Source organism: Zootermopsis nevadensis, unplaced genomic scaffold (genome assembly GCF_977971745.1).
Source record: "Zootermopsis nevadensis isolate Lab colony 2312 unplaced genomic scaffold, Znev_1.0 Znev_ptg000022l, whole genome shotgun sequence".
NCBI classification, from domain to species: Eukaryota; Metazoa; Arthropoda; class Insecta; order Blattodea; family Termopsidae; genus Zootermopsis; species Zootermopsis nevadensis.
In genome coordinates, this window is record NW_028259154.1 from 5,609,479 (window position 1) to 5,681,567 (window position 72,089).

Below are 72,089 nucleotides of genomic sequence, written 5' to 3' on the forward strand. Positions count from 1 at the left end.
TAACAATGCAAGGTACAGTATTCGAATTTCTAACCCACACCTGCAACAATATTAGCTGAGCATGCCGTAAGGCTCTTTTCTCCTTTCTTATGCATGCAGTATAATTAACTGAATGAACCGTATTGCACTCCACTACTTTACCTAAGAAACTAATTGTTACGTCATTTATTTACTCGGCATTGTTGTGTTTCATTACTGCCATCAACAATCCGCTTTCGTTATTGCGGAAAGAGCTCTGCTGTGAATCGCTTGTAGAAGAAGTGCGTCGTAGAGAAGATAATTTTGTGCTCTTAAAAACCTCCTAGAATATCACAGGTACTTATCTTATATAAGAATTATTAAGAAATCTGAGATACTGCCGTTAGTTTTGATTAAATCGGTCATTGCCAGTGGACATCGTGGTCTCTTACAATTGAACAAAGTTTGAGGTAAGGAATTCCTAGTTATTATTATTGTTATATGCAGTTGTATTTGTAATTGCCTGTGGTATCGTGAGTGTTGGTGTGTAATCGTCAAACATTCATATGCCAGCACCTCCATGTGGAAGATGTCATTGAATCTAGAGGACTCTACTTCTGTATTGTTGGCTACCGGGGGAATTCTGTAGACACCTTCGTCCTTAAGGGAGGATAGCTGGCCTTGTAAACCTGGGGTCTCGGGTTCGATTCCCGGCGGTCCCCGAATTTATAACTTGTGTTGGGCAAGGCCGTGGTCTACGCAACACGGAGTTTTCCTCCGGGGGCTTCCCCGGTTTCTTCGTGGCATCCCAACAATTACACAGAAGAAGGCAATGGCAAACCACTTCTGGATCATCTGCCAAGAACGTATATGAACAGGTCCCAGTCCGGGAAAAGGATGGAAGGATCCTGTTCATATGGACCTGTCGTCAGACAGAACACTAAATAAATAAATAAATAAAATAAATACATTACATTCAGCTACCACAGACCCAACTTAAGCGTAAATAATTCAAGTTAAATAAGCAAAGTCTTAATCAAACTTTACTCAAATGTAAAGCATGTTTAAAGGAAATATTTAGAATAAAGCCAATATATAAACTTCCTTTCCGTATAGATGTATTTACGCCTAATTATCCGGAACCGTGGTTCCACTATCACTTTTTAGTAAGAAATATTATGCTATATAACAGGTAATATTATATGCTAATATAAATTAATTTTTGCTTTCTTGCTTATTTTTAGAGCTTTCCAGAATGGAAAAGGAAACTCCATTTGAGGTAAGATTTTGTTTGATTTTTAAGTAAATGTTAAATAAAATTCACACGTTTATGAATGTACTTTGAATGTGACCTTCGTTTCACATTAATGTGATTTGTTGAACTAACGCTGTTATTAAGGGGCATTGTGTGTATAACTAAAACAATTGTCTCTCTTACATGTTAAATTCTGATTCGTTATTATTCACATTGTCCAGTTTGGAAATGTTTACCACATTCTTTTTTTTTCTTTTTTCTGCAGGAAGAAAAGAGTTTGCCAAAAGCTGCGCATTTAGCAATAGACAATGAGGAATACCAAGCAGCGAAGACACACTGCTTGGAAGCGGGAAAATTCTTCCAAAAAGCAGAGGAAGGTATGTTGAGACAAATTTGCAGTTTATTCTGTGTCAGTAAAATCTATCTGAATAAAAAAGTGGTCACATTCCTTTCCTACTCTAAACTTATAAATCTCCTGTTTGGAGTACTCTAGTTAATCCCCAATGAATATCTGGTTATTACATCAAGTAACGCTCACAGTTTGAAGTTATTCGGTACAAGCCATGGTTGGAGATAGCTTTTATCAATACATTTTTGTTATTATTTCCAGGAGAATTCAAATTTAAAATAGGCAACAACTTCCATGTATCTTTCTATGCACACATCTCATTTGGCACTACATAAGCAATGCCTGCAGTTGATGATTCATAAAACAGACCAATGACCATTTCTGATTCGATTCCAGGCAATTCATGCCTTGCGCAGACAAGACGCTTCACAATTTCCTGGGTTCTCTGTTGTTACTGACCTTCTGTTAGTGGTTGTGGGATCGTTAAGTTATAACATCTGGTTTTCAACATTTTAGCTTCGATAACTTTGCTTCCAGGTGAACAGGAAAGTAATAAGTACAAATGCAATACTTGTTTGTAGTGCAAATAGCAAAAAACTAATGAATGCTGCATAGGCCTCATTTCTTAGCTGGCTTCTTTTTACTATGTACTTTTATTCCCCAGATGATTAAATGCGCAGGGGAGGTGCATTTTTATCTGCTTTGTGGTTTTTATTTTTGCATATAGCATTTCACTTTACGATATGAGCTGCCAACCAGGAAATATTATCAGAACTTTTTGTTTTCAGAGCAACAAGCTGCAGACGCCAAGAAGGCTAAAGAAGAAAAGGAAGGGCATGGAAAAATTTAGAATCCCTAACTCCTGCATTATAGAACAAAAATTAAATTTCTTTATATTCAGAATTCATTCCATTTTATCCAAGCGATAGCCATATGTTATTATTTTTATTCTAATACTTCATTTAGATCCCAGTATCCTAACACAAGGGATTTGGATTTTGTTGTTCTACATGCAACACATATCAATATATGAAACTCTTTGGTAAGGCACTGCTTTGGTTATATGTGCAACTACCAGATGTTTGTTGCGTACAAAATTTCAATTGTGAAATTCTTTGTTGTTCAGTCTGTTAATACAAACTAGACATGGAAAAGTTTCTTCTTAAACATTAAGTTTTTCACGAATCCATTACTCAAAATAATGTCTCATCCAGATGCTAGTATGTTTCATGTTATCCTTAATTAAGAACGCAATGTAACTGCTCTCTACTTTGTTCTGCAAACTACTGTTCAAAAAAGTTCACCATGTATATCAGTCCAGAAACTATTTTACTAGCTCCAAAGTTACAAGTATTTACCAACTTAAGGCTTATATTAGACTTGTACTTTTCATAAAATGTTTCTTTCCATTATAATTAAAATTTACAGAGTCTTAAACATGAATTTAATTTCCCTTCATACCATTTGGCTGTAAGATAGTTCTGGAGATTTGTTTGTCACCGAGCATCTTTCCCTATTCTGAAAATGATGTTAGCTGCACCACAAGAGGCTGTGATGGGTGAATTAATTTTGGACATTCATAATTTGGAATGTTACCACATCTCTGTGCCACAAACTTTTCCTATGAAAAGTCAAATTTGTCTGGCTGGAATTTTGCTCTATGTTAAATCTTTTGTTTTTGTTTCTTTTACAGTTGGAATTTTTAATTGTCCCAATTTATTGTAAACAAAACTTTGCAGTATTTCAATAATTAAAGGACAAAAATATTTATCTCAAGGATTAAAGAACTTGTCACTGAAACCATTTTGTTCCCAGTGAATACATAACCTTTTAAAACTCACTGGTAACTATATGTACCTTCTGCTTTAACAATCTATAACTCTGTATTTTTCCCACAGACTGTATTAAAGTGATATATATGATTTTCAGCATAAAAAGTGATTATTTCCCTAAACTGTAATCACCATTCATCTTTGTAAACAGAAAGTGTTATTTTTGCTCTGTAGTAAGAAATGAATTTTTAAATATTACTTAAACAAACTACAGCTTCAAAGGTTTAACTTGGTATAGCACATCTGAAGATAATGTTAAACAGTACTTACAGTAATATCTGTACTTACTTCATGAATATTAGTCAGACAAGGTTAGAATTTCATACAGAATATATCTGGTGTGTAGAGGAAATATAATGAACCAACACACATGCACTGATATAAGACTTTCCTGTACATAACAATGGATGAGGATAAGAATAAAATATCCTGTAAACCTCCACACAATGAGAACCACATTATCGTTGCATCTGACAACCAATTAATTACACACAAAACAGAAAATTGTATTTAAATGAAGGACATTAGCTTTCACAAAATGCGAAAATATGAAACCAGAGACTCAAATATTCCCTTCAGGAAGTCAGACCAGCTGATTTTGGGGCAAAATTTTGTAACCAGAACATGATTATTTAACTGCACAGAAGATATCGTATGGACCATGAACACCTGTTTTACAAGCACTGAAAGGTAGGAACAATATGATTAAACAGCCCTATAAGGAATTTGCTTTTTAACAAGAATCAGAAAATCACTGTCAGACCAATAATTGTGACGGCATGCTTATTTATATCTGTGTACGCATAAATAAATTAACATTTGCATTTGGTTCAACTACAACTGGTAAATATCATTACAAAACAAAAATGTAAATTATTTGGTTGTAATAGAAACAACACAGATACCAAGGGGGGATATATTCATTTAGTACTCTGAAGTCACACTTTGATCATCACACTGAATGAAATACTATAGATTCAATTTACATTTAGATGGAACACAATTAAAATTTATGTTAAATTATTCATCTGCAATACTATACCAAGACGCAAAAAATTGAATACCTGAATTTAAAATGAAGTCCATATATCCATGTTCTCTATAAAATATTTCAACCATTAGAAACTGCATCTAATATACAGTGATTAATAAAAGCCAATTGGCACCTAATAAATGATTTCGTCTTATCTGTAAAAGCAGTTTTATCTCTGACATTTTGTAGGATGTAAATAAAAAGTATTGTCCTTGTAAGAAATGATTCAGAGAAAGAAAGAACATATATATATATTTGTGATAATACAACATCAAAGTCCCTTCTTAGTTTAAAAAATTCTCTCACAAGCACCACTGCTTTCTCAGTCTGAGGGAATAGCAATAATTTCCTTGCAATCTGTGGACAAAAAAGGTCAAATAATTATAATTACTTTAACCTTTGGGAGATATTATATTAACATGCTTATTTTGATAGTGAGAAGAGCCAGAAATATATTGTTTTGTAACTGATGAAAAAAGAAACTCTGAAGGCTGACTTACAGATTCTGTTACAGCCACAGCTAACCTCTATTACCCATATCAGAGGAATGAAGGCTGGTAAGAAAATGCTTTGTGAGTGGTTTGAAAAGCTATCCCTCAACATATTTCTTATATTAATCACCTAAAATATATACAATTCCTTATGCAGATGTCACACACCTGCTCTAGCAATGTAAAAACTTCATTTATGCCACTCTGATTTTACTCCAAAGTTGACTTCATAAAAATGAATAATTGCAAAGAACCAAAACAAGTTGTTTAAAAAATGTTTGTGTTGGAAGCAGACAATGGCAGCACAAAGACAAGCCACATACTAAGAAATGAATATCCCCATGCCAACCAAAATATCACAGAGGCTTCTGTACATATGGAACAGAATTTTCACTATTACAGATGACACAGGCTTACACCAGGGCTTCCCAACCTTCTCCAGACCAAGGGACATATTCACCCTTACTAAACAACTTTCAGGCCACAATGTTATAAATTAGAATGGTTTCAATAAAATCTTCTTCGGCGATCAGCCACGTAAAATAGTTAAAAGACAAGACCGACGTTTCAGGGACCATCTCTGTTCCCATCATCAGGGTGAACCCTGAGTTACGTTGCCGCGAAAGCTTCAAATAATGTATCACCAACCTGTATGAGAATGATTTGTTGAAACTTCATGACAATTTATTCAAAATGTTACTAAAATTCTATTATAAACAGGTTCCTATATGAATCAATCATTTTCCTCAACAAAATCAGAACATTATGTACATACTAGACACAGCTTGTGCTTAAACAATTTTTCATTATCAGGTATAATTTCAATTGTTGTGATTCACATATCCCTCAAAGTGTTCACTAGTAAAATGCATCCAAGTTCTTTATTTTATATTGTTCATTAAGCTGGAGCCTACAGCAATAGGTACTGCCAAATTATGATGACATCAACAAAATATTTTCCCATACTGCAGAAATATTTTCACCACAGAGGTTGGCACAGGAAATGTTTTATGTAAAATGCACAGAGGCCACACAAAACACATTAGAGGGCTGTATGCAGTCTGTGGGTTGAGAATTGCTTGTCTACAACATACACTTTTCAGGATGTAGTGCTGGACATACATAGTGATAATCTAACTTGACTCTTCAACAACCCCCATAAATTATAAACATCTCAAAAAAGGAGAAGAATTCTCTTCAGATACCAAATCACAATGTCCCACTTAACATGAAACCCACCATGATAGCATGTCATAGCAGCAGTTACTAAACTACCAAGAAATGAGTTAGTCACAATCCAGAACATAGCCTTCACATGATAGTAGATTGGTTCTGACTTATGTGGGACTCAGTAAATACTGATGCCATGAAATCATATTATGTCTTAAGGATTTAACAAACCTCTACATGAGAGGAGGCACTGGCTCAAAGTTGGCTCAAACACAGAAGAAGTAAAGCAAACGTTGCGGTGGAAGTGGTAGTACAACCGGAAAGCATACAAGTTCCTCTTTTGGAGCAAACAATATAAAGTAATGATCTGTCTCTAACCAGGGGAAAGTTTTGAAAATGTGGTTGGACATTTTTAAAAGTGTTGAAAAGTTTTATGCAGATATGAGTATTAAGAAATGAGTATTGAAACCAGACACAAGTATTTATTCCCTGTATACAAAAATTAAATACTAATAATATCAGTATTTCAGATTTAGAATGTGCAAGTGAAGACATAAAATTAATTTAAGCAAATACTGTTTAAGGTGACAGAGTCTGAAACAAATCAAAGAACATGCATCAACCTGGCAATCTTCCACATAGCACATTATTTTCATTCTACATCAATAAGGTAAAGGAAATTTATACCCCCAACTGAACTTACTACAGGATTAAAAATTTAGCAGTATGGTACAGTAAGCTTGGCCAGCTGGATCACAAAGTCAGTGAAGTCTTAACATCTTACTTTGTATACAAACTGCAATCTTACAACATACCTTCCAATTTACTAGTTTCAGCAGTCACCTCATGGCTTTCATTCTCTAAGGCAATAATAACAAAGCATAATGGCATTCTAGAAACAAAATAATGTTAGTACATATTAAAAAGTACTGGAGGATAATGAAACAAATATTGCCTCTAATTTATTACAATAAGGACCAGAAATGCACCACACAATATATCTGACATCATAAAAATCACTTGTTTTGATTAGAGTGCGAAAGAAAAACTTCAGACAGAAATTTACCATTTTTGATGAATTCTGTATAAACATCCTAATTTTTACACATTTATCTCCCTTTCAAGAATAATACCAACATGGAATCCACGTACCCTGTGGCATGGAAAAACTAGAACTATTCATCGCAGTCTTTGAACCAACAAGACCTTTGAAATGTGTCTTTCAATAAGATATTTTTTAGGAAAATGCAAATATGAATATGGTGACCCTGAAAATTGTTCGCAGTGACAACAGTAATTGACATCATTGTTAACTTACAAAAATATATCCTGATAACGTTGTTATAACACAGAAACTGGCAGTAAGTGTGACACAAAAACATAGAGAAACAAAATCCTTTAACATTCAAAATTTTACCAAACAACTGCCAAGTGCCTTTAGTATTTATTGTCATCTAAAAAACATATGAGGCATATTTAGTGTGCTGTGTAAAAACATCTTTTTTTCTAATTATAAGATGTTTCTTACCAGTAACAGCTACAGTCAAATTCAGAATATAAACTATAAGAAAATGTATGTGGTGTTGGACTAATACTTTAATAAAATAGTTGGGAAACAAATAAATGTATTTATATAAGGATAATTCTAATAAAAACACAATTTTACTTTGGCACACAAATTTTTCCTGTGTCTATCTTCTACAACTCATGCATATGTGTATGGCTGGTATGAGGATGAACAAAGATGCACATATTAGAGCTACAAAATCAGCTTTGCAACGGAAAGAACATATTTTCTGACATTGTCATCATGGGAAGATATGTACTGAAAAAGGTAGCAGAAATAATATGACTTACTTGAATTATTAAGTAATGCAGTTATTTTGCAGCAAAGAACTCTGTATTCAACATTGTTTTTCTTCTGAACTACATCTACCATCCTATGTATTAAAATAAAGCCATTACATTTCAGGGGCTGTCTAGAGGACCCAACAAAGTAGTTCTTTCATCACCTGAAGATGGGGCCAGAGCCAGCCCTTGAAATATTGTGACTTCATTTTAACACACAGAACAACGTATTTAGTCCAGTAAAAACTATAATTATTTATAATACACCATCAACAGAACCTATTAGAATTAATTTGTTAATATCTGAATCACTCCCAAACATCTACAAGCCTCTTTTAACAATGACAATCAACGCAATATTTCACAGTAACAGTGCATGAACAGAACATACTTCCCCAGTCTGTTTAACATATTTTGTGTTCAGTCAATCAAACTGTATACAATTCCAAATTAAAGTTTATGACATTACTGCAAATGAAAATGTACAATATAAATCAAATAAGATGCACATACGCCTGGTGCCACTTCTGACCGACTCAAGAAACACAAGATAAAACTAGTAAGATTAAAAACAATCAATCACTGAGTGTGGGGAAAACCTCCCCATATTCTAGGTACCACTAATGACTAATTTCCATAGTTTATAATAAAAGAAAACATTGCTTTAGTTCCTAAGCCTGAAAACATTTTAAAAGTAATACAATTTATCTCTTTGCCTTCAACATAATTTGTCAGAAATGGCAAATTTTTTATCTGTTTCGTGCTTGCTGTGGATACACACGAACAAAACGGGAGAGTAGTCACTTTTCAACTGGGAGATGTGTTCTACACAATGACAGATGACTGTGACATATTATTAACATTATCATCATCATTGGCATAGACAACTTGCAATCAACAATGATTTTCTTTACAGCCTTTCCCCAGACACTGAAATGATTCAGCCATTAACTTCAAATCTTAGGAGGAAGAAGACGAAAAGAAATTTACTTCTTCCAAAACTTGTGGATTGGTTTTAATTTAATTTGTCACAAATCATACTAGAAAGAAAAGATTTTTCTATATAATAAACTTCTTATACAGAGCCAGATTAGACTAAGGGACACATTGCTTTTGAATAAGTCATCATGTGGCAAAAATCTTTATTTACAATTTACTGCAATATGAAGAAAAATAACATATGATTATAGATACAATGTGGTAATTCTTTATTACAAAAAGTTTATAAAGCACATATGAATCAGCAAAAATTAGCATTTTAAAGAGGTACCACATCTGCCCAGTCTAGAAAACAGAGTACATTGGTTAATACGTACTTATGGTAAATGAATGTGCCTTTGCCTGATTTGTCCAGCCATAAAAGTTCCTTGCTCGAAGAGTCACCAAGAAGTATCCTGCTGCAAGATCCTTTAACTGATACTTCAGTTTATAAATATTGCCGTCTGCATCCAGCACAGGTATTGCGAAAACCTGCCACTTCCCACAAGTCCATCTATATGAAATTAGTGAAATATTGTTAAATATAGGAATTTTTTGTTTTAATGATGGCATCATGCCATTGTTTTCAATACAACATAACAAGAACTCTTGATCGCTTTCAGCAGTCATGTAATTATACATCTGTCAGCGTGGCATCACAATTTCATTTTCACAAAACAAGTCGACCGCTTTTCCTAATCACATCAAATGATGCATGGCATTGCTTAGTTGTCATCAGTATTCTGAGTCGACCAGCTCACTGCCAACACATTGCCATGGTTACAGTTCTACAGAGCACAAAAAAGTCATTCTCTCCTTTAAATAAATGTTTAATGCATTACACAAACCCTAATTTCAAGAATAAATGATTTTGAAAAACTGTGTTATACACGTGTAATAATACTATTTGTATTGAATTTTTAAACATTAAGAGAAAAATACTATTCAGAAAACATCACTCTACATGATTCAACCTAAGTTTTTATTTATAATTATAAAGAAAAATTTTATGTGTCAGGTATAAATGGAATAGCAGCAGTTCTGTCTTCTAACATGGAACCTGCTTTTATTCAGTACCAGGATCTTCCTTTGCATTTTAGCAGAACGGTGGAGGGAACAAAGTATGCTTAGAAATGTAAAATATCTTTACAGGCAACCCTTGTCTATCAATTTCTGGAAAACTGATCATTGAGACAGAATAATTTGCATTAAAATGTAGTGCTACTTCTATTTTGTTCAGGGGCCAGCAGTCAACTGGAGATGAAATGTGGTGAGGCCACAGACCAACGAATTTAGGTGAACTTTTATGCAGCCACGTGTGAAGCAAAGCAAATCAGTTACTGAACTGACAGACGCAACGGATGTCACCAATTCAAAGACATCTAAATATTGCCTCATGACTCAGGAGCAAGATACAAGCCTCTATGATGTTACATTTCTTTGCATTTGTTTGTTTATTCTTTGTTTTTGTTTAATATTTACTATAATAGTGAAATTATTATATAATGGCTTTAATCTCCTGCTTGTGTTAAAAACCATATTTTAACAGACCGTGTCTTACCTTGCTCCCACATTTCCTTTTAGGTATCAAAATATTGTATATTATTATATTGAACTTTGTCATGAAGAGACTTTTTTATATGAACTATACATCCATTCTTGTATTGAACTCTGGTGTCCAGATAGACAATATCTATTATGGAAGTAAACATTTTGTCAGTGGGATAGTTCTTTTTGTGCATAAAACAACTGCTTTGAGTAATCCTTTCAAAAAACAATAAATATTCTCAATATCAAGAAATATCAGATTCCTAGATGCTTCAAAATATTAAATTATAATTACATCAAAGTTATCTTTATCGTGGATTATGAGCCAATATTAACATCATAACCAAATATCAAACTAAGACATCCAAAATTTCCACTTCACTGCTTATCTACATGAGAATTTCTCAACTCTTGCAACAAGCCACATTCATTTCGTTTTGAAACCCCAATACAGAGAAAGCAAAAACACTTAAACTTTGCGATCCATACTCTCAAAAAATAGACGGATAGGGTGACAGAGCTGAGGTGAAACTGCAGTGAGGTTCTGGACATGCGCACTGAATATTCTCATGAAGCAGAAACATGAGGTTGTACTTGTTTGCTTCCTTGGGAACTTGGATGTATATGAAAACTGCCGCTAGCATGATGTTATTCATTTCAGTATTATGTGGAATTTTCCTTTTATGTTGAAAGTTCACAAGGAGGGCGCTATGGAGGGATAAATGATTAGGTGAGATATCTAATGCTGTGCTAATAACATCTGTGCCATGCAACTAGCAGGGTGTAACAATGGATTACTGAGAATATAAGTAAGAGATGTGTATGAAGAAGGATTAAGGTTGATTCACAATTATCTGTGACATGTCAGTTCTGTCTGTGCAGTTTCTGACATAGAATCATTGTCAGATGTATTTTAAATGGAACCATTCACACGTATCCAGCACAGTGGTGTCCAGTTACCATTAGTGTTGCCTGGCATCACTGGCAACAGTATTTGACCATACTTCACTGAACTGATATCGTACAGGATGTATGATTAAGTTTCAATGTCAATGATTCCAACGATTCCAGTGTATTTTCGGCATTCATATGGTGAACTCCATAAAATTCGAGATGAATGATGAGAAACTTATAGTTTGTTAAATCACATATTAAACTCTGTTTTTTCGCATCCAAAATATATGGCTACTACATACAGAAGCGGAATAACACGTGACAATTACAGGAAGTTGTTAAAAAGAGTTAAAAAAAGACGATACTACTTACTTAGGATACTTGGAGGACACGTTCTTCAGTGCCTTGAGCATCTGCGGGTCCCAACATTCTTTGGCACTGATCTACGGGACATTCCGTAGGACTCCTTGGACGAGTGATCGGCCCGTCGCATGGCCTCTACCCGTACACAGGACAGCACAACACAGAAAGACGCGGACAAACATCCATGCATTGAGCGGGATACAAACCCACGATCACATAGTCCAAGCGTCACAAGGCCCAAGCCTCAGACCGCGCGGCCATTGTGACGGCGCGTTTCTTCATATTAACGCAATAATTTCTGTCTAATAAACTTTAAAGGAGAAAGTTGTGTTGTACGTGATTTAGTTTGATATTTTGAATACTCGATCCAATTTTGTTCAATCATTCTGCATAGTTTTGTGAGAATAAATTAGAATCAAGTTTATAGAAGATGACGACCACAGCCGGTTTTGGGCATCTTGAGCACTGGGATTGTGGGTTCGCATCCCACTCGCGTTTTTCACTGCTGTTTTGTGTAAGTGGACATCTTTCCCTTGTCAAAGGAGTCCTGCCAAGTGACTTCAAGGATTCGCACTTGCTTGTGAATTGGAACAGGTCAGAAGACGCGCCTCGTAAAAACTGGAGAAGAGGAAAATCCATGAAAGATGGTTACTGTGCCTATTACAAGCATTTTCAGTTTTCTGTAACCTTTGTGAGTAGAGCAGACGCTGTAGAATTTCGAAGCACAGCTCACGTTTGGCGTGAAGACGTTGAGAAAGAGACAGTCGTCCTCTCCTGACAGTAAACTCGTCAAGTCGCTCCTCTGAGTGCACGTGTACCCTTCCAAAGTCGCATCACGAGTTCCTGCCGTGGTTACGGCGCTTGAGGCGCCTGCAGCGAGCAAATTTCAAATTAAAACTGAATAAAAATTATTTGCCATCACGGACATTGCTTCGAGTGGCAGAGAAACGGAGCAGAACTTTCAGTGATCGCGGCCTTTAATTTTTTTTTTCATGCTGTTGAACATCTTCATTACCAGGAATGGTAAATCAGCATGGAATTTAGTGATGTGTTTGCGTATGTGAATAATTGTGGCTGGTAAACAATTTCAAGTTGTTAGACTCGAAATAGAAACTTTTTACACATAAGAAAAGCTCGTGCAAAATTCGCGTTTATACTTATAACGTGCCTAGGGAATTAAATAATCTCATTCCTACAATCTATTCGACGTAGGTCCGAGACCGGTTGTCCTGACTGAAGTTTTTTTTCGTGCTTTTGTTATTTCTTTCAGGCACATTCTGCGGTAGTACCGGAAACTAGGCCGTAGTCTTTTCTTTCAACATATTTTAAAATTTATTATTTATTACTCGTCCCATCAATCGACGTAATGCAATTTAATTACAAACATCGTCGTTAAACAAGCCGTAAATACAACAATCGAAGTTAAAGACAGAGTCACAAGGGCATAACATTGTCTATGATCTGCTGGGGTTTGGTACCGTAGAGGCTGAAGATACGACTTTTAAGATTATATCGTGTGTATTAGTCTTCTGCATTTCATGCGGCACCAATTTCCCAATTAATAACCTCGTTCGAATTCATGCAATTGTCATTAACAGAGTATCAGAAATAAGACCGAACTTTCGCTTAATAAAAGTCTGTATTTGAATTCTATCCTGCTTAAAGTAACTCGCCAATGGTCATCTGAACCCATACAAATTGAATCCCCATCCTCACACTCTTTGTACAAAAGACATTGGATTCAATTTAAGTGATTTACCTCTAGTACATTTCCTGTTTTGACGGGCTTAAACAAGTCTACTGAAAGTTTTGTAAAAAGTAAGACGTCAATATCTATCATTCAATTCATCTCCCACGCAATGTTAGCTATTCTATGTATGATGTGACATTTTAGGTTCTAAGGCTTTTTCGTAATTTTGGTGGCACTTTTCCTCTGGACACCGCGATATTTTGTGAATACGACTCACCGAATAATTTATGTATTTTTCACAAAACACAGACCGCAATGTAAAACTTACGTTGTTACTTATCATCTTCCCATCACTTTGAACTTGAGGTCACCGACAGGAGTTTTGGCGTACGGAATTCCAAGAAACGCCACATACTTTTTCTTGTTTCGGATAGATGCTAAAACTTTTCCCTTCAGCAAACCTCATTGCACTCTAACTATTGGTCTTCTTGAAGTCTGCTCTGCCGAGGCGAGGCTGCTACACATGGAGATTATTACCAGTGCCAACGCGGAGATCCGTCGGCCCGCCATGTCTCCACATCTGTGCACTGGAACCCAGGGATCCAGATCCATTTTAAGTTACTGAATTATTTATCAGAAGCATAAAATGTTACACTGGTTACAATTATTCAGTTTAATTTAAAAACTTTGGAACACTTTCTTGTGTATATACAGAGTGATTCAAAAGGTTAGGGCCGAACTGAAAGAGCGTATAGAGGGAATCAGAGAGAAAAGCTCTTGAACAGGAATCAGTGTTCTCCGAAGTTATCCTCAGTCAGTCGAGGCCATTGAAGGTAGGGACATCTGATAACATACCACTGAAATAATCGTAATTTGCTATTTATCTACCAGCTTAATTTTGAATCACACATATCCCGTCAGATTCTACAGAGGCCCCTATGCTGTGATTATAGAAACCTAACAAGTCAGAACGAAATTACATGTTCAGTTGTTCGGCTTTAAAAGAAAGAGCGATATAAGTCTCCATTGTGACAGGGATTACAACCAGAAAGGGATAAAAATTATTATTTCCATCTAAGTCTCCTTGAAAAGAGAGATCTGCCAACTTCAGAGGCGATTACACTACCATTGTCTACGCCAGAATTGCGAAACATGCGTCCCGCAGGCCGCATGCGGCCCCCGGAAACATTTTCCCTGGCGCTGCGGTGATGGGGTCAACAGCCCCGGAGCCTTGAAAAATTATTTTTAAAAATAATCAAGTATAATAAACCCCGACGTAATTTTTAAATAAGGACAAATGAAATTGCAATTCCTTCTTATCCCTATTCTCATTATTTTTAAATTTATTTCTTTCTGATAGAGAACACATTTAATATTAATTATTAACTTCTTACATTTATGATTGCTTGCAACCAAATTATAAGTTAGAGTATTTTTATTTGTGTTTTTTTTCAACTACCAACAATGTGTAAATATGGACCGACAATGAACACATGCGTGTATAATAATGCAAGAGCATTGAAACAATGTTGGCTGAGCATGCCGTAAGGCTCTTTTCTCGTTTCTTATGCATGCAGTATAATTGCATGAATGAACCATGTTGCACTCCATTCCTTTAACCTTGAAGGATCTCCGTGATATTTTCACTGTAGGTCTTCTTGGTGCACTAAGCAACTTTTGGCTTTGTGCAGTAAGTGGTGACAAGGAAAAGATATTTGATCCTGGAATGAACGCTCTTCTCTCATCACATTGAATGTTGGCGCCAAGAAGTACGTTTTTCAGCAAACAAGAATATGCCAGTCTCTCATGACCACCAAAAGCCTCTTTTTGTAGTTAATCCATTCTGGCCAGACTTCTATATTTAAAAACAGACACAAATTCAGACATTTCTACAACTTGCTTACATTAAGAGAAATTCATAAAGCTTGTAGACAATGGGGAATTGACACCATCATGCAAGAGACCTGATGGGAAAGGAGTTATAGATGTACATCACAAATAGCAGTTTTAAATGATGGTAAGATACACTCACTCCAAATCCAAACAGAACAAAAACTAAATAAATTAGATTAGTAGTAGTAGCTTAAGTACACAATTTGATAATCTGATATTGTATTTGTACAGTGCAATTGTAGTCAATTAAGAAGAAACCAATTTTTGTGGATAATTTTTCATTTACATATCTGATAAAATACTGTCTTGAAGGCAAATTGATGTCATCCTCACCACAGCATACTCACTTCATCTATCCACTAATTTTATAAAGTCACAAAAATCATAACTTAATGAAAAACACTTACTGTGTTCCTGAGAAACTTCATGCGCCAGCACGCAGCGGAATAAAGCGATCGCCTGACTGCAAGTAAGGAAAAGATGCAAGTAAAACCTCACAATTCCTTTAACCACATTTTCTAATCTTACTAAGAGAACAATATACAAAATGAAGATAACTGTCTTTTGGGGCACTGTGCCAAGTAGCCTGGTACAAGTACACAGACATTTCAGAGGTGCTTCCTGCCTTCATCATCAGAGCGATGGAGGCCAAATGTGTGCCTAAGATGTTGTCAAACTTTGAACAGACTACTGTCCACAGATCACGAGAAAAGCAATGCGGGGGGAAGTTGGTTCTGGTGGAGGCAGGGGGAATGTTTACTATCAGGTGGACTAGAACAGTGGTATTCAACCTTTTTTGTTCGTGTACCCCCAGACATAATTTATCTTCAACTTTGTACCCCCAAAGTTGTTGGAGTATAATTCAAGTTATACATAGTATATAAACTACATCTAAAATAAATTAAATAAATTACATTACTGATTATACAGTTTTTATTATAAAATGATATTTTTTTTAAATTTCACGTGCCCCCTAAGATGTCTTCGCATACCCCAGGTTGAATATCACTGGATTAGAGGACTGCTATTGGTGGAAAGTATGACACGCCAGAGAGTTACAGTACTACATACAGATTGAAAACATCAAGCAGTTACGAGTAGCGTGTAGTGAGCGCACCTCTAATGTGTTCTGCGGGTGTTGTGATAATATTCTATATTAAATCACTGTGCCACTGTGAGGTAATCTTAAAGCTGTACCCATTAGAACACATGAAAGCCTGTTGTTCGTTGAGTGATTGTGGAACGAATGCTTTTAGGATGGGTCGTCACTCACCGCAAAATCTTGTGCATGCGCGTATATCGAATTCCTAGCAGGGACTTTCTCCTGGTCTGTGAACTGTACATGGTGCAACACTAATCTCCTTACCCGCTGCCATGAGAACCTGAAATGTCACCAGTAAATAAATGTGTAACACACTTTTAATTCAGTACTTAAACTGTATTAAATGGCAGAGAAAAACTCTTATACTCAACAGCACATTTCATGTTTTAGAAACCACAAAACTCTGTTCACCTGAATACAACACAAAGGCAGTTGCCAACTTTAGCAACTGAAAACCTAGAAGCGTCATCAGTTCACACACCAGAGAGACACACGACTACAGTCAAAATGTCATCACCACTAAACGGTACAATAACGAACAAAACTGTAAAGTTGGCAGGAGTAACCTATAAAAGAAGGATTTATAGTTAGTCAAGCATTTTAACATCAACCATATTCTTAACTAACAAATACATACACTTTAGTTCAGGCTCAACAAGACAAGTTATCCTATAAAAGTGGCAAAGGAGAAGAATAATACAGAATAAAAGTTACAACTATTAAAATAATAGAAATATTTGGAAGTTAAACCCAGTATTATTATTATTATACAATGTAGGAGAAATTAAATTTCTTCCAGTGTGAAAAGTGATGTCACAAGACACAGCTCATCCCCTTCAGTAAGGGGTTCTAGTTGGTACTAAGGAGTACAGAAACCTTTATACATCAAAATCCTAACCTTCTTGAAGGCACTGTTTGGTCAGAGTTCAACATGCCAGGGATAAAACACAAGTAATGACCAGAAGAAACCGGTACAAATTTCACTAAAGTATCTTTATCAAATGAAGAAGAAACTACAGTATCAATACAAATTAACTGATAACCTATAATAATCCAATTGTAAACAGTTCACTCATAGCATATCGGAACTATAACAAGGAACTTCAAAAGAATCAAGGGAATAACACACAAATAATCAAGGTAGGAAAGCATTTTAAACACAAAACTACTTATCTAATTACATCAATTAGTTTAAAGTTTTCTACAAATTAATTAATATATCCAGTGTATGTTTACGAACCGTTAATATTGCAGTTTTAAGTAAGAAGCAAGGAACGCAGTCCTTCGCAACCAACAACTTTAAAATTCAGACCGGAAACAGCCGTTTATGACCAAAAGAGTACCAGCAAGCCACAGAGTTCAAAATAATCGTAACCTCCGGATCCTGTTTTCCATGTACAAACTCTAAAATTACACAAAGAAATAGAGATGCTGGTAGATGTCCCTACTCTTTGACGTCAAAGGTAAAACTAATGATTGCGAAACATATTTCGTTCATATAATTATGCAAAAGGAAGCATTTCTTACCTGGCTATATTGTTTTATTCTACACATTAGTAAAAGATATGAACTGCCTTTGAGGAAATGTTAAATGGACAGGGCCCCAGATGAACAAGAATAGGCCAGCTTTAAAATGAATTACAGGATTTTTTTAGAATTAATATAATTAAATTTCGAAGGTATGGGTAAAATGTACGACTATATTAAAATGGAAGATCAAATAAAATTAATAAAATATGTGTCCACACATGCAACACAATCAGAAAACACAATATACTGCACGAAAGCAGAAATATGCAGAGAGCACATGCAAGTAAGATCACCCATTCTACCACTCCTGTTTGCCAGCAGACTTTTTGCACAGCATTTACAGTAATTTGTTCGCAAAATTATTTTAAACGCGTACTCTTTCTTCGGAAAAACCCAAGCACCTAACAATTTTTAACACCACTAATCTGCAAATACTATAAACTCAAACTTACTTTGTGCTATGTAACATAGACCAATGACCCGCATTAGCAACTGCTTCACTCATTCCACTCTGCTACATCACACCACCTCTTTAACACCTGCCAGGCATGTTTGTGTTAGACTAGAGAAGATAAGTACTTTCACACTCATACCAAGCCACTCTCAATTATTCATGATGTTACTTGTGCATGAGCAATGTCAGTAACAAATACTGGGATGCAAATAAGTGTGCTACATAAGCAAGTACAGCAAAGAATTTTACTGAAAATAATCAGAGTATGTTACACATTGCACTGATTTGCACATTAGCCTATTTGAAATGGCATAAGTCAGCAGGATCACTTGTGTTCGATTCCCAGGAAAGGCAGGGCTATATTTCTACATCACCACATCCTGATTAACTACAAGGCCAGCGCAGCCTCTTATTCAATAAGTACGTGCAAAAAATTAGTACATGATGCAAAATTAGTATCTCATTAAGATCTACATTTTCTACACAAGAAGTATGTTAATATGGTGAATATTTTACAAAATACAGACACATTATTTCTCAATGGGTGCAGCGTGATGTGTGTAGTGCAATTAGCTTTGCAAAAATACATCTCTATCTGCAATAAAGTAAAATCAAGACAAGTACGCATATAAAATAGTAGGGAACATAGTGGAAAATACATGTATGCTACCATTTCACACGTTTTAAGCTAACTCACATTGCAGAACGAAACATTTGTAAATACTCAACTGATACATGTGAACCAAAATACTGTGTTATAAAACATTAACTTTTATAGTAAACAAAATTTAATGGCATAAGCTTACCAAAGTATTCTCCCTCCTCTTCCAGCTGACGAGTCAACTCCTCGATTTTTCATTCAGCTTCTGTTGGTCCCTGAAAACAAATTACAACCACTGATAAATATTGTATCATGTCCTTAATATGCTCCTTCGTAAAATAAACACAAGACTACATTCCAACTTCCTGAGACCATAGGAACAGGATATCAATGTATTAACTGTCTGATGTGTATTCAGGAGGGATCTAATTTAAATCATGGCTGGAGTAACAGCTATACTACTTGAGATTCCCATGGTGATAAATATGATGGTAGTCATCTCATAAAATGCAGCATAAGGTAGTATGGTAGACATTGAATGCTGGAATAGTACTTTAACACTTCTTGTTGACATTTAAATGGCCTGCTGCTCTGCTTTCACTTACATAATTTGTTATTAATAACTTAAAATATAAAGGCTAAGTAGTGACAAGTTTATGTCCTTGTTGATCACAACAGAAATCTTATCTCAAAATAAGATCTCATATTCCAAAAGACAAGACAAGACATGAAAACTAAATGACAAGATTGGTGGATTAGTGAGTGTGGTCACTTTCAAAATATTTGCCTCTATCTTCACACACATTCAGCCTTTGACATGCCCAAAAGCACTGCTAGAAATCAACTTCTAAATGTCTATACATCTTATAATAATTTCAAATGATACCCTTTCAATATGTTTCATTTTAGAAATATGAACATTAAAAGGTCACCAGGGTCAAATCAGATGACTCACCAAAAATCAGTTTTCTCTAGTGCTCTATCTGAATATACTGTTATTAACTCAAAATTCCCCTCTCCAGCTATAGGTTCAGTTTTCAGTCTTCCAGACCAGGGCTGTGGATTCATAGTCGGAAACAATTTTAGGTGGAGTTGGAGTCGGCAAAATGTACCGACTCCGACTTAGATATAAAATCTTAAGAAAATATTATTTTAACCCTTTTGCTACCATGTGAGCCACTGGTGGCCTCACACTTAAGGAGATTCAATGACATGTTGAGTCACATGGTGTGGGAATAATTCTTTGTAACTTTGGCTCTGGTTCCTTAATAATACAAACTGTCTACAAATCAACCGATTTCTGCAATAACCATTAGACTTATATTTAAATATAGGATATAAGTCTAAAAAGCAGTCTGATGATTCACATGGTGGTGATGAAATCTCTTGTGGTTCCATTTACCATTTTAGTAGGTTTATCATTATTAATACATATGGAGGTTTTATGAAGGATTCAGAGGTTTTAGTACCGACTCCACAGCCCTGTTCCAGACTGTGTATTTTTCCACTGAAACTTTGGCATTTTATTTCAAGCCATACAGAAAGATTATGCCTCATCAAAAGTCTGTAAGTTGATGGTTGGGCTTTCTCTATAAACTTGATGAAAGTCTGTGGAACTTCCAGTACAGACCCTCAGTTAAAGTCAATCTCACAGTTCTTCTATCCATGTTAGGTCCTTCTGTTACTTTCCAAACAGTCTAGTGACAATCATTTCTCAGTATTTGTTACTTTCTTCCAAATTTAAGAAAGTTTATTTATGGCCACCACACCTTTCATCATCTGCAACATCATCCCTTTTGCTTTGAAATAACTAAACCCACACAAAAGCCAGTATTCTCACAACTGCTTTCAATAAATTTGCTGTTCAAACTTTGTAAAATTCAAACATATTTTTTTCAAGGTTGACAAAATTTTAGAACTGATGCTATTCGAACAATCATTAGAGGCATAGCCTAACAACACAAAGGAGGTGGTGACATGAACCCCACAAATATTAGACGTGACCCTAAGAAACTTACTAAATTACGCTCAAATATAAAAATCTAATAAGCGGCAACACAGAATACAAAATTGATTTTTCTAGTATCAAAATTAACCATTTATCAGAAACGAAATTACATGAAGCTGAACACAATAATGAAAATGCAGACTATAAGTACAGATGAGCATTCAGACATGACAGCAGATGCGAACATTTAGTGAATACAAAATAATTTCCAGAATATTGTGAGCTCAACAAATCTCAGTCTTTTAAGATGTTCTGATACACTATAAAACATCAACTAAAGTGTTTATGTCAATCAGGCAATTACCTCAGTTCTTATACTTTGCTCAACTGAATCTGCAGAATGGAAGTAATGAGTACAACTTGTAATATTATGAAGAGATTTCACTAGACACTTACTACACTTAAAATTGTCAAAATTTCCTTTTAAAGGATAATTCATAGTGCCTATAAAACCAAAAAATCAAACATTTTAGTATTATGACATTCAGTCATGCACCCTCTTCAATCAGACAGTTCTGCCACATGTTAACAATTTATTGTCCCTGTTAGAATCCCAAGAACTGTTTGGTATATGACTGTTGAATCATACTTTCATGGACATGAATTCAAACACACATAAACATTTTTTTAAGAAATTGGCAATACTAATGAGTTTGTTCATGCTGGATCATGTTGCTATGTACATAATTGTGAGAACTCAGATTTCCTGCCATATAATATTAATTGAGAACTCCTCATCTCAAGTGTCTCTGATAAATGGGAGGGTATGTTAAGCCTTAAAACAAAGTTATAATTTGTTAAATATAAAAAGGAAGATACTAAACAAATACATAATTAATTTACTTCAAAGCTCATCAATGACCAAAAACAAATGATAATTCACTGAAAAATCATACTAATAACCTCAGATTATCTTCTGTGCATAAACTTCTGTTTTGGACTAAAATCAGAATTGCAACAACTTTTACTTCAACAAAGATTAATGCAGGAATTAAAAGTTTAACATTTCTTTTACCTTCCCTTGATATGTAATTGCATTACATAGTTTTCTAGCAGAGAAAATAAAAATGGTAAATATGAACAAACAAAATGCAGAATAGTTGGTGTAGGCAATAAACAAAACTTTAACCTTGTGTTTGGCAGAAAATTTGTTATAATTGTTTATCTTACCCTCCCTCATTAAATGCAATTAATAATCATTCTACAATAAGAAGTAAATAAAGTAAAGCTATCCCACTACACGCCATACAGGTGCTTGAGGGGAGACTTCATAACATCAGCACTAGATGTGGTGAATGGTCAGCATCACGCCCTGGCTTAGCTTTACCCCTAGGAAAGGACCATGATACCCACTGAATAAAAGGCTGGGTGGGCCCCAGAGCCAGTCTGGACATAGAGACTAGAAAAAAAACCCTGATCATCCAGTCTGTAGCTACTCACTATTCTGACTGAGATACCCTGGCTCCCAATCATTCTACAATCCTTAATTTAAGCCACCTAATGTCAGCTGCTGTTCTTATAATAAAAGAATTGGCTTTTATTACATTATAAATAATTTTACCTAAAGTAGTAATAATTTTGGCTGGTATATTTCTTGTTAGCTCATCTTCTTATAAACCTGAGAACCATAGTTTAAATCTATGGTCCTACTAAGTCCTTTCCATCAGCGAGGAGAAAAATAATTAAAAGAATGAGATCAAAACCTTACAGTAATGAATCAGTGTCACAGATTTATGAACTCAATGTCCCTCTGTGTGTACTAATATAAGTGACTGGCAAGAAGGTTAATAAAAACCAATTTCAATATAATTTATTCACACACATGAGAAGAATAAAAATGAGACTGCAACCAAAAATACCAATACTGTATTTTAATTTGACCAAGCCTAGCCCTTATTTTCCATCTAAAAGCATTTGACCTATAATAATATATCACATCATAGAGAAATAGTTTTACTGATATATCAATTGCTTAAACATTACAAGATTATCACATATGTACTATCTCTGCATTGTGATAGCTTATTCAAAAACATGTCAACCGTTTGCACCCCACGGTACCGCATTCCATCCAGTTCCCTAAACAAGTCACATTAACAGAATATCATACCTAAAATTTTACCTGTGATACATGTGAAATGGTGAAAAACATTAAAAAGGTTGCTGCACACAAAATGTTGGAGTTAAAAAAAATGTTATGCACCAATATAAAATGGTGCCACGCCGCGGTGGTCTAGCAGTTAGAACGCTGGCCTTGTAATCCTGGGGTCTCGGGTTCGATTCCCGGCGGTGCCCGAATTTATAACTTGTGTTGGGCAAGGCCGTGGTCTAGGCAACACGGAGTTTTCCTCCATGGCATCCCAACAATTACTCCATTCACACTCAGAGGAAGGCAATGGCAAACCACTTCTGGATCATCTGCCAAGAACGTATATGAACAGGTCCCAGTCCGAGAAAAGGATGGAAGAATCCTGTTCATATGGACCTGTCGTCAGTCAGAACACTAAATAAATATAATAAATATAAAATGGTAGATGGTTCATCAATTAATTGGTAAGAATCTGGATAGAAACGGCCATCACCCTTTTTAGGTTTCTGCCCCATTACTTTTCTCAGGAGAATACAGAAATGCGCAGAAAACCTCACTTAGAGCAGCTAGTCTCCAGGCTGAGATGTGAACTTGGTACCCCTTGAATATGTAAAAGCTTACATACTGTTCTTGTGTGTGCACACACAAGACAAAACAGAAACTGACTATTTAAGAGCACTAACTAGAACAGCAACTGCCTGAACTACAAATGAAAATGATCAGCAAACTTGGTCAGTATAAACATCACCAACATTTTGGCAGTCGATATTATGAATGTGATTAATTTGCAATGATTGTATAGTTTGACTTTATGGAGTCATTAGTAGCAAATGTAACTTTGACCTTAGAGATGCAGACAATACATTCCTTCAAAATGTGAGTAATAACCTACAAAAAACTACGCAGTGTCACAACCCATGAGACTCGATCGACAACTACAGGAAAGATTAATCAAGCACAAGGAAGGACAAACATGTCACTAATGACTAATTTTGTTAAAGAAACTGCTGAGCAGTAATGAGTAAGTTAGTTGCCTTCTAATAAATCATTATGAACTTTCAACAAATTGTCCTTTGTAACCTTGCAACGAGTGAGTCTATAAGAAAGGATAAATGTGGCCCCATGTTTGGAAAGGTTTGATAACTCTTACCCTTATCTAAGTTAACGTAACTTGACAAAATAAATTCATGTCCTTAGCTGCCTGCTTTCCAAACAACAAATACTGCAGATGTCATCTTCAAGAAAGTTTGTTCCATGCATTCAAATACTTATATTTTATTTATTTATAATGCAAGGCCAGCTCTATGACAAGGCCAACCGACTGGATGAGAATGAGATGGAATTGGAGCCAGAAGAAGAAGTAGAAGAGGACGACAATGGTCCAGAGATACTGAAGAGCGAGGTAGAGAGGGCCATAAAGGATATGAGAAGAAGAAAAGCTATGGGAGATGATGAAATCCCATCGGACTTATTGAAAGAACTTGGAGAGAAAGAAGTGAAGGTTCTTACTAGACTCGCTAACAAGATATACACCTCCGGTGAGTGGCCCAAGGACTTTCTGGAAGTAACAATGATTCCGTTACAGGAGAAAAAGAATTGCAAGAAGTGCGGCGATTACTGGACCATCAGCCTAATCTCACATGCGGCGAAGACAATGACGAGAATACTGACTAAAAGACTAGAAAAGAAGATAGAGGAAGTGCTGGGAGACGACCAATTTGGATTCAGGAGAGGAAGAGGAACCAGAGATGCCATCGGAGTTATGAGAATAATTTCAGAGAGAGTTCTCGATGTCAATGAAGAATTATGTGCCTGCTTCATCGACTGGAAGAAGGCTTTCGATCGAGTAAAATGGAAGAAATTAATGAGGATCCTACAGAGAATTGGAATTGATTGGAGAGATAGAAGACTAATCGAAAACCTGTACATGCAGCAAAAAGTCAAAGTGAGACTGGACTCAGGCGACACCAACAGCGTTGAGATAGGTAGAAGTGTAAGACAGGGATGCTGCTTATCACCAATTCTTTTAACCTGTACGGGGAATGGCTTGCCAAGGAAGCTCTGGAGGGAACATGAGACTTCAAAATTGGAGGAAGAGTGATAACGACTGTAAAGTATGCAGACGACTTAGTAGTATTGGCGAAGGAAGAGGAGGAATTACAGAACATGATGGACAAGTTAGTGGAAGCAGGTAGAGAGTATGGAATGGAAATCAACATTGAAAAATCAAAGGTAATGAGGATAGCACCGAGAGCAGAACCATTGAACGTTGTAATTGGAAACAAACAGATGGAGAATGTGGAGCATTTCAAGTACTTGGGAAGCATAGTCACGACGGACGCCCTATTTACCAAGGAAGTAAAAGCAAGGATAGCCATGGCCAAGGCAGCTTTCGTCAAGAAGAGGATACTTCTCACTAGCAAGTTGGGCTTGGAGATGAAGAAGAAACTAGTAAAGTGTTACGTATGGAGTGTAGCGCTGTATGGAGCAGAGACTTGGACACTCAGGAAGAAGGAACAGAAATACCTGGAGAGTTTTGAAATGTGGTGTTGGAGAAGAATAGAGAAGATCAGGTGGACGGATCGAGTGACCAACGAAGAAGTATTGAGGAGAGTCAACGAGCAAAGAAGCATTCTGCAGGCGATTACACGAAGGAAAGCTAACTGGCTGGAACATATTATGAGAAGGAATGGGATACTGAGTGATGTCACCGAAGGCCAGGTTGAAGGAGAGAGAGAACTAGGAAGAAGACTGATACAGCTAACCGACGAACTTATACAAGGAAAGAAGATGACGTTCCAGGAATTAAAGAGAGAAGCCGAGAATAGGGACAACTGGAGAGCTCTTTTTGGGCAGAGCAATTGACCTGTCGTAAGACAGAACACTTATTAATAATAATAATGCAAGGCCAAGGAGCTATCACACAGTATCCCTAACATTGCAAATAGTTTAAACATAAGAAATGCAGGTTACAATACAATTCAGAACATTTTGTCTTCTCATTTGCTACATTAAAAAATAAAGACTCAATTAGAGAAAACTATATTATGTATGTGGGTGAGAAACTTGGTCTCCCAATAAGGAAAGAGCATATGTTGAGGTTGTTACAGCAGAAAAATGTCAATTGTCCTTTCCTATGATGTGATTCCACTGGTCTTGTGGTTACCAACATTTTGGAAAAATGAACTGCGTCCATTTTCAGAGCAGCACTTCTAAACTAGCAGAGGCAATATAACCTGTACTAACAGAAATTATGCAACTAAGCTCTTCGGGGGGGCTGGTCAAGTTTTTAAAACGAAATTACCCCTTTCGGGGTGTGGGGTGTGGTTGCGTTTTAAAATCTTGAGTAAGAAACTAAATCAACCCCCCGAATGGTTGGTTAAAACACTTGAATGCGGGTGAAAACACTTTAAAATCTTGAGTAAGAAACTAAACCAACCTTCCCGAATCGGTTGCGTTTTAAAATCTTGAGTAAGTCACTAAACTAACCCCCCTTCGGAGGGGTGGGGGGGGTTAGTTTAGTGTTGTTAGTTTACTCAAGTCATTTGTTTACTCGGCATTGTTGTGTTGGTACAATAGTGCCGAGTAAACAAATATAACGTAACATTGTTTGATGACGTAATTATTTGGCTACAAATTGTATGACGACGACGAAAAAACACAAATTTTTATAGTAAAAAATTGATAGTGGAACCACGGTTCCGGAGAATCTAACGTAAATACGTCTGTACGGAAAGAAAGTTTATATATTAGCTTTCATTACAACAATATCAACAACAATGCCGAGTAAACAGATGGCGTTTTCTAGGTAACATAACAATGCACGCAAGCTGACCATTGTTGTCGATCCATATTAACACATTGTGGATATGGATCTTACACGTTTTGCTTTCACATCTTCCTTTCACTTGTTTGCCGAATGACCCTTCCGTATTGACGTATTTACATCAAAAAAGAAGATTATTATTATGAATTGTTTAATTGGTCCACAAGCAGCCAAAAACTTCTGGCGTGTAGCCGTCATAACTCGGATGCTTGCAGCCCAGATGAAACTGTAGTCACATCTCGAACCACGAGATAGGCGGCTACAGTGTGTTGGGGTCGTGCGCACGCAGTAGTCGGAGCGACCCAAGAAGCACGGCATTTTGCATCCGGCTGAGTAATGCTTCAGCGTTACGCTGGCATGCCGGAATAAGCTTGATGTTGGCCGGCAGTGACGACTTGACTCCTCCAAGAACTCCGATTACAAGGACGATTAATTTGACAGTGAATCCTGGGTACAGCTGTCTTAGCTCAAACACAAGGTCTTGATACTTGGTCCGTTTTTCAGCCTCCTTCACAACTATGTTGGTTTCAGCCGGGACCGAAAACTCGATGACATACATGGTGCATCCAGAGGTATCGATGAGAACGATGTCAGGTTTAGTGGCTGTTAACTGCCTGGTAGTGGGGAACGAATAGTTCCAATAAATTTTACATTTGTCGTTTTCAACGACGGACTCAATGTCCCCAGGAGGGTACGGCAAAATGGGTGTCTTATCTATGCCGTAAAAGTGTCTCAGGTGATAGTAGAGTATACGTAAAGCAGCGTTATGTCGATGAATGTAGGCGCAGCTGGCATAATGTTTACATGCCGACAAAAGATGCATCAACGTCTCTGGTTGCATTCGGCATGCCCTGCAGACAGTATCCACTACCCCCACACCCATCACCATTCGGCGGTACACAAGTGTGTTTACAACACCATCTTGTCACGCTAAGATGAAACACTCGGTTTCAGACTTTAGTCCAGCCGACCGTAGAAAGGCGAACGTCAGGTCTTTTGACAAGCCCATTTTTTCTACATTTTTGAAGAAGGCCCCATGCATGGGTTTATCTGCATGTTGCTTGAGCAACAAAGTTTGCTCAGCCTTCTTAACAGTGCCCTTGAATTGATCTGACGTCAGTGTCAAGAGGGGCAACTGTCTTCGCTGTCAAACTGAGCTGGTGTCGAAGTCAAATCCGAGGTCATTTGCTGCTCTCTTTGCCGCCTGAAATATAAACGCCCCTACACCCGCAGACTCATGCAAACACACGAATGTCAAGAGGGGATCAGAGCTATTAATAATGGAATGAGCTGTACCCAGAACTATCCTGTTGTGAAGATTCTCCAGACCTAAGAGACCTCTACCGCCAAGATGACGCGGGAGGTATATGAGTTGGACAGAAGATTTAGGGTAATGACTTCGGTGCATGGTCATCATTTTTCTGGTGGCCCTGTCCAGGTTTTTCAACTCGTCAACTGTCCACTTCATTGCTCCAAAAGTATATAGCATGATCGGAACAGCAAGCATGTTGGTGGCAGTGACTTTGTTTCTACCAGACAGCTCGGAACTCCAAATCTGTCGTAGGGTGTGTCTATATTTGCTGCACAGAGCCTCTTTGACCTTGGAGACATCTTGGACGTTACTCTCACTCACACCAAGATATGTATAGGACTCTTCGGCATCAAGATGGTGTATGATGCTTCCGTCCACGAGTTGCACGTCTTCGCCGAAATCCCTATTTCTTCCCCTTTTCAAATGCAGAACTGCACACTTGTCCAATCCAAATTCCATGCCGATATACTGAGTGTATACTTGCACGGTGTTCAGTGCACTCTGAATGTCACTGTCGCTGGCAGCATAAAGTTTTAAGTCATCCATATAAAAAAGGTGTGTGACTTTGTGCCTACGGATGGACGGTGAACCGCACATGTAACCACGCTCACGTCTTAGCACAACGGAAAGAGGAAGTAGCGAGATGCAGAAAAGAAGAGGGTTCAAGTTGTCACCTTGAAACACTCCGCGGTGGTAGCATACCAACTCGGTTGACACTACACGCTTCCCAGATGTTAGAATGAAGCGCGTTTTCCAGAGCGGTAGTAGATTTTCAAAGCATCTCACTACGTCAGGTTGGACTTTTAGCACTTTGAGCAAGATGACAATTAGCTCTTGAGAAGTTGTGTCAAAAGCTTTTTTGTAGTCCACCCAGGCCATTGACAGGTTGCGCTTATAATGGACCGCATCTTGACAGATGCATCTGTCAATCAACAGACTGTCCTTGCAACCTGCAATGACACGTTTCGAACCCCGCTGCTCATATACCTCTTTCCAGATAGGGTCAATATGGTGCACTATGCGTTCGTTCGAGATGGAGGTGAACGCCTTGTATACAGTATTAAGACAGGTAATAGGTCGGTAGTTTTCCGGATTAGACAAATCTCCTTTCTTCGGAATAAGAACGGTGCGCCCTTCTGTCAACCAAGGTGGAATGGGCTCTGTACCACACAAAAAAGATGTAAAGATACGAGATAGATGTTTGTGTGTGCTCGTGAAAGTTTTCCACCAAAAATTATTGATGGCATCTATTCCAGGAGCAAAAAATTCTTTTTGCCAGTAAAGGCACGTTTCACATCTTGTTCGGTGATCACTAGGGGCACATCATCATCCTCTAAATGACGATCGCAGAACTGCCTAAAGAGGCCAATGGCCGGAGAATCTATGTTCAACGGAAATCTAGTTTCGTAGAGTTTCTTCCAGAATGACTCGACCTGCGTTGCTGTTGGTGGGGTATGAACGACTGGAGTGTTCTTGCTGAAGAGACGGGAAGGGCATACACGAAAGATGGTGTTCTCCTTTACGGCCCTATAACGTTTCACTAACTTCTTCCTGTCCGCGGTTAGTGCCCGTATTTTGTCCAGAGAGTGCTGCTTGATGGTCAGCAGCGTATTCTTGTTCAGTGTGTGATACTCATCCTTGAGAGAGCGGACGATAAGCCTCAGCTTGGTGGTAAATCTCCGACCAGAGTTTACATACTCAATCACGCAGTGAATTCTGGATACCAGTTGCCTTTCCAACTTTAACTTCGCGTCCAGACGTTTTGTTTGCTGCTCAGCTTTTTCTGCCACCCTAAACGGGGCTGGGGTTACTAATAACCTGGCTGCAGCGTAACCGGCGCGATTGATAGTAAGCAGATCAGAATCATCTTTTAGGAATTCATCTAAGATTTCGTTCATTTCGGCCAGATGTTTGGCCCGCAGCGATATCTTGTGGTGAACTGTTCGCTGCCTGTCCTTCAGATATTCACAGGAGTTCAACAATTGGTAGAGCCGCGTTTTAATGTCGATATCAACAGTCGCAGCTGGAGGACATGGTGCGATATTTTTAATTTCTTCCGCTTTATGCGGCGTAGCTGCAACTTGATCTTGCGGCTTGAAGTCAAAGCCTTTCCTTCGCAGATGGTTAACATAGTCTCGCAGGTTTTGTTGCGAGAGACAGGAGTGCTCAGGATGCATCCCGCACCAAAAGGAATGCATCCGTGCCATGTAACCTCTCCGCGAAGGTTCACTGGTGGCGTGACACCCAAGAAGGCTGCTGATCCGATTTGTGCCCCTTATTATTATTATTATTATTATTATTATTATTATATTAACTTCTTACATTTACAATTACTTGCAACCAAATTATAAGTTAGAGTAATTTTTTCAACCACCAACAATGTGTAAATATGGACCGACAATGGTCAGCTTTTATACAATAAACTCCTGCGTGCATAACAATGCAAGGTTAAGTATTCGAATTTCTAACCCACACCTGCAACAATATTAGCTGAGCATGCCGTAAGGCTCTTTTCTCCTTTCTTATGCATGCAGTATAATTAACTGAATGAACCGTATTGCACTCCACTAATTTACCTAAGAAACTAATTGTTACGTCATTTGTTTACTCGGCATTGTTGTGTTTCATTACTGCCATCAACAATCCGCTTTCGTTATTGCGGAAAGAGCTCTGCTGTGAATCGCTTGTAGAAGAAGTGCGTCGTAGAGAAGATAATTTTGTGCTCTTAAAAACGTCTTAGAATATCACAGGTACTTATCTTATATAAGAATTATTAAGAAATCTGTGATGCTGCCCTCCACAATCTTCATTTTAGTTTTGATTAAATCGGTCATTGACAGTGGACATCGTGGTCTCTTACAATTGAACAAAGATTGAGGTAACGGATTCCTATTTATTATTATTTTTCATCATATTTAATGTTTTCATCTGCATTTGTGAACTCGCGTAAGAGAATTAGGCTTGTATTCTTTCTAACAGAATTTCAAGTAATATTAGATTGACTTTTGTTTGTTCACGGCCTCATTGATAGTAAAATAATATTCAAGTAGGCAATTATCATTTCACAATTTTAAAGGAATAAAACTTGTTTAGTAGCCTAGAATCGTAATAAAAATAAATGGATGTTAAGAAGTGGGTATATATTCTGAATAATAATTCTAACACTTTTCATCTCTTGATACATCTGCATTATTGAAGAGTTTAAGGGAACTGCGAAGAATTTTATTTTTGTTTTATAAGCCTAATTATCAACGAATCTCCCTCTTATTTTCTTCCTACAACAGCAAATTAAATCCGGGCAGTGCTTGAAAAATCTTTCGTCCTCCGATCTCATACCAAAAGAAAATTAAGATTAAAATGAACCAAAGCGTAATTGTGTCAGTTGTGCCGTATGGGTGCAAAACGTGGTCATTCACTTTGAGGGAGAAACATAGACTGAGGGTCTCTGAGAACAGAGTGTTGAGGAAGATGTTTGACAACTCTTACCCTTAGCTAAGTTAACGTAACTTAACAAAATAAATCCTGCTTTCCAAACAACAAATACTGCAGATGCCATCTTCAAGAAAGTTTGTTCCATGCATTCAAATACTTATATTTTATTTATTTATAATGCAAGGCCAGAGAGCTACCACACAGTAAGACAGTATCCCTAACATTGCAAATAGATTAAACATAAGAAATGCAGGTTACAAAACAATTCAGAAAATTTTGTCTTCCCATCTGTTACATTAAAAAATAAAGACTCAATTAGAGAAAACTATATTATGTATGTGGGTGTGAAACTTGGTCTTCCAATAAGGAAAGAGCACATGTTGAGGTTGTTACAGCAGTAAAAATATCAATTGTCCTTTCCTATGTTGTGATTCCACTGGTCTTGTGGTTACCAAAATTTTGGAAAAATGGACTGCTTCCATTTTCAGAGCAGCACTTCTAAACTAACAGAGGCAATATAACCTGTACTAACAGAAATTATGCAACTAAGCTCATCGGGGGGGCTGGTCAAGTTTTTAAAACGCAACCAACCCCATTTCGGGGGGGGGGGTGGTTGCGTTTTAAAATCTTGAGTAAGAAACTAAATCAACCCCCCGGATGGGGGTTGAAAACACTTTAAAATCTTGAGTAAGAAACTAAACCAACCTTCCCGAATTGGTTGCGTTTTAAAATCTTGAGTAAGACACTAAACTAACCCCCCTTCGGCGGGGGTTAGTTTAGTGTTGTTAGTATACTCAAGTCATCTGTTTACTCGGCATTGTTGTGTTGGTACAACAATGCCGAGTAAACAAATATTACGTAACATTGTTTGATGACGTAATTATTTGGCTACAAATTGTATGACGACGACGAAAAAACACAAATTTTTATAGTAAAAAATTGATAGTGGAACCACGGTTCCGGAGAATTTGACGTAAATACATCTATACGGAAAGGAAGTTTATATATTGGCTTTATTCTAAATATTTCCTTTATACCTGCTTTATAATTGCGTAAAGTTTGATTAAGACTTCGCTTATTTAACTTGAATTAGTCACGCTTAAGATGGGTCTGTGGTAGCTGAATGTAATGTAAAGTAATGAAATGTAATGTAACGTTTCCTAGGTAACAAATTGTTGTTACACTTTTTGCGGAATGACACTGACCCTTCCATATAGACGTATTTACGTCAAAAATTTGACAGTGGAACCACTGTTCCGGAGAATCTGACGTAAATATGTCTATACGGAAAGAAAGTTTATATATTAGCTTTAATTACAACAATATTAACAACAATGCCGAGTAAACAGATGGCGTTTTCTAGGTAACATAACAATGCACGCAAGCTGACCATTGATGTCGATCCATATTAACACATTGTTGATATGGATCTTACACGATTTCCTTTCACATTTTCCTTTCATTTGTTTGCCGAATGACCCTTCCGTATTGACGTATTTACATCAAAAAAGAAGATTATTATTATTATATTAACTTCTTACATTTACAATTACTTGCAACCAAATTATAAGTTAGAGTAATTTTTTCAACCACCAACAATGTGTAAATATGGACCGACAATGGTCAGCTTTTATAATATGAACTCCTGCGTGCATAACAATGCAAGGTAAAGTATTCGAATTTCTAACCCACACCTGCAACAATATTAGCTGAGCATGCCGTAAGGCTCTTTTCTCCTTTCTTATGCATGCAGTATAATTAACTGAATGAACCGTATTGCACTCCACTAATTTACCTAAGAAACTAATTGTTACGTCATTTGTTTACTCGGCATTGTTGTGTTTCATTACTGCCATCAACAATCCGCTTTCGTTATTGCGGAAAGAGCTCTGCTGTGAATCGCTTGTAGAAGAAGTGCGTCGTAGAGAAGATAATTTTGTGCTCTTAAAAACCTCTTAGAATATCACAGGTACTTATCTTATATAAGAATTATTAAGAAATCTGAGATACTGCCGTTAGTTTTGATTAAATCGGTCATTGCCAGTGGACATCGTGGTCTCTTACAATTGAACAAAGTTTGAGGTAAGGAATTCCTAGTTATTATTATTGTTATATGCAGTTGTATTTGTAATTGCCTGTGGTATCGTGAGTGTTGGTGTGTAATCGTCAAACATTCATATGCCAGCACCTCCATGTGGAAGATGTCATTGAATCTAGAGGACTCTACTTCTGTATTGTTGGCTACCGGGGGAATTCTGTAGACACCTACGTCCTTAAGGGAGGATAGCTGGCCTTGTAATCCTGGGGTCTCGGGTTCGATTCCCGGCGGTCCCCGAATTTATAACTTGTGTTGGGCAAGGCCGTGGTCAACGCAACACGGAGTTTTCCTCCGGGGGCTTCCCCGGTTTCTCCGTGGCATCCCAACAATTACACAGAAGAAGGCAATGGCAAACCACTTCTGGATCATCTGCCAAGAACGTATATGAACAGGTCCCAGTCCGGGAAATGGATGGAAGGATCCTGTTCATATGGACCTGTCGTCAGACAGAACACTAAATAAATAAATAAAATAAATACATTACATTCAGCTACCACAGACCCAACTTAAGCGTAAATAATTCAAGTTAAATAAGCAAAGTCTTAATCAAACTTTACTCAATTGTAAAGCATGTTTAAAGGAAATATTTAGAAAAAAGCCAATATATAAACTTCCTTTCCGTATAGATGTATTTACGTCTAATTATCCGGAACCGTGGTTCCACTATCACTTTTTAGTAAGAAATATTATGCTATATAACAGGTAATATTATATGCTAATATAAATTAATTTTTGCTTTCTTGCTTATTTTTAGAGCTTTCCAGAATGGAAAAGGAAACTCCATTTGAGGTAAGATTTTGTTTGATTTTTAAGTAAAGGTTAAATAAAATTCAGTTACACGTTTATGAATGTACATTGAATGTGACCTTCGTTTCACATTAATGTGATCTGTTGAACTAACGCTGTTATTAAGTGGCATTGTGTGTATAACTAAAACAATTGTCTCTCTTACATGTTAAATTCTGATTCGTTATTATTCACTTTGTCCAGTTTGGAAATGTTTACCACATTCTTAATTTTTCTTTTTTCTGCAGGAAGAAAAGAGTTGGCCAAAAGATGCGCATTTAGCAATAGACAATGAGGAATACCAAGCAGCGAAGACACACTGCTTGGAAGCGGGAAAACGCTTCCAAAAAGCAGAGGAAGGTATGTTGAGACAAATTTGCAGTTTATTCTGTGTCAGTAAAATCTATCTGAATAAAGAAGTGGTCACATTCCTTCCCTACTCTAAACTTATAAATCTCCTGTTTGGAGTACTCTAGTTAATCCCAAATGAATATCTGGTTATTACATCAAGTAACGCTCACATTTTGAAGTTATTCGGTACAAGCCATGTTTGGAGATAGCTTTTATCAATACATTTTTGTTATTATTTCCAGCAGAATACGAATTTAAAATAGGCAACAACTTCCATGTATCTTTCTATGCACACATGTCATTTGGCACTACATAAGCAATGCCTGCAGTTGATGATTCATAAAACAGACTAATGACCATTTCTGATTTGATTCCAGGCAATTCATGCCTTGCGCAGACAAGACGCTTCACAATTTCCTGGGTTCTCTGTTGTTACTGACCTTATGTTAGTGGTTGTAGGATCGTTAAGTTTTAACATCTGGTTTTCAACATTTTAGCTTCGATAACTTTGCTTCCAGGTGAACAGGAAAGTTATAAGTACAAATGCAATACTTGTTTGTAGTGCAAATAGCAAAAAACTAATGAATGCTGCATAGGCCTCATTTCTTAGCTGGCTTCTTTTTACTATGTACTTTTATTCCCCACATGATTAAATGCGCAGGGGAGGTGCATTTTTATCTGCTTTGTGGTTTTTATTTTTGCATATAGCATTTCACTTTTAGATATGAGCTGCCAACCAGGAAATATTATCAGAACTTTTTGTTTTCAGAGCAACAAGCTGCAGACGCCAAGAAGGCTAAAGAAGAAAAGGAAGGGCATGGAAAAATTTAGAATCCCTAACTCCTGCATTAGAGAACAAAAATTAAATTTCTTTATATTCAGAATTCATTCCATTTTATCCAAGTGATAGCCATATGTTATTATTTTTATTCTAATACTTCATTTAGATCCCAGTATCCTAACACAAGGGATTTGGATTTTGTTGTTCTACATGCAACACATATCAATATATGAAACTCTTTGGTAAGGCACTGCTTTGGTTATATGTGCAACTACCAGATGTTTGTTGAGTACAAAATTTCAATTGTGAAATTCTTTGTTGTTCAGTCAGTTAATACAAACTTCTTAAACATTAAGTTTTTCACGAATCCATTACTCAAAATAATGTCTCATCCAGATGCTAGTATGTTTCATGTTATCCTTAATTAAGAACGCAATGTAACTGCTCTCTACTTTGTTCTGCAAACTACTGTTCAAAAAAGTTCACCATGTCACTGTTTATCAGTCCAGAAACTATCTTACTAGCTCCAAAGTTACAAGTAATTACCAACTTAAGGCTTATATTAGATTTGTACTTTTCATAAAATGTTTCTTTCCATTATAATTAAAATTTACAGAGTCTTAAACATGAATTTAATTTCCCTTCATACCATTTGGCTGTAAGATAGTTCTGGAGATTTGTTTGTCACCGAGCATCTTTCCCTATTCTGAAAATGATGTTAGCTGCACCACAAGAGGCTGTGATGGGTGAATTAATTTTGGACATTCATAATTTGGAATGTTACCACATCTCTGTGCCACAAACGTTTCCTATGAAAAGTCAAATTTGTCTGGCTGGAATTTTGCTGTATGTTAAATCTTTTGTTTTTGTTTCTTTTACAGTTGGAATTTTTAATTGTCCCAATTTATTGTAAACAAAACTTTGCAGTATTTCAATAATTAAAGGACAAAAATATTTATCTCAAGGTTTAAAGAACTTGTCACTGAAACCATTTTGTTCCCAGTGAATACATAACCTTTTAAAACTCACTGGTAACTATATGTACCTTCTGCTTTAACAATCTATAACTCTGTATTTTTCCCACAGACTGTATTAAAGTGATACATATGATTTTCAGCATAAAAAGTGATTATTTCCCTAAACAGTAATCACCATTCATCTTTGTAAACAGAAAGTGTTATTTTTGGTCTGTAGTAAGAAATGAATTTTTAAATATTACTTAAACAAACTACAGCTTCAAAGGTTTAACTTGGAATAGCACATCTGAAGATAATGTTAAACAGTACTTACAGTAATATCTGTACTTACTTCATGAATGATAGTCAGACAAGGTTAGAATTTCATACATAATATATCTGGTGTGTAGAGGAAATATAATGAACCAACACACATGCACTGATATAAGACTTTCCTGTACATAACAATGGATGAGGATAAGAATAAAATATCTTGTAAACCTCCACACAATGAGAACCACATTATCGTTGCATCTGACAACCAATTAATTACACACAAAACAGTAAATTGTATTTAAATGAAGGACATTAGCTTTCACAAAATGCGAAAATATGAAACCAGAGACTCAAATATTCCCTTCAGGAAGTCAGACCAGCTGATTTTGGGGCAAAATTTTTTAACCAGAACATGATTATTTAACTGCACAGAAGATATTGTATGGACCATGAACACCTGTTTTACAAGCACTGAAAGGTAGGAACAATATGATTAAACAGCCATATAAGGAATTTACCTTTTAACAAGAATCAGAAAATCACTGTCAGACCAACAATTGCGACGGCATGCTTATTTATATCTGTGTACGCATAAATAAATTAACATGTGCATTTGGTTCAACTACAACTGGTAAATATCATTACAAAACAAAAATGTAAATTATCTGGTTGTAATAGAAACAACACAGATACCAAGGGGGGATATATTCATTTAGTACTCTGAAGTCACACTTTGATCATCATACTGAATGAAATACTATAGATTCAATTTACATTTAGATGGAACACAAGTAAAATTTATATTAAATTATTCATCTGCAATACTTTACCAAGATGCAAACAAATAGAAGACCTGAATTTAAAATGGAGTCCATACATCCATGTTCTCTATAAAATATTTCAACCATTAGAAACTGCATCTAATATACAGTGATTAATAAAAGCCAATTGGCACCTAATAAATGATTTTGTCTTATCTGTAAAAGCAGTTTTATCTCTGACATTTTGTAGGATGTAAATAAAAAGTATTGTCCTTGTAAGAAATGATTCAGAGAAAGAAATAACATATATATATATATATATATATATATCTAATATATATATATATATATATTTGTGATAATACAACATCAAATGAGCCCATAATAAGACATGTGTACTTAATTGGGGAACAAAATATTTTGAATGCAATCTTATTCTCTCCCACTTTGTTGGCCTCTTAGTATATTTGATAACATGTTTCCAGATCGCTGATTTTATCGCCATAATTAAAAGTTGGTCTGATTCACACACTAATCATAGCATGCTTCTTTTAAATTTAATTCCAAGCACAGTAAATGGTATCTCAAGTTAAACATGTAACTTTATTTATGGACTTAGGCACCGAGGACAGAAAGGCAACATAAAAGCAATGTCATATATATAATGCAGATGAAAGTTATTATTACAAATATTCTTCTTTTTCCTGTTTGACTGAAATCATACATTTCCCTGATGTTGCATTTTCCCTCTGCATTTAAACACAATTAAATTCACATTGAAGATTCAATGCTGAAATTCTCTCCACACTCACATCCAGGAACTACAAGATTCCATCACATACATCCCAGGTATCATATTTGACTGGAAGACGACTTTGGCTCACTTACTATCCCTTCTTAGTTTAAAAAATTCTCTCACAAGCACCAGTGCTTTCTCAGTCTGAGGGAATAGCAATAATTTCCTTGCAATCTGTGGACAAAAAAGGTCAAATAATTATAATCACTTTAACCTTTGGGAGATATTATATTAACATGCTTATTTTGATAGTGAGAAGAGCCAGAAATATATTGTTTTGTAACTGATGAAAAAAGAAACTCTGAAGGCTGACTTACAGATTCTGTTACAGCCACAGCTAACCTCAATTACCCATATAAGAGGAATGAAGGCTGGTAAGAAAATGCTTTGTGAGTGGTATGAAAAGCTATCCCTCAACATATTTCTTATATTAATCACCTAAAATATATACAATTCCTTATGCAGATGTCACACACCTGCTCTAGCAATGTAAAAACTTCATTTATGCCACTCTGAATTTCCTCCAAAGTTGACTTCATAAAAATGAATAATTGCAAGTTGTTTAAAAAAATTTGTGTTGGAAGCAGACAATGGCAGCACAAAGACAAGCCACATACTAAGAAATGAGTGTCCCCATGCCAACCAAAATATCACAGAGGCTTCTTCACATATGGAACAGAATTTTCACTATTACAGATGACACAGGCTTACACCAGGGCTTCCCAACCTTCACCAGACTGAGGGACATATTTACCCTCACTAAACAACTTTCAGGACACAAGGTTATAAATTAGAATGGTTTCAATAAAATCTTCTTCGGCAATCAGCGACGTAAAATGGTTAAAAGACAAAACCAACGTTTCAGGGACCATCTCTGTCCCCATCATCAGGGTGAACCCTGAGTTACGTAACCGCGAAAGCTTCAAATCATGTATCACCAACCTGTATGAGAATGATCTGTTGAAACTTCATGACAACTTATTCAAAATGTTACTAAAATTCTATTATAATCAGGTTCCTATATGAATCAATCATTTTCCTCAACAAAATCAGAACATTACATACATACCAGATACAGCTTTTGCTTAAATAATTTTTCATTATCAGGTGTAATTTCAGTTGTTGTGATTCACATTTCCTTCCAAGTGTTCATTAGTAAAATGCATCCTAGTTCTTTATTTTATATTATTCATTAAGCTGGAGCCTATAGCAATAGGTATTGCCAAATTATGACGACATCAACAAAATATTTTCTAATACTGCAGAAATATTTTCACCACAGAGGTTGGCACAGGAGGTGATTTATGTAAAATGCACAGAGGCCACACAAAACACATTAGAGGGCTGTATGCAGTCTGTGGGTTGAGAATTGCTTGTCTACAACATACACTTTTCAGGATGCAGTGCTGGACATACATAGTGATAATCTAACTTGACTCTTCAACAACCCCCATAAATTATAAACATCTCAAAAAAGGAGAAGAATTCTCTTCAGATACCAAATCACAATGTCCCGCTTAACATGAAACCCACCATGATAGCATGTCATAGCAGCAGTTACTAAACTACCAAGAAATGAGTTAGTCACAATCCAGAACATAGCCTTCACATGATAGTAGATTGGTTCTGACTTATGTGGGACTCAGTAAATACTGATGCCATGAAATCATATTATGTCTTAAGGATTTAACAAACCTCTACATGAGAGGAGGCACTGGCTCAAAGTTGGTTCAAACACAGAAGAAGTAAAGCAAACGTTGCGGTGGAAGTGGTAGTACAACCGGAAAGCATACAATTTCCTCTCTTGGAGCAAACAATATAAAGTAATGATCTGTCTCTAACCAGGAGAAAGTTTTGAAAATGTGGTTGGACATTTTTAAAAGTGTTGAAAAGTTTTATACAGATATGAGAATTAAGAAATGAGTATTGAAACCAGACACAAGTATTTATTCCCTGTATACAAAAATTAAATACTAATAATATCAGTATTTCAGATTTAGAATGTGCAAGTGAAGACATAAAATTAATTTAAGCAAATACTGTTTAAGGTGACAGAGTCTGAAACAAATCAAAGAACATGCATCAACCTGGCAATCTTCCACGTAGCACATTATTTTCATTCTACATCCATAAGGTAAAAGAAATTTAAACCCCCAACTGATGGGCTGCCAGCTGAAATTACTACAGGATTAAAAATTTAGCAGTATGGTACAGCAAGCATGGCCAGCTGGATCACATGCAAGCCATGATACAAAGTCAGTGAAGTCTTAACATCTTACTTTGTATACAAACTGCAATCTGGACAACATACCTTCCAATTTACTAGTTTCAGCAGTCACCTCATGGCTTTCATTCTCTAAAGCAATAATAACAAAGCGTAATGGCATTCTAGAAACAAAATAATGTAAGTACATATTAAAAAGTACTGGAGGATAATGAAACAAATATTGCCTCTAATTTATTACAATAAGGACCAGAAATGCACCACACAATATATCTGACATCATAAAAATCACTTGTTTTGATTAGAGTGCGAAAGAAAAACTTCAGACAGAAATTTACCAATTTTGATGAATTTTGTGTAAACATCCTAATCTTTACACATTTATCTCCCTTTCAAGAATAATACCAACATGTTCGCAGTGACAACAGTAATTGACATCACTGTTAACTTACAAAAATATATCCTGATAACGTTGTTATAACACAGAAACTGGCAGTAAGTGTGACACAAAAACATAGAGAAACAAAATCCTTTAACATTCAAAATTTTACCAAACAACTGCCAAGTGCCTTTAGTATTTATTGTCATCTAAAAAACATATGAGGCATATTTAGTGTGCTGTGTAAAAACATCTTTTTTTCTAATTATAAGATGTTTCTTACCAGTAACAGCTACAGTCAAATTCAGAATATAAACTATAAGAAAATGTATGTAGTGTTGGACTAATACTTTAATAAAATAGTTGGGAAACAAATAAATGTATTTATATAAGGATAATTCTAATAAAAAACACAATTTTAATTTGGCACACAAATTTTTCCTGTGTCTATCTTCTACAACTCATGCATATGGGTATGGCTGGTATGAGGATGAACAAAGATGCACATATTAGAGCTACAAAATCAGCTTTGCAACAGAAAGAACATATTTTCTGACAATGTCATCATGGGAAGATATGTACTGAAAAAGGTAGCAGAAATAATATGACCTACTTGAATTATAAAGTAATGCAGTTATTTTGCAGCAAAGAACTCTGTATTCAACATTGTTTTTCTTCTGAACTACATCTACCATCCTATGTATTACAATAAAGCCATTACATTTCAGGGGCTGTCTAGAGGACCCAACAAAGTAGTTCTTTCATCACCTGAAGATGGGGCCAGAGCCAGCCTTTGAAATATTGTGGCTTCATTTTAACACACAGAACAACATATTTAGTCCAGTAAAAACTATAATTATTTATAATACACCATCATCAGAACCTATTAGAATTAATTTGTAAATATCTGAATCACTCCCAAACATCTACAAGCCTCTTTTAACAATGACAATCAACGCAATATTTCACAGTAACAGTGCATGAACAGAACATACTTCCCCAGTCTGTTTAACATATTTTGTGTTCAGTCAATCAAACTGTATACAATTCCAAATTAAAGTTTATGATATTACTGCAAATGAAAATGTACAATATAAATCAAATAAGATGCACATACGCCTGCTGCCACTTCTGACCGACTCAAGAAACACAAGATAAAACTGGTAAGATTAAAAACAATCAATCACTGAGTGTGGGGAAAACCTCCCCATATTCTAGGTACCACTAATGACTAATTTCCATTAGTTTATAATAAAAGAAAACATTGCTTTAGTTCCTAAGCCTGAAAACATTTTAAAAGTAATACAATTTATCTCTTTGCCTTCAACATAATTTGTCAGAAATGGCAAATTTTTTATCTGTTTCGTGCTTGCTGTGGATACACACGAACAAAACGGGAGAGTAGTCACTTTTCAACTGGGAGATGTGTTCTACACAATGACATATTATTAACATTATCATCATCATTGGCATAGACAACTTGCAATCAACAATGATTTTCTTTACAGCCTTTCCCCAGACACTGAAATGATTCAGCCATTAACTTCAAATCTTAGGAGGAAGAACACGAAAAGAAATTTACTTCTTCCAAAACTTGTGGATTGGTTTTAATTTAATTTGTCACAAATCATACTAGAAAGAAAAGATTTTTCTATATAATAAACTTCTTATACAGAGCCAGATTAGACCAAGGGACAGATTGCTTTTGAATAAGTCATCATGTGGCAAAAATCTTTATTTACAATTTACTGCAATATGAAGAAAAATAACATATGATTATAGATACAATGTGGTAATTCTTTATTACAAAAAGTTTATAAAGCACATATGAATCAGCAAAAATTAGCATTTTAAAGAGGTACCATATCTGCCCAGTCTAGAAAACAGAGTACATTGGTTAATACGTACTTATGGTAAATGAATGTGCCTTTGTCTGATTTGTCCAGCCATAAAAGTTCCTTGCTCGAAGAGTCACCAAGAAGTCTCCTGCTGCAAGATCCTTTAACTGATACTTCAGTTTATAAATATTGCCTTCTGCATCCAGCACAGGTGTTGCGATAACCTGCCACTTCCCACAAGTCCATCTATATGAATGTTTTTATTAAAAATTAGTGAAATATTGTTAAATATAGGAATTTTTTGTTGTAATGATGGCATCATGCCATTGTTTTCAATACAACATAACAAGAACTCTTGATCGCTTTCAGCAGTCATGTAATTATACATATGTCAGCGTGGCATCACAATTTCATTTTCACAAAACAAGTCGACCGCTTTTCCTAATCACATCAAATGATGCATGGCATTGCTTAGTTGTCATCAGTATTCTGAGTCGACCAGCTCACTGCCAACACATTGCCATGGTTACAGTTCTACAGAGCACAAAAAAGTCATTCTCTCCTTTAAATACATGTTTAATGCATTACACAAACCCTAATTTCAAGAATAAATGATTTTGAAAAACTGTGTTATACACGTGTAATAATACTATTTGTATTGAATTTTTAAACATTAAGAGAAAAATACTATTCAGAAAACATCACTCTACATGATTCAACCTAAGTTTTTATTTATAATTATAAAGAAAAATTTTATGTGTCAGGTATATATGGAATAGCAGCAGTTCTGTCTTCTAACATGGAACCTGCTTTTATTCAGTACCAGGATCTTCCTTTGCATTTCAGCAGAACGGTGGAGGGAACAAAGTATGCTTAGAAATGTAAAATATCTTTACAGGCAACCCTTGTCTATCAATTTCTGGAAAACTGATCATTGAGACAGAATAATTTGCATTAAAATGTAGTGCTACTTCTATTTTGTTCAGGGGCCAGCAGTCAACTGGAGATGAAATGTGGTGAGGCCACAGACCAACGAATTTAGGTGAACTTTTATGCAGCCACGTGTGAAGCAAAGCAAATCAGTTACTGAACTGACAGACGCAACGGATGTCACCAATTCAAAGACATCTAAATATTGCCTCATGACTCAGGAGCAAGATACAAGCCTCTATGATGTTACATTTCTTTGCATTTGTTTGTTTATTCTTTGTTTTTGTTTAATATTTACTATAATAGTGAAATGATTATATAATGGCTTTAATCTCCTGCTTGTGTTAAAAACCATATTTTAACAGACCGTGTCTTACCTTGCTCCCACATTTCCTTTTAGGTGTCAGAATATTGTATATTATTATATTGAAATTTGTCATGAAGAGACTTTTTTATATGAACTATACATCCATTCTTGTATTGAACTCTGGTGTCCAGATAGACAATATCCATTATGGAAGTAAACATTTTGTCAGTGGGATAGTTCTTTTTGTGCATAAAACAACTGCTTTGAGTAATCCTTTCCAAAACAATAAATATTCTCAATATCAAGAAATATCAGATTCCTAGATGCTTCAAAATATTAAATTATAATTACATCAAAGTTATCTTTATCGTGGATTCTGAGCCAATATTAACATCATAAACAAATATCAAACTAAGACATCAAAAATTTCCACTTCACTGCTTATCTACATGAGAATTTCTCAACTCTTGCAACAAGCCACATTCAGTTCGTTTTGAAACCCCAATACAGAGAAAGCAAAAACACTTAAACTTTGCGATCCATACTCTCAAAAAATAGACGGATAGGGTGACAGAGCTGAGGTGAAACTGCAGTGAGGTTCTGGACATGCGCACTGAATATTCTCATGAAGCAGAAACATGAGGTTGTACTTGTTTGCTTCCTTGGGAACTTGGATGTATATGAAAACTGCCGCTAGCATGTTGTTATTCATTTTAGTATTATGTGGAATTTTCCTTTTATGTTGAAAGTTCACAAGGAGGGCGCTATGGAGGGATAAATGATTAGGTGAGATATCTAATGCTGTACAGTACTTTTATTTTCCGTCGTTACACAAGCTTATTGTTAAAATCATATAAAATTTCACATAAAATTGTTAATTGTAACAATTTTATGTGAAATTTTATATGATTTTAACAATAAGCTTGTGTAACGACGGAAAATAAAAGTACTGTATTGAGGAACACAAGCATGATGCAATTAAGATATAAGATCTAATGCTGTGCTAATAACATCTGTGCCATGCAACTAGCAGGGTGTAACAATGGATTACTGAGAATATAAGTAAGAGATGTGTATGAAAAAGGATTAAGGTTGATTCACAATTATCTGTGACATGTCAGTTCTGTCTGTGCAGTTTCTGACATAGAATCATTGTCAGATGTATTTTAAATGGAACCATTCACACGTATCCAGCACAGTGGTGTCCAGTTACCATTAGTGTTGCCTGGCATCACTGGCAACAGTATTTGACCATACTTCACTGAACTGATATCGTACAGGATGTATGACTAGGTTTCAATGTCAATGATTCCAACGATTCCAGTGTATTTTCAGCATTCATTTGGTGAACTCCATAAAATTCGAGATGAATGATGAGAAACTTATAGTTTGTTAAATCACATATTAAACTCTGTTTTTTCGCATCCAAAATATATGGCTACTACATACAGAAGCGGAATAACACGTGACAATTACAGGAAGTTGTTAAAAAGAGTTAAAAAAAGACGATACTACTTACTTAGGATACTTGGACGACCCGTTCTTCAGTGCCTTGAGCATCTGCGGGTCCCAACTTTCTTTGGCACTGATCTACGGGACATTCCGTAGGACTCCTTGGACGAGTGATCGGCCCGTCGCATGGCCTCTACCCGTACACAGGACAGCACAACACAGAAAGACATGCATTGAGCGGGATACGAACCCACGATCACATAGTCCAAGCACCACAAGGCCCAAGCCTCAGACCGCGCGGCCATTATTACGGCGCGTTTCTTCATATTAACGCAATAATTTCTGTCTAATAAACTTTAAAGGAGAAAGTTGTGTTGTACGTGATTTAGCTTGATATTTTGAATACTCGATCCAATTTTGTTCAATCATTCTGCATAGTTTTGTGAGAATAAATTAGAATCAAGTTTATAGAAGATGACGACCACAGCCGGTTTTGGGCATCTTGAGCACTGGGATTGTGGGTTCGCATCCCACTCGCGTTTTTCACTGCTGTTTTGTGTTAGTGGACATCTTTCCCTTGTCAAAGGAGTCCTGCCAAGTGACTTCAAGGATTCGCACTTGCTTGTGAATTGGAACAGGTCAGAAGACGCGCATCGGAAAAACTGGAGAAGAGGAAAATCCATGAAAGATGGTTACTGTGCCTATTAAAAGCATTTTCAGTTTTCTGTAACCTTTGTGAGTAGCGCAGACGCTGTAGAATTTCGAAGCACAGCTCACTTTTGGCGTGAAGACTTTGAGAAAGAGACAGTCGTCCACTCCTGACAGTAATCTCGTCAAGTCGCTCCTCTGAGTGCACGTGTACCCTTCCAAAGTCGCATCACGAGTTCCTGCCGTGGTTACGGCGCTTGAGGCGCCTGCAGCGAACAAATTTCAAATTAAAACTGAATAAAAATTATTTGCCATCACGGACATTGCTTCGAGTGGCAGAGAAACGAAGCAGAACTTTCAGTGATCGCGGCCTTTAAATTTTTTTTTTTCATGCTGTTGGACATCTTCAATACCAGGAATGGTAAATCAGCATGGAATTTAGTGATGTGTTTGCGTATGTGAATAATTGTGGCTGGTAAACAATTTCAAGTTGTTAGACTCGAAATAGAAACTTTTTACACATAAGAAAAGCTCGTGCAAAATTCGCGTTTATACTTATAACGTGCCTAGGGAATTAAATAATCTCATTCCTACAATCTATTCGATGTAGGTCCGAGACCGGTTGTCCTGACTGAAGTTTTTTTTCGTGCTTTTGTTGTTTCTTTCATGCACATTCTGCGGTAGTACCGGAAACTAGGCCGTAGTCTTTTCTTTCAACATATTTTACAATTTATTATTTATTACTCGTCCCATCAATCGACGTAAATCACTTTAATTACAAATATCGTCGTTAAACAAGCCGTAAATACAACAATCGAAGTTAAAGACAGAGTCACAAGGGCATAACATTGTCTATGATCTGCTGGGGTTTGGTACCGTAGAGGCTGAAGATACGACTTTTAAGATTATATCGTGTGTATTAGTCTTCTGCATTTCATGCGGCACCAATTTCCCAATTAATAACCTCGTTTGAATTCATGCAATTGTCATTAACAGAGTATCAGAAATAAGACCGAAATTTCGCTTAATAAAAGTCTGTATTTTAATTCTATCCTGCTTAAAGTAACTCGCCAATGGTCATCTGAACCCATACAAATTGAATCCCCATCCTCACACTCTTTGTGCAAAAGACATTGGATTCAATTTAAGTGATTTACCTCTAGTACATTTCCTGTTTTGACGGGCTTAAACAAGTCTACTGAAAGTTTTGTTAAAATTAAGACGTCAATATTTATCATTCAATTCATCTCCCACGCAATGTTAGCTATTCTATGTATGATGTGACATTTTAGGTTCTAAGGCTTTTTCGTAATTTTGGTGGCACTTTTCCTCTGGACACCGCGATATTTTGTGAATACGACTCACCGAATAATTTATGTATTTTTCACAAAACACAGACCGCAATGTAAAACTTACGTTGTTACTTATCATCTTCCCATCACTTTGAACTTGAGGTCACCGACAGGAGTTTTGGCGTACGGAATTCCAAGAAACGCCACATACTTTTTCTTGTTTCGGATAGATGCTAAAACTTTTCCCGTCAGCAAACCTCATTGCACTCTAACTATTGGTCTTCTTGAAGTCTGCTCTGCCGAGGCAAGGCTGCTACACATGGAGATTATTACCAGTGCCAACGCGGAGATCCGTCGGCCCGCCATGTCTCCACATCTGTGCACTGGAACCCAGGGATCCAGATCCATTTTAAGTTACTGAATTATTTATCAGAAGCATAAAATGTTACACTGGTTACAATTATTCAGTTTAATTTAAAAACTTTGGAACACTTTCTTGTGTATATACAGAGTGATTCAAAAGGTTAGGGCCGAACTGAAAGAGCGTATAGAGGGAATCAGAGAGAAAAGCTCTTGAACAGGAATCAGTGTTCTCCGAAGTTATCCTCAGTCAGTCGAGGCCATTGAAGGTAGGGACATCTGATAACATACCACTGAAATAATCGTAATTTGCTATTTATCTACCAGCTTAATTTTGAATCACACATATCCCTTCAGATTCTACTGTGATTATAGAAACCTAACAAGTCAGAACGAAAATACATGTTCAGTTGTTCGGCTTTAAAAGAAAGAGCGATTTAAGTCTCCATTGTGACATGGATTACAACCAGAAAGGGATAAAAATTATTATTTCCATCTAAGTCTCCTTGAAAAGAGAGATCTGCCAACTTCAGAGGCGATTATACTACCATTGTCTACGCCAGAATTTGCGAAACATGCGTCCCGCAGGCCGCATGCGGCCCCCGGAAACATTTTCCCTGGCGCTGGGGTGATGGGGTCAACAGCCCCGGAGCCTTGAAAAATTATTTTTAAAAATAATCAAGTATAATAAACCCCGACGTAATTTTTAAATAAGGACAAATGAAATTGCAATTCCTTCTTATGCCTATTCTCATTATTTTTAAATTTATTTCTTTCTGATAGAGAACACATTCAATATTAATTATTAACTTCTTACATTTATGATTGCTTGCAACCAAATTATAAGTTAGAGTATTTTTATTTGTGTTTTTTTTTCAACTACCAACAATGTGTAAATATGGACCGACAATGAACACCTGCGTGTATAATAATGCAAGAGCATTGAAATTTCTAACCCACACCTGAAACAATGTTGGCTGAGCATGCCGTAAGGCTCTTTTCTCGTTTCTTATGCATGCAGTATAATTGCATGAATGAACCATGTTGCACTCCATTCCTTTAACCTTGAAGGATCTCCGTGATATTTTCACTGTAGGTCTTCTTGGTGCACTAAGCAACTTTTGGCTTTGTGCAGTTAGTGGTGACAAGGAAAAGATATTTGATCCTGGAAAGAACGCTCTTCTCTCATCACATTGAATGTTGGCGCCAAGAAGTTCGTTTTTCAGCAAACAAGAATATGCCAGTCTCTCATGACCACCAAAAGCCTCTTTTTGTAGTTAATCCATTCTGGGCAGACTCCTATATTTAAAAACAGACACAAATTCAGACACTTCTACAACTTGCTTACATTAAGAGAAATTCATAAAGCTTGTAGACAATGGGGAATTGACACCATCTTGCAAGAGACCTGATGGGAAAGGAGTTATAGAAGTACATCACAAATAGCAGTTTTAAATGACGGTAAGATACACTCACTCCAAATCCAAACAGAACAAAAACTAAATAAATTAGATTAGTAGTAGTAGCTTAAGTACACAATTTGATAATCTGATATTGTATTTGTACAGTGCAATTGTAGTCAATTAGGAATAAACCAATTTTTGTGGATAATGTTTCATTTACATATCTGATAAAATACTGTCTTGAAGGCAAATTGATCTCATCCTCAGCACAGCATACTCACTTCATCTATCCACTAATTTTATAAAGTCACAAAAATCATAACTTAATGAAAAACACTTACTGTGTTCCTGAGAAACTTCATGCGCCAGCACGCAGCGGAATAAAGCGATCGCCTGACTGCAAGTAAGGAAAAGATGTAAGTAAAACCTCACAATTCCTTTAACCACATTTTCTAATCTTACTAACAGAACAATATACAAAATGAAGATAACTGTCTTCTGGGGCACTGTGCCAAGTAGCCTGGTACAAGTACACAGACATTTCAGAGGTGCTTGCTGCCTTCATCATCAGAGCGATGGAGGCCGAATGTGCGTCTAAAATGTTGTCAAACTTTGAACAGACTACTGTCCACAGATCACGAGAAAAGCAATGCGGGGGGAAATTGGTTCTGCTGGAGGCAGGGGGAATGTTTACTATCAGGTGGACTAGAACAGTGGTATTCAACCTTTTTTGTTCGTGTACCCCCAGATATAATTTCTCTTCAACTTTGTACCCCCAAAGTTGTTGGAGTATAATTCAAGTTATACATAGTATATAAACTACATCTAAAATAAATTAAATAAATTACATTACTGATTATACAGTTTTTATTATAAAATAATATTTTTTTTAAATTTCACGTGCCCCCTAAGATGTCTTCGCATACCCCAGGTTGAATACCACTGGATTAGAGGACTGCTATTGGTGGAAAGTATGACACGCCAGAGAGTTACAGTACTACATACAGATTGAAAACATCAAGCAGTTACGTTTAGCGTGTAGTGAGCGCACCTCTAATGTGTTCTGCGGGTGTTGTGATAATATTCTATATTAAATCACTGTGCCACTGTGAGGTAATCTTAAAGCTGTACCCATTAGAACACATGAAAGCCTGTTGTTCGTTGAGTGATTGTGGAACGAATGCTTTTAGGATGGGTCGTCACTCACCGCAAAATCTTGTGCATGCGCGTATATCGAATTCCTAGCAGGGACTTTCTCCTGGTCTGTGAACTGTACATGGTGCAACACTAATCTCCTTACCCGCTGCCATGAAAACCTCAAATGTCACCAGTAAATAAATGTGTAACACACTCTTAATTCAGTACTTAAACTTTATTAAATGGCAGAGAAAAACTCTTATACTCAACAGCACATTTCATGTTTTAGAAACCACAAAACTCTGTTCACCTGAATACAACACAAAGGCAGTTGCCAACTTTACCAACTGAAAACCTAGAAGCGTCATCAGTTCACACACCAGAGAGACACACGACTACAGTCAAAATGTCATTACCACTAAACGGTACAATAACGAACAAAGCTGTATAGTTGGCAGGAGTAACCTATAAAAGAAGGATTTATAGTTAGTCAAGCATTTTAACATCAACCATATTCTTAACTAACAAATATATACACTTTAGTTCAGGCTCAACTAGACAAGTTATCCTATAAAAGTGGCAAAGGAGAAGAATAATACAGAATAAAAGTTACAACTATTAAAATAATAGAAATATTTGGAAGTTAAACCCAGTATTATTATTATTATACAATGTAGGAGAAATTAAATTTCTTCCAGTGTGAAAGGTGATGTCACAAGACACAGCTCATCCCCTTCAGTAAGGGGTTCTAGTTGGTACTAAGGAGTACAGAAACCTTTATACATCAAAATCCTAACCTTCTTGAAGGCACTGTTTGGTCAGAGTTCAACATGCCAGGGATAAAACACAAGTAATAACCAGAAGAAACCGGTACAAATTTCACTAAAGTATCTTTATCAAATGAAGAAGAAACTACAGTATCAATACAAATTAACTGATAACCTATAATAATCCAATTGCAAACAGTTCACTCATAGCATATCGGAACTATAACAAGGAACTTCAAAAGAATCAAGGGAATAACACACAAATAATCAAGGTAGGAAAGCATTTTAAACACAAAACTACTTATCTAATTACATCAATTAGTTTAAAGTTTTGTACAAATTAATTAATATATCCAGTGTATGTTTACGAACCGTTAATATTGCAGTTTTAAGTAAGAAGCAAGGAACTCAGTCCTTCGCAACCAACAACTTTAAAATTCAGACCGGAAACAGCCGTTTATGACCAAAAGAGAACCAGCAAGCCACAGAGTTCAAAATAATCGTAACCACCGGATCCTGTTTTCCATGTACAAACTCTAAAATTACACAAAGAAATAGAGATGCTGGTAGAGCCTAAAAAGCCTGGAAGGCACTTCATTTTACAATGCGTGTTCTCAAAAAGGGGAACAGTAACACTAAAAGTCTAGCCTACACATCACTAGTGCCTCCGATTCTGGAATATGGGGCGGCGTGCTGGGATCCTTACAGGGAGGGGCAGATAAATGCGTTAGATCGGGTGCAAAGGAAAGCATGTAAATTTGCATATCACAGGAGCGATTCGAACTGGGAAACCCTGGCACAGCGTAGAAAGATAGCACGAATATGTGCTCTCTTTAAGGCGTACACGGGAGATCGGGCATGGAAAGCTATAGGTGACAGATTGCAAAGGCCATACTACCTGAGCAGAGTCGATCATATTCGGAAAGTTAGGAGCAGAAAACAAAGAACAGATATCGGAAAATATTCCTTTGGAAATAGGACCATCCAACTCTGGAACCAGCTACCTGCTGAGGTTTTAGGGACTCTCTCCTGTAAACCAAGTACGTTTAGGAAGAAGGTTAGGAAAGTGATAAATGAGGTGAAGTAAAGGGAATAGATGGGTGGGTGCAGTGAAAGGGGGTAAATTGGGGTGAGGATGGGAAGGCTTCATAAGTGTAGTGAAGTGAAGAGAAGGTCCTGATGAAACGTGTGATTCATTACTGTTACTGACTTATGTCTAGTTGGTATTAATTTTTAAGTTATGTACTTTAGGTTATACGGTTTTGTAATATTATGAGTTGTTTTATTTTGAGTGTGGTGTGTTGTTTTGTTGTGTCTTATTGTTCTTGTTGTGCCTTATGTTTTTTGTGTCTCATTGTTTTTGTTGTGTCATGTCTTTTTGTCTTACTGTATTGTTGTGTCTCATTGCTTTGTTGTGTCTTATTGTACTTGTTGTGCCTTATGTTTTTGTGTCTCATTGTTTTGTTGTCTTATTGTTTTTGTTGTGTCTTATGTCTTTTTGTCTTACTGTTTTGTTGTGTCTCATTGTTCTGTTGTTTCTTATTGTTATTGTTTGTGTTGTCTTATGTTTTTTGTGTTATTGTTTTGTTCTGTTTCATTGTTCTGTTGTTATTATTTTTGTTGTCTTATGTTTTTTTCTGTTTTATTGTTTTGTTCTGTCTCATTGTTCTGTTGTTTCTTATTGTTTTTGTTGTCTTATGTTTTGTTGTGTCTTATTGTAGGACCACTGCCACCGGGTAAAAACCCATTTGCAGTCAAATAAATAATAATAAAAAAATAATAATAATAGATGTCCCTACTCTTTGACGTCAAAGGTAAAACTAATGAGTGCGAAACATATTTCGTTCATATAATTATGCAAAAGGAAGCATTTCTTACCTGGCTATTTTGTTTTATTCTACACATTAGTAAAAGATATGAACTGCCTTTGAGGAAATGTTAAATGGACAGGGCCCCAGATGAACAAGAATAGGCCAGCTTTAAAATGAATTACAGGATTTTTTTTAGAATTAATATAATTAAATTTCGAAGGTATGGGTAAAATGTACGGCTATATTAAAATGGAAGATCAAATACAATTAATAAAATATGTGTCCACACATGTAACACAATCAGAAAACACAATATACTGCACGAAAGCAGAAATATGCAGAGAGCACATGCAAGTAAGATCACCCATTCTACCACTCCTGTTTGCCAGCAGACTTTTTGCACAGCATTTACAGTAATTTGTTCGCAAAATTATTTTAAACGCGTACTCTTTCTTCGGAAAAACCCAAGCACCTAACAATTTTTAACACCACTAATCTGCAAATACTATAAACTCAAACTTACTTTGTGCTATGTAACATAGACCAATGACCCGCATTAGCAACTGCTTCACTCATTCCACTCTGCTACATCACACCACCTCTTTAACACCTGCCAGGCATGTTTGTGTTAGACTAGAGAAGATAAATACTTTCACACTCATACCAAGCCACTCTCAATTATTCATGATGTTACTTGTGCATGAGCAATGTCAGTAACAAATACTGGGATGCAAATAAGTGTGCTACATAAGCAAGTACAGCAAAGAATTTTACTGAAATTGATCAGGGTATGTTACACATTGCACTGATTTGCACATTAGCCTATTTGAGATGGCATAAGTCAGCAGGATCACTTGTGTTCGATTCCCAGGAAAGGCAGGGCTATATTTCTACATCACCACATCCTGATTAACTACAAGACCAGCGCAGCCTCTTATTCAATCAGTACGTGCAAAAAATTAGTACATGATGCAAAATATAGATCTCATTAAGATCTACATTTTCTACACAAGAAGTATGTTAATATGGTGAATATTTTACAAAATACAGACACATTATTTCTCAATGGGTGCAGCGTGATGTGTGTAGTGCAATTAGCTTTGCAAAAATACATCTCTATCTGCAATAAAGTAAAATCAAGACAAGTAGGCATATAAAATAGTAGGGAACATAGTGGAAAATACATGTATGCTACCATTTCACACGTTTTAAGCTAACTCACATTGCAGAACGAAACATTTGTAAATACTCAGCTAATACATGTGAACCAAAATACTGTGTTATAAAACATTAACTTTTATAGTAAACAAAATTTAATGGCATAAGCTTACCAAAGTATTCCCCCTCCTCTTCCAGCTGACGAGTCAACTTCTCGATTTTTCATTCAGCTTCTGTTGGTCCCTGAAAACAAATTACAACCACTGATAAATATTGTATCATGTCCTTAATATGCTCCTTCGTAAAATAAACACAAGACTACATTCCAAATTCCTGAGACCATATGAACAGGATAGCAATGTATTAACTGTCTGATGTGTATTCAGGAGGGATCTAATTTAAATCATGCCTGGAGTAACAGCTATACTACTTGAGATTCACATGGTGATAAATATGATGGTGGTCATCTCATAAAATGCAGCATAAGGTAGTATGGTAGACATTGAATGCTGGAATAGTGCTTTAACACTTCTTGTTGACATTTAAATGGCCTGCTGCTCTGCTTTCACTCACAATTTCGACTTGCAATTGTTGTTTTCAACAATAATTTTCATTCATTTAGGAGACCAGAAACAATATGATATACTAGAAATTAAATTTCAGACACTGTTCTTTACATAATTTGTTATCAACGATATAAGTAGTGACAAATTTATCTCCATGTTGACCACAACAGAAATCTTATCTCAAAAATAAGATCTCATATTCCAAAAGACAAGACATGAAAAATAAATGACAGGATTGGTGCACTAGTGAGTGTGGTCACTTTCAAAATATTTGCCTCTACCTTCACACACATTCAGCCTGATATACCCAAAACCACTACTAGAAATCAACTTCTAAATGTCTTTACATCTTATAACAGGACCTTACGAATACAAACTTTCTACAAATCAACCACTTTCTGCAATAACCATTAGACTTATATTTAAATATAGGTTATAAGTCTAAAAAGTATCCTGATGTTTTACGTGGTGGTGATGAAATCTCTTGTGGTACCATTTACCATTTTAGTATGTTTACCATTATTAATACATATGGAGGTTTTATGAAGGATTCAGAGGTTTTAGTACCGACTCCACAGCCCTCTTCCAGACTGTGTATTACTCCACTGAAAACTTTGGCATTTTATTATAAGCCATACAGAAAGATCATGCCTCATCAAAAGTCTAGTGACAAACTTTTCTCAGTATTTTTTACTTTCTTCCAAATTAAAGAAAGTTTTTTTTATGGCCACCACACCTTTCATCATCTGCAACATCATCCTTTTTGCCTTGAAATAACTCAACCCACACAAAAGCCAGTATTCTCAAAACTGCTGTTAATAAATTCGTTGTAAACACTTTGTAAAATTCAAACATATTTTTTTCAATTTGGACAAACTTTTATAACTGATACTATTCGAACAATCATTAGAGGCACAGCCTAATAGCACAAAGGAGGTGGTGACATGAACCCCACAAATATTAGATGTGACCCTAAGAAACTTACTAAATTAAGCTCAAATATAAAAATCTAATAAGCGGCAACACAGAATACAAAATTGATTTTTCTAGTATCAATATTAACCATTTATCAGAAACGAAATTACATGAAGCTGAAGACAATAATGAAAATGCAGACTGTAAGTACAGATGAGCATTCAGACATGACAGCAGATGCGAGCATTTAGTGAATACAAAATAATTTCCAGAATATTGTGAGCTCAACAAATCTCAGTCTTTTAAGATGTTCTGATACACTATAAAACATCAACTAAAGTGTTTATGTCAATCAGGCAATTACCTCAGTTCTTATACTTTGCTCAACTGAATCTGCAGAATGGAAGTAATGAGTACAACTTGTAATATTATGAAGAGATTTCACTAGACACTTACTACACTTAAAATTGTCAAAATTTCCTTTTAAAGGAAAATTCATAGTGCCTATAAAACCAAAAAATCAAACATTTTAGTATTATGACATTCAGTCATGCACCCTCTTCAATCAGACAGTTCTGCCACATGTTAACAATTTATTGTCCCTGTTAGAATCCCAAGAACTGTTTGGTATATGACTGTTGAATCATACTTTCATGGACATGAATTCAAACACACATAAACATTTTTTTAAGAAATTGGCAATACTAATGAGTTTGTTCATGCTGGATCATGTTGCTATGTACATAATTGTGAGAACTCAGATTTCCTGCCATATAATATTAATTGAGAACTCCTCATCTCAAGTGTCTCTGATAAATGGGAGGGTATGTTAAGCCTTAAAACAAAGTTATAATTTGTTAAATATAAAAAGGAAGATACTAAACAAATACATAATTAATTTACTTCAAAGTTCATCAATGACCAAAAACAAATGATAATTCACTGAAAAATCAAACTAAATACCTCAGATTATCTTCTGTGCATAAACTTCTGTTTTGGACTAAAATCAGAATTGCAACAACTTTTACTTCAACAAAGATTAATGCAGGAATTAAAAGTTTAACATTTCTTTTACCTTCCGTTGATATGTAATTGCATTACATAGTTTTCAGGCAGAGAAAATAAAAATGGTAAATATGAACAAACAAAATGCAGAATAGTTGGTGAAGGCAATAAACAAAACTATAACCTTGTGTTTGGCAGAAAATTTGTTATAATTGTTTATCTTACCCTCCCTCATTAAATGCAATTAATAATCATTCTACAATAAAAAGTAAATAAAGTAAAGCTATCCCACTACACGCCATGCAGGTGCTTGAGGAGGGACTTCTTAACATCAGCACTAGATGTGGTGAATGGTCAGCATCACGGCCCAGCCGAGCTTTACCCCTAGGAAAGGACCATGATACCCACTGAATAAAAGGCTGGGTGGGCCCCAGAGCAAGTCTGGACATAGAGACTAGAAAAAAAACCCTGATCATCCAGTCTGTAGCTACTCACTATTCTGACTGAGCTACCCTGGCTCCCAATCATTCTACAATCCTTAATGTAAGCCACCTAATGTCAGCTGCTGTTCTTATAATAAAAGAATTGGCTTTTATTACATTATAAATCATTTTACATAAAGTGGTAATAATTTTGGCTGGTATATTTCTTGTTAGCTCATCTTCTTATAAACCTGAGAACCATAGTTTAAAACTATGGTCCTACTAAGTCCTTTCCATCAGCGAGGAGAAAAATAATTAAAAGAATGAGATCAAAACCTTACAGTAATGAATCAGGGTCACAGATTTATGAACTCAGTGTCCCTCTGTGTGTACTAATATAAGTGACTGGCAAGAAGGTTAATAAAAACCAATTTCAATACAATTTAGGCACACATATGAGAAGCATAAAAATGAGACTGTAACCTGAAATACCTATATTTTATTTTGACCAATCCTAGCCCTTATTTTCCATCTAAAAGCATTTGACCTATAATAATATATCACATCACAGAGAAATAGTTTTAATGATATATCAATTGCTTAAACATTACAAGATTGTCACATATGTACTATCTCTGCATTGTGATAGCTTATTCAAACACATGTCAACCTTCTGCACCCCACGGTACCGCATTCCATCCAGTTCCCTAAACAAGTCACATTAACAGAATATCACACCTAAAATATTACCTGTGATACATGTGAAATGGTGAAAAACATTAAAAAGGTTGCTGCACACAAAATGTTGGAGTTAAAAAAAATATTATGCACCTATATAAAATGGTGCCACGCCACGGTGGTCTAGCGGTTAGAACGCTGGCCTTGTAATCCTGGGGTCTCGGGTTCGATTCCCGGTGGTGCCCGAATTTATAACTTGTGTTGGGCAAGGCCGTGGTCTAGGCAACACGGAGTTTTCCTCCGTGGCATCCCAACAATTACTCCATTCACACTCAGAGGAAGGCAATGGCAAACCACTTCTGGATCATCTGCCAAGAACATATATAAACAGGTCCCAGTCCGAGAAAAGGATGGAAGAATCCTGTTCATATGGACCTGTCGTCAGTCAGAACACTTAATAAATATAATAAAAATAAAATGGTAGATGGTTCATCAATTAATTGGTAAGAATCTGGATAGAAATGGCCATTTTAAGTTTCTGCCCCATTACTTTTCTCAGGAGAATACAGAAATGCGCAGAAAACCTCACTTAGAGCAGCTAGTCTCCAGGCTGAGATGTGAACTTGGTACCCCTTGAATATGTAAAAGCTTACATACTGTTCTTGTGTGTGCACACACAAGACAAAACAGACACTGACTATTTAAGAGCACTAACTAGAACAGCAACTGCCTGAACTACAAATGAAAATGATCAGCAAACTTGGTCAGTATAAACATCACCAACATTTTGGCAGTCAATATTATGAATGTGATTGATTTGCAATGATTGTATAGTTTGACTTTATGGAGTCATTAGTAGCAAATGTAACTTTGACCTTAGAGATGCAGACAATACATTCCTTCAAAATGTGAGTAATAACCTACAAAAAACTACGCAGTGTCACAACCCATGAGACTCGATCGACAACTACAGGAAAGATTAATCAAGCACAAGGAAGGACAAACATGTCACTAATGACTAATTTTGTTAAAGAAACTGCTTAGCAGTAATGAGTAAGTTAGTTGCCTTCTAATAAATCATTATGAACTTTCAACAAATTGTCCTTTGTAACCTTGCAACGAGTGAGTCTATAAGAAAGGATAAATGTGGCCCCATGTTTGGAAAGGTTTGATAACTCTTACCATTAGCTAAGTTAACGTAACTTGACAAAATAAATTCATGTCCTTAGCTGCCTGCTTTCCAAACAACAAATACTGCAGATGTCATCTTCAAGAAAGTTTGTTCCATGCATTCAAATACTTATATTTTATTTATTTATAATGCAAGGCCAGCTCTATGACAAGGCCAACAGACTGGATGAGAAGGAGATGGAATTGGAGCCAGAAGAAGAAGTAGAAGAGGACGACAATGGTCCAGAGATACTGAAGAGCGAGGTAGAGAGGGCCATAAAGGATATGAGAAGAAGAAAAGCTATGGGAGATGATGAAATCCCATCGGACTTATTGAAAGAACTTGGAGAGAAAGGAGTGAAGGTTCTTACTAGACTCGCTAACAAGATATACACCTCCGGTGAGTGGCCCAAGGACTTTCTGCAAGTAACAATGATTCCGTTACAGAAGAAAAAGAATTCCAAGAAGTGCGGCGAATACAGGACCATCAGCCTAATCTCACATGCGGCGAAGATAATGACGAGAATACTGACTAAAAGACTAGAAAAGAAGATAGAGGAAGTGATCGGAGACGACCAATTTGGATTCAGGAGAGGAAGAGGAACCAGAGATGCCATCGGAGTTATGAGAATAATTTCAGAGAGAGTTCTCGATGTCAAGGGAGAAGTATGTGCCTGCTTCATCGACTGGAAGAAGGCTTTCGATCGAGTAAAATGGAAGAAATTAATGAGGATCCTACAGAGAATTGGAATTGATTGGAGAGATAGAAGACTAATCGAAAACCTGCACATGCAGCAAAAAGTCAAAGTGAGACTGGACTCAGGAGACACCAACAGCGTTGAGATAGGTAGAGGTGTAAGACAGGGATGCTGCTTATCACCAATTCTTTTTAACCTGTGCGGGGAATGGCTTGCGAAGGAAGCTCTGGAGGGAACATGAGACTTCAAAATTGGAGGAAGAGTGATAACGACTGTAAAGTATGCAGACGATTTAGTAGTATTGGCGAAGGAAGAGGAGGAATTACAGAACATGATGGACAAGTTAGTGGAAACAGGTAGAGAGTATGGAATGGAAATCAACATTGAAAAATCAAAGGTAATGTGGATAGCACCGAGAGCAGAACTATTGAACGTTGTAATTGGAAACAAACAGATGGAGAATGTGGAGCATTTCAAGTACTTGGGAAGCATAGTCAAGACGGACGCCCTATGCACCAAGGAAGTAAAAGCAAGGATAGCCGTGGCCAAGGCAGCTTTCGTGAAGAAGAGGATACATCTCACTAGCAAGTTGGGCTTGGAGATGAAGAAGAAACTAGTAAAGAGTTACGTATGGAGTGTCGCGCTGTATGGAGCAGAGACTTGGACACTCAGGAAGAAGGAACAGAAATACCTGGAGAGTTTTGAAATGTGGTGTTGGAGAAGAATAGAGAAGATCAGGTGGACGGATCGAGTGACCAACGAAGAAGTATTGAAGAGAGTCAACGAGGAAAGAAGCATTCTGCAGGCGATTGCACGAAGGAAAGCTAACTGGCTGGGACATATTATGAGAAGGAATGGGTTACTGAGTGATGTCACCGAAGGCCAGGTTGAAGGAGAGAGAGAACTAGGAAGAAGACTGATACAGCTAACCGACGACCTTAAACAAGGAAAGAAAATGACGTTCCAGGAATTAAAGCCAGAAGCCGAGAATAGGGACAAATGGAGAGCTCTTTTTGGGCAGAGCAATGGACTTGTCGTAAGACAGAACACTTAATAATAATAATAATAATGCAAGGCCAGAGAGCTATCACACAGTATCCCTAACATTGCAAATAGATTAAACATAAGAAATGCAGGTTACAATACAATTCAGAACATTTTGTCTTCCCATCTGCTACATTAAAAAATAAAGACTCAATTAGAGAAAACTATATTATGTATGTGGGTGTGAAACTTGGTCTCCCAATAAGGAAAGAGCATATGTTGAGGTTGTTACAGCAGAAAAATGTCAATTGTCCTTTCCTATGATGTGATTCCACTGGTCCTGTGGTTACCAACATTTTGGAAAAATGTACTGCGTCCATTTTCAGAGCAGCACTTCTAAACTAACAGAGGCAATATAACCTGTACTAACAGAAATTATGCAACTAAGCTCTTCGGGGGGGCTGGTCAAGTTTTTAAAACGCAACCACCCCCTTTCGGGGGGTGGGGTTTGGTTGCGTTTTAAAATCTTGAGTAAGAAACTAAATCAACCCCCCGAATGGGGGGTTAAAGCACTTGAATGGGGGTGAAAACACTTTAAAATCTTGAGTAAGAAACTAAACCAACCTTCCCGAATTGGTTGCGTTTTAAAATCTTGAGTAAGACACTAAACTAACCCCCTTCGGAGGGGGGGGGTTAGTTTAGTGTTGTTAGTTTACTCAAGTCATTTGTTTACTAGGCATTGTTGTGTTGGTACAATAGTGCCGAGTAAACAAATATAACGTAACATTGTTTGATGACGTAATTATTTGGCTACAAATTGTATGACGACGACGAAAAAACACAAATTTTTATAGTAAAAAATTGATAGTGGAACCACGGTTCCGGAGAATCTAACGTAAATACGTCTATACGGAAAGAAAGTTTATATATTAGCTTTCATTACAACAATATTAACAACAATGCCGAGTAAACAGATGGCGTTTTCTAGGTAACATAACAATGCACGCAAGCTGACCATTGTTGTCGATCCATATTAACACATTGTTGATATGGATCTTACACGTTTTCCTTTCACATTTTCCTTTCACTTGTTTGACGAATGGCCCTTCCGTATAGACGTATTTACATCAAAAAAGAAGATTATTATTATGAATTGTTTAATTGGTCCACAAGCAGCCAAAAACTTCAGGCGTGTTGCCGTCATAACTCGGATGCTTGCAGCCCAGATGAAACTGTAGTCACGGCTCGAACCACGAGATAGGCGGCTACAGTGAGTTGGGGTCGTGCGCACGTAGTAGTCGGAGCGACCCAAGAAGCACGGCATTTTGCATCCGGCTGAGTAATGCTTCAGCGTTACGCTGGCATGCCGGAATAAGCTTGATGTTGGCCGGCAGTGACGACTTGACTCCACCAAGAACTCCGATTACAAGGACGATTAATTTGACAGTGAATCCTGGGTACAGCTGTCTTAGCTCAAACACAAGGTCTTGATACTTGGTCCGTTTTTCAGCCTCCTTCACAACTATGTTGGTTTCAGCCGGGGCCGAAAACTCGATGACATACATGGTGCATCCAGAGGTATCGATGAGAACGATGTCAGGTTTAGTGGTTGTTATCTGCCTGGTAGTGGGGAACAAATAGTTCCAATAAATTTTACATTTGTCGTTCTCAACGACGGACTCAATGTCCCCAGGAGCGTACTTCAAAGTGGGTGTCTTATCTATGCCGTAAAAGTGTCTCAGGTGATAGTAGAGTATACGTAAAGCAGCATTATGTCGATGAATGTAGGCGCAGCTAGCATAATGTTTACATGCCGACAAAAGATGCATCAACGTCTCTGGTTGCATTCGGCATGCCCTGCAGACAGTATCCACTACCCCCACACCCATCACCATTCGGCGGTACACAAGTGTGTTTACAACACCATCTTGTCACGCTAAGATGAAACCCTCGGTTTCAGACTTTAGTCCAGCCGACCGTAGAAAGGCGAACGTCAGGTCTTTTGACAAGCCCATTTTTTCTACATTTTTGAAGAAGGCCACATGCATGGGTTTATCTGCATGTTGCTTGAGCAACAAAGTTTGCTCAGCCTTCTTAACAGTGCCCTTGAATTGATCTGACGTCAGTGTCAAGAGGGGCAACTGTCTTCGCTGTCCAACTGAGCTGGTGTCGAAGTCAAATCCGAGGTCATTTGCTGCTCTCTTTGCCGCCTGAAATATAAACGCCCCTACACCCGCAGGCTCATGCGAACACACGAATGTCAAGAGGGGATCAGAGCTATTAATGATGGAATGAGCTGTACCCAGAACTATCCTGTTGTGAAGATTCTCCAGACCCAAGAGACCTCTACAGCCAAGATGACGCGGGAGGTATATGCGTTGGACAGAAGATTTAGGTTGAAGACTTCGGTGCATGGTCATCATTTTTCTGGTGGCCCTGTCCAGGTTTTTCAACTCGTCAACTGTCCACTTCATTGCTCCAAAAGTATATAGCATGATCGGAACAGCAAGCATGTTGGTGGCAGTGACTTTGTTTCTACCAGACAGCTCGGAACTCCAAATCTGTCGTAGGGTGTGCCTATACTTGCTGCACAGAGCCTCTTTGACCTTGGAGACATCTTGGACGTGACTCTCACTCACACCAAGATATGTATAGGACTCTTCGGCATCAAGATGGTGTATGATGCTTCCGTCCACGAGTTGCACGTCTTCGCCGAAATCCCTATTTCTTCCCCTTTTCAAATGCAGAACTGCACACTTGTCCAATCCAAATTCCATGCCGATATACTGAGTGTATACTTGCACGGTGTTCAGTGCACTCTGAATGCCACTGTCGCTAGCAGCATAAAGTTTTAAGTCATCCATATAAAAAAGATGTGTGACTTTGTGGCTACGAATGGACGGTGCACCGCACATGTAACCACGCTCACGTCTTAGCACAACGGAAAGAGGAAGTAGCGAGATGCAGAAAAGAAGAGGGCTCAAGCTGTCACCTTGAAACACTCCGCGGTGGTAGCATACCAACTCGGTTGACACTACACGCTTCCCAGATGTTAGAATGAAGCGCGTTTTCCAGAGCGGTAGTAGATTTTCAATGCATTTCAATGTCAGGTTGGACTTTCAGCACTTTGAGCAAGATGACAATTAGCTCTTGAGAAGTTTTGTCAAAAGCTTTTTTGTAGTCCACCCAGGCCATTGAAAGGTTGCGCTTATAATGGACCGCATCTTGACAGATGCATCTGTCAATCAACAGATTGTCCTTGCAACCTGCAATGACACGTTTCAAACTCCGCTGCTCATATACCTCTTTCCAGATAGGGTCAATATGGTGCACTATGCGTTCGTTCGAGATGGAGGTGAACGCCTTGTATACAGTATTAAGACAGGTAACAGGTCGGTAGTTTTCCGGATTAGACAAATCTCCTTTCTTCGGAATAAGAACGGTGCGCCCTTCTGTCAACCAAGGTGGAATGGGCTCTGTACCACACAAAAAAGATGTAAAGATACGAGATAGATGTTTGTGTGTGCTCGTGAAAGTTTTCCACCAAAAATTATTGATGGCATCTATTCCAGGAGCAGAAAAATTCTTCTTGCCAGTAAAGGCACGTTTCACATCTTGTTCGGTGATCACTAGGGGCACATCATCATCCTCTAAATGACGATCGCAGAACTGCCTAAAGAGGCCAATGGCCGGAGAATCTATGTTCAACGGAAATCTAGTTTCGTAGAGTTTCTTCCAGAATGACTCGACCTGCGTTGCTGTTGGTGGGGTATAAACGACTGGAGTGTTCTTGCTGAAGAGATGGGAAGGGCATACACGAAAGATGGTGTTCTCCTTTACGGCCCTATAACGTTTCACTAACTTCTTCCTGTCCGCGGTTAGTGCCCGTATTTTGTCCAGAGAGTGCTGCTTGATGATTAGCAGCGTATTCTTGTTCAGTGTGTGATACTTAGCCTTGAGAGAGCGGACGATAAGCCTCAGCTTGGTGGTAAATCTCCGACCAGAGTTTACATACTCAATCACGCAGTGAATTCTTGATACCAGTTGCCTTTCCAACTTTAACTTCGCGTAGAGACGATTTGTTTCCTGCTCAGCTTTTTCTGCCACCATAAACGGGGCTGGGGTTACTAATAACCTGGCTGCAGCGTAACCGGCGCGATTGATAGTAAGCAGATCAGAATCATCTTTTAGGAATTCATCTAAGATTTCGTTTATTTCGGCCAGATGTTTGGCCCGCAGCGATATCTTGTGGTGAACTGTTCGCTGCCTGTCCTTCAGATATTCACAGGAGTTCAACAATTGGTAGAGCCGCGTTTTAATGTCGATATCAACAGTCGCAGCTGGGGGACATGGTGCGATATTTTTAATTTCTTCCGCTTTATGCGGCGTAGCTGCAACTGGAGCTTGCGGCTTGAAGTCAAAGCCTTTCCTTCGCAGATGGTTAACATAGTCTCGCAGGTTTTGTTGCGAGAGACAGGAGTGCTCAGGATTCATCTCGCACCAAAGGGAATGCATCCGTGCCATGTAACCTCTCCGCGAAGGATCACTGGTGGCGTGACACCCAAGAAGGCTGCTGATCCGATTTGTGCCCCTTATTATTATTATTATTATTATATTAACTTCTTACATTTACAATTACTTGCAACCAAATTATAAGTTAGAGTAATTTTTTCAACCACCAACAATGTGTAAATATGGACCGACAATGGTCAGCTTTTATACTATGAACTCCTGCGTGCATAACAATGCAAGGTACAGTATTCGAATTTCTAACCCATGCCTGCAACAATATAAGCTGAGCATGCCGTAAGGCTCTTTTCTCTTTTCTTATGCATGCAGTATAATTAACTGAATGAACCGTATTGCACTCCACTAATTTACCTAAGAAACTAATTGTTACGTCATTTGTTTTCTCGGCATTGTTGTGTTTCATTACTGCCATCAACAATCCGCTTTCGTTATTGCGGAAAGAGCTCTGCTGTGAATCGCTTGTAGAAGAAGTGCATCGTAGAGAAGATAATTTTGTGCTCTTAAAAACCTCTTAGAATATAACAGGTACTTATCTTATATAAGATTTATTAAGAAATCTGTGATACTGCCCTCCACTATCTCCATTTTAGTTTTTATTAAATCGGTCATTGACAGTGGACATCGTGGTCTCTTACAATTGAACAAAGATTGAGGTAAGGGATTCCTATTTATTATTATTTTTCATCATATTTAATGTTTTCATCTGCATTTGTGAACTCGCGTAAGAGAATTAGGCTTGTATTCTTTCTAACAGAATTTCAAGTAATATTAGATTGACTTTTGTTTGTTCACGGCCTCATTGATAGTAAAATAATATTCAAGTAGGCAATTATCATTTTACAATTTTAAAGGAATAAAACTTGTTTAGTAGCCTAGAATCGTAATAAAAATAAATGGATGTTAAGAAGTGGGTATATATTCTGAATAATAATTCTAATACTTTTCATCTCTTGATACATCTGCATTATTGAAGAGTTTAAGGGAACTGTGAAGAATTTTATTTTTGTTTTATAAGCCTAATTATCGACGAATCTCCCTCTTATTTTCTTCCTACAACAGCAAATTAAATCCGGGCAGTGCTTGTAATATCTTTCGTCCTCCGATCTCATACCAAAAGAAAATTAAGATTAAAATGAACCAAAGCGTAATTGTGTCAGTTGTGCCGTATGGGTGCAAAACGTGGTCTTTCACTTTGAGGGAGGAACATGGACAGAGGGTCTCTGAGAACAGAGTGAAGAGGAAGATGTTTGACAACTCTTACCCTTAGCTAACTTAACGTAACTTAACAAAATAAATCCTGCTTTCCAAACAACAAATACTGCAGATGCCATCTTCAAGAAAGTTTGTTCCATGCATTCAAATACTTATATTTTATTTATTTATAATGCAAGGCCAGAGAGCTACCACACAGTAAGACAGTATCCCTAACATTGCAAAGAGATTAAACATAAGAAATGCAGGTTACAAAACAATTCAGAACATTTTGTCTTCCCATCTGCTACATTAAAAAATAAAGACTCAATTAGAGAAAACTATATTATGTATGTGGGTGTGAAACTTGGTCTCCCAATAAGGAAAGAGCACATGTTGAGGTTGTTACAGCAGTAAAAATATCAATTGTCCTTTCCTATGTTGTGATTCCACTGGTCTTGTGGTTACCAACATTTTGGAAAAATGTACTGCTTCCATTTTCAGAGCAGCACTTCTAAACTAACAGAGGCAATATAACCTGTACTAACAGAAATTATGCAACTAAGCTCATCGGAAGGGCTGCTCAAGTTTTTAAAACGCAACCACCCCCATTTCGGGGGGGGGGGTGGTTGCGTTTTAAAATCTTGAGTAAGAAACTAAATCAACCCCCCGGATGGGGGGTGAAAACACTTTAAAATCTTGAGTAAGAAACTAAACCAACCTTCCCGAATTGGTTGCGTTTTAAAATCTTGAGTAAGACACTAAACTAAACCCCCTTCGGGGGGGGGGGTTAGTTTAGTGTTGTTAGTTTACTCAAGTCATCTGTTTACTCGGCATTGTTGTGTTGGTACAACAATGCCGAGTAAACAAATATAACGTAACATTGTTTGATGACGTAATTATTTGGCTACAAATTGTATGACGACGACGAAAAAACACAAATTTTTATAGTAAAAAATTGACAGTGGAACCACGGTTCCGGAGAATTTGACGTAAATACATCTATACGGAAAGGAAGTTTATATATTGCCTTTATTCTAAATATTTCCTTTATACCTGCTTTACAATTGCGTAAAGTTTGATTAAGACTTCGCTTATTTAACTTGAATTAGTCACGCTTAAGGTGGGTCTGTGGTAGCTGAATATAAAGTAAAGTAATGAAATGTAATGTAACTTTTCCTAGGTAACAAATTATTGTTACACTTTTTCGTTACACTTTTTGCGGAATGACACTGACCCTTCCATATAGATGTATTTACGTCAAAAAAAGTTGACAGTGGAACCACGGTTCCGGAGAATCTGACGTAAATACGTCTATACGGAAAGAAGGTTTATATATTAGCTTTAATTACAACAATATTAACAACAATGAAGAGTAAACATGGCGTTTTCTAGGTAACATAACAATGCACGCAAGCTGACCATTGTTGTCGATCCATATTAACAAATTGTTGATATGGATCTTTCACATTTTCATTTCACTTGTTTGCCGAATGACCCTTCCGTATTGACGTATTTACATCAAAAAAGAAGATTATTATTATTATATTAACTTCTTACATTTACAATTACTTGCAACCAAATTATAAGTTAGAGTAATTTTCTTTGTTTTTTTCAACCACCAACAATGTGTAAATATGGACCGACAATGGTCAGCTTTTATACTATGAACTCCTGCGTGCATAACAATGCAAGGTACAGTATTCGAATTTCTAAACCACACCTGCAACAATATTAGCTGAGCATGCCGTAAGGCTCTTTTCTCCTTTCTTATGCATGCAGTATAATTAACTGAATGAACCGTATTGCACTCCACTACTTTACCTAAGAAACTAATTGTTACGTCATTTGTTTACTCGGCATTGTTGTGTTTCATTACTGCCATCAACAATCCGCTTTCGTTATTGCGGAAAGAGCTCTGCTGTGAATCGCTTGTAGAAGAAGTGCGTCGTAGAGAAGATAATTTTGTGCTCTTAAAAACCTCTTAGAATATCACAGGTACTTATCTTATATAAGAATTATTAAGAAATCTGAGATACTGCCGTTAGTTTTGATTAAATCGGTCATTGCCAGTGGACATCGTGGTCTCTTACAATTGAACAAAGTTTGAGGTAAGGAATTCCTAGTTATTATTATTGTTATATGCAGTTGTATTTGTAATTGCCTGTGGTATCGTGAGTGTTGGTGTGTAATCGTCAAACATTCATATGCCAGCACCTCCATTTGGAAGATGTCATTGAATCTAGAGGACTCTACTTCTGTATTGTTGGCTACCGGGAGAATTCTGTAGACACCTTCGTCCTTAAGGGAGGATAGCTGGCCTTGTAATCCTGGGGTCTCGGGTTCGATTCCCGGCGGTCCCCGAATTTATAACTTGTGTTGGGCAAGGCCGTGGTCTACGCAACACGGAGTTTTCCTCCGGGGGCTTCCCCGGTTTCTTCGTGGCATCCCAACAATTACACAGAAGAAGGCAATGGCAAACCACTTCTGGATCATCTGCCAAGAACGTATATGAACAGGTCTCAGTCCGGGAAAAGGATGGAAGGATCCTGTTCATATGGACCTGTCGTCAGACAGAACACTAAATAAATAAATACATTACATTCAGCTACCACAGACCCAACTTAAGCGTAAATAATTCAAGTTAAATAAGCAAAGTCTTAATCAAACTTTACTCAATTGTAAAGCATGTTTAAAGGAAATATTTAGAATAAAGCCAATATATAAACTTCCTTTCCGTATAGATGTATTTACGTCTAATTATCCGGAACCGTGGTTCCACTATCACTTTTTAGTAAGAAATATTATGCTATATAACAGGTAATATTATATGCTAATATAAATTAATTTTTGCTTTCTTGCTTATTTTTAGAGCTTTCCAGAATGGAAAAGGAAACTCCATTTGAGGTAAGATTTTGTTTGATTTTTAAGTAAAGGTTAAATAAAGTTCAGTTAAACGTTTATGAATGTACTTTGAATGTGACCTTCGTTTCACATTAATGTGATCTGTTGAACTAACGCTATTATTAAGGGGCATTGTGTGTGTTTAACTAAAACAATTGTCTCTCTTACATGTTAAATTCTGTGATTCGTTATTATTCACATTGTCCAGTTTGGAAATGATTACCAGAGATTCTTTCTTTTTCTTTTTTCTGCAGGAAGAAAAGAGTTTGCCAAAAGCTGCGCATTTAGCAATAGACAATGAGGAATACCAAGCAGCGAAGACACACTGCTTGGAAGCGGGAAAACGCTTCCAAAAAGCAGAGGAAGGTATGTTGAGACAAATTTGCAGTTTATTCTGTGTCAGTAAAATCTATCTGAATAAAGAAGTGGTCACATTCCTTCCCTACTCTAAACTTATAAATCTCCTGTTTGGAGTACTCTAGTTAATCCCCAATGAATATCTGGTTATTACATCAAGTAACGCTCACATTTTGAAGTTATTCGGTACAAGCCATGTTTGGAGATAGCTTTTATCAATACATTTTTGTTATTATTTCCAGGAGAATTCAAATTTAAAATAGGCAACAACTTCCATGTATCTTTCTATGCACACATCTCATTTGGCACTACATAAGCAATGCCTGCAGTTGATGATTTATAAAACAGACCAATGACCATTTCTGATTCGATTCCAGGCAATTTATGCCTTGCGGAGACAAGACGCTTCACAATTTCCTGGGTTCTCTGTTGTTACTGACCTTCTGTTAGTGGTTGTAGGATCGTTAAGTTATAACATCTGGTTTTCAACATTTTAGCTTCGATAACTTTGCTTCCAGGTGAACAGGAAAGTAATAAGTACAAATGCAATACTTGTTTGTAGTGCAAATAGCAAAAATCTAATGAATGCTGCATAGGCCTCATTTCTTAGCTGGCTTCTTTTTACTATGTACTTTTATTCCCCACATGATTAAATGCGCAAGGGAGGTGCATTTTTATCTGCTTTGTGGTTTTTATTTTTACATATAGCATTTCACTTTAAGATATGAGCTGCCAACCAGGAAATATTATCAGAACTTTTTGTTTTCAGAGCAACAAGCTGCAGACGCCAAGAAGGCTAAAGAAGAAAAGGAAGGGCATGGAAAAATTTAGAATCCCTAACTCCTGCATTATAGAACAAAAATTAAATTTCTTTATATTCAGAACTCATTCCATTTTATCCAAGTGATAGCCATATGTTATTATTTTTATTCTAATACTTCATTTAGATCCCAGTATCCTAACACAAGGGATTTGGATTTTGTTGTTCTACATGCAACACATATCAATATATGAAACTCTTTGGTAAGGCACTTCTTCGGTTATATGTGCAACTACCAGATGTTTGTTGAGTACAAAATTTCAATTGTGAAATTCTTTGTTGTTCAGTCAGTTAATACAAACTTCTTAAACATTAAGTTTTTCACGAATCCATTACTCAAAATAATGTCTCATCCAGATGCTAGTATGTTTCATGTTATCCTTAATTAAGAACGCAATGTAACTGCTCTCTACTTTGTTCTGCAAACTACTGTTCAAAAAAGTTCACCATGTCACTGTTTATCAGTCCAGAACCTATCTTACTAGCTCCAAAGTTACAAGTAATTACCAACTTAAGGCTTATATTAGACTTGTACTTTTCATAAAATGTTTCTTTCCATTATAATTAAAATTTACAGAGTCTTAAACATGAATTTAATTTCGATTCATACCATTTGGCTGTAAGATAGTTCTGGAGATTTGTTTGTCACCGAGCATCTTTCCCTATTCTGAAAATGATGTTAGCTGCACCACAAGAGGCTGTGATGGGTGAATTAATTTTGGACATTCATAATTTGGAATGTTACCACATCTCTGTGCTACAAACTTTTCCTATGAAAAGTCAAATTTGTCTGGCTGGAATTTTGCTGTATGTTAAATCTTTTTTTTTTGTTTCTTTTACAGTTGGAATTTTTAATTGTCCCAATTTATTGTAAACAAAACTTTGCAGTATTTCAATAATTAAAGGACAAAAATATTTATCTCAAGGATTAAAGAACTTGTCACTGAAACCATTTTGTTCCCAGTGAATACATAACCTTTTAAAACTCACTGGTAACTATATGTACCTTCTGCTTTAACAATCTATAACTCTGTATTTTTCCCACAGACTGTATTAAAGTGATACATATGATTTTCAGCATAAAAAGTGATTATTTCCCTAAACAGTAATCACCATTCATCTTTGTAAACAGAAAGTGTTATTTTTGCTCTGTAGTAAGAAATAAATTTTTAAATATTACTTAAACAAACTACAGCTTCAAAGGTTTAACTTGGAATAGCACATCTAAAGATAATGTTAAACAGTACTTACAGTAATATCTGTACTTACTTCATGAATAATAGTCAGACAAGGTTAGAATTTCATACACAATATATCTGGTGTGTAGAGGAAATATAATGAACCAACACACATGCACTGATATAAAACTTTCCTGTACATAACAATGGATGAGGATAAGAATAAAATATCTTGTAAACCTCCACACAATGAGAACCACATTATCGTTGCATCTGACAACCAATTAATTACTCACAAAACAGTAAATTGTATTTAAATGAAGGACATTAGCTTTCACAAAATGCGAAAATATGAAACCAGAGACTCAAATATTCCCTTCAGGAAGTCAGACCAGCTGATTTTGGGGCAAAATTTTGTAACCAGAACATGATTATTTAACTGCACAGAAGATATTGTATGGACCATGAACACCTGTTTTACAAGCCAAAGCTAACCTCAATTAC